The sequence below is a fragment of the Dermacentor variabilis genome, chromosome 11 (assembly GCF_050947875.1).
Source record: "Dermacentor variabilis isolate Ectoservices chromosome 11, ASM5094787v1, whole genome shotgun sequence".
NCBI classification, from domain to species: domain Eukaryota; kingdom Metazoa; phylum Arthropoda; class Arachnida; order Ixodida; family Ixodidae; genus Dermacentor; species Dermacentor variabilis.
Genome location: NC_134578.1, coordinates 39,298,053 through 39,370,141, shown reverse-complemented (window position 1 = coordinate 39,370,141; position 72,089 = coordinate 39,298,053). Strand labels below are relative to the sequence as shown.

The window sequence follows — 72,089 nt, the reverse complement described above, 5'->3', positions numbered from 1 at the left end:
AGCCAGCAGTATATAGTCGCGGTAAGTAAAGTACAGGTTTATTCGCAACAAAATCGTCTGTTTGAAAGCAAGGAAAACGAAACGGGCCCGCATTCACAAAACTCTTGCGCGGCTGAAGCGCTTCGTATAATAACGCGTTGCAGCCGACTGCGGTGATAGCGAAGGCGGCCTGCCATTGGTTAAAAAGCTCTAACGAGCGAAAATATTTCTGAACTTGGCCCATGGATCGCCTCCATAATATTCGCTGTCAAAGCAGCTTCTCGGAAACGATCTCAGGTGCTTCGAATAATCGAAGTGTCTCTTAAAAAGCGAGTACCCTATTTTTGAAAGAAAATTCTAAAATTCTAGGAACAGTAAACAGCGCTAAACAACAGGACAAGGAGAGGGACACAGACTACAGCGCTGTAGTCTATGGCCCTCTCCTTGTCATGTTGTTTAGCGCTGTTTACTGCTCGTAATCATGAACCAACCAGCCCAAATGCGTGCCCTTCTAAAATTCATTTTTCTTTAACAGTGGTTCTTCTTGCCTCTTTCTTTTTATTCCTTTTTGTGGTTTCCTTGTTCTCCGAGCTCCGGCTTAAAAATTGGGCTGTGTTAAGCATTATGAAACTCTTAATAAGTACGTAAGTGCTTGACTTTAACAAGCCGCTGTCTGGAACTTATGTGTCTCGACGCTGCGGAACTGCGAACTATAGTATGTTTGACTCCTCAAAAAGTCAAACAAAAAAAATTCAAAACGAATGATCATCCGAAATTTCAGCTCGGGTGGTAAACAAGGCAGAACTTCTTTCACTTATTTTTTGTGTCTAAACTATGTCAGAAACTTTTCTCCGAGCATTGCGCTGAAGGATAAAAGTTTGCGTTTATACCAGACGCATAATCTGCTCCACGTGGGCTGTACATGTACCACCGCTGACGCTAATTACAGTGCAGAACTTAAATGGTCAAGAAAGGAAGAGAGTTTGCATCAATTTGCATCCTTGCGCGAGCAACTTTCATTCCAACAAACTTTATTTTAATCCTCGCGCTGGCGGGTGTGGTGGTGTCTGCCTGTTTCCGCTTATTCGCTGCTCGAGCGCTCGTCTTAACAGTGAGTATAGCAGACTTCACGTCTGCGTTGCATTATGCTTTCTTTTGACATTATTTAAATGTCCCTGCTAATCCGCTGCAGCCTAAAGTACCGCGACACGTTTTCACTGAAAGAAAAAAAGTGGTGACATCTCGCAACAACTCCCTCGGAACTGTTCGCATCATTTCATGACGTAAGCATTTAATATGTTGGCAGAAGAACTTGCGCATCAGGTGACGCTGAGCAAGTGGTTGTTCTGCCAAACATTACAAAACATTAATCGATAGGATTATTCATTCATCAATTACCCGCCGTGGTAGCTCAGTGGCTATGGTGTTAGGCTGCTGAGCAGGAGATCGCGGGATCGAGTCCCGGCCACGGCAGCCGCATTTCGATGGGGGCGAAGTGGGAAAACGCCCGTGTACTTAGATTTAGGTGCACGTTAAAGAACCCCAGGTGGTCGAAATTTCCGGAGTCCTCCAATACGGCGTGCCTCACAATCGGGAAGTGGTTTTGGCACGTAAAGCCCCATTATTTAATTTTTTCATTCATTCATTGAGTCAGCTTAACATCCGAAAAGCAACAACGGGACTTTGAGAGATGGTGTATTGGATGGTTCCGTATTAGTTCAATATACCTGAATTGCTTTATCATGAACGCAAGGCTTTTGCATGCCGCCTTCAAGAACATTCGGCCGCAGCTGTAGTGTGAATCGAACCCACAACCTCGTTCTGGCCAGAACGTTGCCACCGAACGGCGGCGGAAGATTGTTCACTCTTTCAATTAGTACTTAACTGATTTAAATTATTTCTCAGGTATTGTACGATTGAAATACTTTACGCGTAAGAAATACACGAAAACCACTTCTCCGACATCATAAAAAAAATTCACCTGTGTTGCAAACTTATCACCGAGTTATTATATGGCATGCGTCCCGAACAACTGCCTACGCCATATTCTCTAAATTTACACCGGTACCTTGTTCACACGTTTGTTTATACTTTTTTCCTGGGACCGTTTTTCACCTTTTAACAGTCGTTAAGAGTTATCGCTTGGCACAAAACGTGCCTGCATGTGTCTGGACTTCCTCGAATGTTATCGCCCATTCTGTCTGTCGTCTATGTTGTCGGCCGAACCTCGTGTAATCGAGTCGCAATGCACCCGTCGCGTATGCTGTTATACGGTCTAGAGGACACGTGAGCATCATCGATTACGCTGCAATCTTCGCCGAATCAGGGATATAAATAGCCGACGCGCTTGAGCCACAGATCAGATTTCGGCGATCAACACAGGTGCCCGTCACGTGTCGTTCTGGCCGAGTGTAACTTGTTTTTGAGGGCACTGGGTCGCCCATTATAGAGCTAGGTATTTTGGTTTTGTTTTATTTATCGTTGCGCCACAGTCTAATCCTTCACCGTCGCGACGACGTAAAAACGTGAAAGAAAAAAAAATTCGGCAGTTACAACGCGCTTGTTGGGATGAACGTGAGCCTCGCGATCCCAGAGCGCCATGCAATGTCTCCAGGATCGGTCCAGCTTTGATTACAATACCTCCGGGATTGGTCAGCTTTTCTCGGCGGAGAACCAATCGCGCGGTGCAAGATGATTTACACCCTTAAAAAGTGAAGAATGGTGTAGATCGGTTTATAACGCACACCCTTACAACCTACAAATGGTGTAAGAGTGGGAGTTGTAGCCTGATTTACACCCTTATGCGCGTATCGGGGTATAAATTATTTTACAATGAACGCAGGCGCCAAACATCGAGAGATAGGCATAGCTATTGCTTGGCTTTAATGAAGGAATCATTCGCTGCCCGTTCGGATGTCTGCAGCCCAACAGATGGACAGTTTGTAGTGAGCAATACGCCCTTTGACTGTGAAGCTGTTAATCCGAGTTAATGCATTCAAGAACGTTATGTGTCGCTTTTCGCGGTTTTCTGAAAAAAAGACTATATCGCTCACAAATGTTATATCTTCAGTAAATGTTGGGAACGAAGTGCGCGCATGAATTAGTGGTTGAGGTAAAATTGCTAAACCTTCGTTTTCAACCCGTTAGGGGATGTTGTATGAAACGCCAAGAAAGTTTCGCCGTTACACTGGAAAGTCCAGAGATGACAAAACATTTCAAAGTTGGAACAAATTGGGACCGGTTTGTTTGTGACGCGTACCGAAAGCCTGAAGGTGTGTAGCTTAAATATTTGCTTTGAAATTATTGCAGGCACTTGCCTTCTTCCAAATTCCATGCGTTAAACGAGACGTGGGCTTGGTCTCCCAGTTTCCTCGGTGAGCTCTGTGAGGCACGTTGATGCCCCGCTAGAGTAGGAAGCCTGTAGTGCGTGTCGAAATGATAAATGTTTAATGTGCAACTTTATTAGAGCCTCTGTAGAAATTTATTAATACAAGCATACCAGAGCGTCATATATACTGGGCTTATCCACAATATTTACGAGTGTTCTAGGAACAACTGTACAAGACACCAATTTCAAATTCGGAAAAAAAATTTGGGAAGAGTAAATTCTAATATGCGTTGGGGCTCCTTGCTACTCGCTGTAGCAGCGCATTGGCTGCCCACCGCTGGGTGACGTAAGCAGAACGTCAATGCGAGGAGCACGGCTTTTCGCACGCTGCAGCTGCCCAGGGTTTTTTTTTTCTTTTTTTTCACATTGAAAATTAATATGACTTGTACGGAGACGTTACAAGGTGGATCCAAATAGGTCGCGAAGCTTCGGGCGAAAAGCGGTCCAGAACAAATTGTCACCGACATCAGAAAGGGTGGTTACGTGAGCAGCGATTCAAGCGCGACTATGTGAGGAGGAAACAAACAGTGGAAAAGAAAAAAAGCGTTCTTTTTATTCAATACGAGACATAGTTTGATTACTTCAAGGAAAATAAAATTCGTAATCAATTTTATATAAGCGCTGCTAGAAAAGAAAAGACAACGCTGTCGCTGGATCGAATCCCGGCCACGGCGGCCGCATTTCGATGGGGGCGAAATGCGAAAACACCCGTGGTGCTTCGATTTAGGTGAACATTAAATTACCTTTGTGGTGAACGTAGTGGTGAACATTAAAGTCCACCACCACGGCGTGCCTCATAAACAGAAATGATTAAAACCCCATATTTTTTTAAGGACACCGCTATTTTTCTTAAACCTTGCTAATGAATGGCTTTTTCAAGTTATTTGCAGTGCAATGCAGCTCTCGAAGTGTGCGTAAACGCACGCTCGTACAGTTCACCTGTTACAATACTCGTACCTGTTTCCTCGTCGACGCTTGTCTGAATTTGATAGCGCGGGTTGTTTCATCTTTGCTTAACCTGTTCAGTCAAAAATAGTTAGTTAACGCATAATGTTGGGCTAGTTGGTCTTGATGCACTTGCTGCGACATAGTTACCAGCGCGATGCCTTGCCCAACCTTTCTTTTTTTGTTCGTTAGTCTTGTTAGTGAGTTACGATCTCCAGATAATCGTTCACTTTAGCTATCTCCGTGCGGCTGCGCTGGCCGACGGGTTTGACAACGCACAATGGGACCAGCACTCTACGCCCAAAGCTTTCGTCGCCCTCCAAAGAAAAGTACGTTCTGTGCAGGGGTCCGACTTCGTCACCCGTACGACAGACCCTTTGCTGCATCGCTTTCCTCGCTGAAAGCCCGCAACTCTCATCAAGTCGAATGGCGAGGCATTCGAATATGCAGCTCGAATGGTAGGCCATCGAAACAAACTTCGCGCCTTTGAGAACGAAATGACGTCACTTACGTTTTTAACGGATATGACGTCACATTATTTTTTTTTTCTGCCGCCGGAAGCGTTCCCGTTTCACACAGATGGGGCCCCACAGATGGGGCCCCACGAACCGCCAACTTTTGAACTCATAGGCTTCTGTGGAAGCTTCGCTACCAGGTATATTTATCTTGGACCTCCCTTAAATCTCCCGATTAGGTGAGACCACTGAAATTAAAAGTTCAAAAGTAACTTAATAGATATTTTGTCAATTAGTGAGTAATTAGCTCGTGTAACGCGTCACCCCGAGGTCGGCACCGCTGACGGCATGTCTCTGAAGGAACCGTCCTTTTATATCAAAACGGCTATTTTTAAATATTACTAAAGGTTTTCGTAGAAGCATGTGGTATACATGCAGGTATACAAAAAGCATGACCTGTTTTTCTGGGAAATCGGACTCGATAATACTTTCATTTTGTTTGCACTCCTAAAAAAAAGCCCAAGGACACACTTACCTCCTTTCATTTAATTAAACAAATGCTTGTTTTTTTCCTGCAAAACTACGTTACTTTTTTCCCCTTTTCGAACCTGAGGTTACCTTCTCGCGTTACACTTAAAATTATTTAAATATATATTTTTTTATTTAGTGAATGTGGTTGTATTCCTCGATATGTGAGATGAAAGGTGATTTTTATGTCCTCTTGTTATATATATTAGTCTCGCGGTTGTGTCTTATCTCTTACGATGTCTTTTCTTTTTTTCTTTATTGTCTTTACTGCGGCGCATGTTATTTATTCCTTTCCGGCATTTTTTCTGGTTTTCAGAGTTTTGCACACTTTTCTGCGGTGACGCATTTTCATCTGATACCCTTTTCTCTGTTTATTAGGTGTGTGCAGAATTTACGCTACGTTTTTGCTACTTCCTGCACGTGTATTATCTACAAGGGTAACACGGCCTACTTGCTGTCGAACTTTGTAGGGGGCCGCAGCCAAGCCAAGCCAAGCTCCAATTTGCAGCTCTTTTTTGCCACCCCCATAGTTCTCAAGGAAAAGTAAATGTTCACTTGATTGATTGATTGATTGATTGATTGATTGATTGATTGATTGATTGATTGATTGATTGATTGATTGATTGATTGATTGATTGATTGATTGATTGATTGGCACACCATAGTGGGTTACTCCGGTTTAATTTTAACCTTGTAGGGTTCTTTAACGTGCACCTAAATCTAAGTACACGTGTTCTACAAGAACCTTCATCATTATTTATCTTTCTTCCCATACTTTAAGTCTTACTGCACTGCATTTGAAAGCCTGCGACTTCCTTCCGGGTTTTCGCAGTTGACATTTTTTTTGCCGGAGCGGAGCACCTTCGTTACGTCGTGATATTTCACGCCACGTGGAACGAATCTCCGAACAAAAATATCGCCTGTTTTTACAGCTGCTCGATAGTTGTCCTAATCCGGCACGTGCGCTTAACATAAGCGGACGTTAGCTGCGTGAGTATTTTCATTTCCGATAAGTTCACCAAGCCTGCACGAGAGTTTTGTCTTGCTTTGTTTTTTTTTGTTTTGCTTTGTTTCATTATTCTTTGCAAAAAAAAGTGTTCATACTTTGCACGTCGCATAGCTTCATTTCTCGGAAAAGAACCCCCATGTTTCGTTTTCTAGAGAGCAAAATTGTTTTTCTTCGAAAGCAATCAAACGTTCGCTGTCAGCAACAGCTGTTTATCCCGCCAGATTCGGCACCATTGTCGCTTTGAATATTATTGACAAAGATTCTACATGTGTATATGCGTGCGTGTGTGTGTGTGAGTGTGCGCAAAGAACAATGACGTCAGAATCTGTCATATTGGCAGCAGAAATTGACAAGCGGACATTTATTTATTTATTTATTTATTTATTTATTTAGGAAATACTGCAGGCCAAGGAATTTCCCAAGCAGGAGTGGGGGAGTTACAGAAAAATGTACACGACCAAATACATAATATTACATGCGTGGCAAAATAACAGACAGGTACGTAATATAGTAAAGTAGAAGATCAATATCACAGTGGACAACAATTTTCAATGGATTTTAGTATGCTTCCGGAATGAAAAATATGGTGCGGCATTGATTGATTGATTGCAAACATCTTTATTTGCAGGATATTCGTAGAACTCGTGGGTGGGCCGCCTAGTCCGGTAGTCCACTGGTTATTGCTGCTGCGCTGGCCCTCCCCACCGGCCAGTGCTGACGGTCAGGATCATCGCTGAGCAGAATAGCCTCCCACTGCTCTTTTGAGGGATTTGGAATGGGGTCAACTATGGGATTAAATTGGCAAGCCCACACCATGTAATAGAGGTTAGCTACCTCTCCACAGTGTGGGCATTGCGGGAATATAGTGTAGGGTACCACTGGTGTAACTTAGCTGGCGTTGGGTATGTATTAGTTTGTAGTCTCCTAAGAGTGTTCTCTTCCAACTTGAGGGATTTATGTGGTGTTGGGTACTCCTTCCTGGCTGTTCTGTATGGTGCGAGATTGTCAGCATACACTGCTAAAGCAGTTAGGTCGCAGCACCCTTCACGGTCATCAGGGGGAGACGCCCGGTATAGAAGAGCTCGGGCATGCCTGTGAGCGGCTTCGTTTCCTCGTGGTAGTTCCAGGTGACAGAGAAACCAGATGACTGAGGCTTGGCTGGGTGGATGCTTAGTCAGCAATGACAAACCTGACCTGTGAATTAATCCATTATTGAAGTAGCGACAGGCGTTCTGGGAGTCAGTGAGCACATCGGCGTTGGGGTTAGATGCTATAGCTAATGCAATAGCTGCTTCCTCTGCGTGAGTGGGGTTGGATGTTTTCATCGAGGCGCAATTCACCATCGATCCTGAAGGCGTTGAGACCACAATAGTCATCACTCCATTCTTTGGCCCTGCGGCATCCACATAGAGGGTGTTAGGTTGCTCGTCCCATTTCTTCTGCAGGGCTTCCCCTCTTGCTTTTCTCCTTTCGATGTTATATGCGGGATGCATGTTTCGCGGAATGGGGTACACGTTGATGCGTCTCCTCACATCACGTGGTACCTCTTCCCTTTGGTCTATCGTATAGGGCAGATTAATATGGATCTTTTCGAGCAGATCTCTACCTGGTTTTGTGAGTGCGAGCCTATTGAGTTGTGAGAGGCATTGTGCTTCCCACATCTCTTTCAGGGTATTATGTACTCCTAGAGCCATGAGCTTTGCCGTTGGCGTGGAGTTTGGTAGCCCCAGTGCCGTCTTGTAGGCCTTCCGGATCAGTGTCTCCAACTTTTCAATTTCCGACTTAGAGAGGTTAAGGAATGGCGTCCCGTACATTATCCGAGAAATCACGAAAGCCTGCACTAAGCGGATGGCGTCCCTTTCCTTCATGCCATGGTGCTTATTTCTGATACGATGCATCATCCGGAGGATTTGCTCGGTGGATGTTGTAAGCTTCTTCATAGTCGTGGTGTTCTGTCGCCCCTGCGGGATATACAGCCCTGGGATCTTGATCTCCGTGGGTTTCGGTACTGAGTGGTTGTCTATATACACCGTGATGTTCTACGCCAGGGGTGTTCTCGGGTTCTTCAGGATGAGCAACTCGGACTTCTCCGGCGCACACTGGAGGCCTCTCTCCCTGGCGTACTGGTCCACCGTGTCCGCTGCTGCTTGAACAGGCTTCTCGATCTCGGCGTCACTCCCCAAGTTGCACCAGACAGTGATATCATCCGCATACAATGTGTGTTTGATACCATACCCGGGATTTCGGAGAGAAGGCCTGGGAAATCTTTCATAGCCAAATTGAACAAAAGGGGTGACAGTACCGCCCCTTGCGGAGTTCCTCTCGGGCCTAGAGTGATGGGATCTGATTTTGTTCCACCGAAGTTTATAGTGGCTTGCCTTGCTGATAAGAAGTTTTTGACATAGTTGTAGGTTCTGACGCCACAGTTGGTGTCGGCGAGGCTTTGAAGAATATTTTTATGCAGAACGTTATCAAACGCTCCTTTCAAATCAAGTGCCAGGATGGCCCTTGTCTGTGGCTTGGGTGGTGTCTCAAGGAAATCATTGTACAGGTACAAGGGGGCGTCCTGGGTCGATAGGTGAGGGCGAAAGCCGAATTGAGTGTTAGGTAGGAGGTTTTTCTCTTCTAAGTATCTACTGTGTCTCGTGTTGATGACCCTCTCTATCAGCTTGCCCAAACACGAGGTCAGCGACATCGGTCTTAGATTATCCAGTTTAAGGAGTTTGTTCGGCTTCAGAATGAACCGAACCTCGGCCGTCTTCCAGGATATTGGTAGCGTTCCTGGAGCCCAATGCTACTCGTTGAAGCATTCCACCAGCGAGGTGATGGTGTCATCGCTGAGGTTAAATGAGAGCTTTGCTGTTATTTGATCTGGACCTGGATCTGCATTTTTTCTCATGGCCGCTATTTCTGCTTTCATCTCTTCTTTCGTGAGTAGGATGTCCAGCTTCGCATTCGGCAGCCCAGAATAATCCGGTTGTTCCACGACTGGGTCCGTGCACAGATACCTGGTCTTGAGCTTTTTCATCAACTCTGTGTCCGTACCCGGGATGGTGTGTACAATCTTCGTGAGCCTGTCTTTAGTGGCCGACTTGCTGCTGCTGGGGTCGATTAGGACACGCAGGAGCTTCCAAGTCTTTGACACACCTAGCTTCCCCTGAATACCATCGCAGAGCGTATTCCAGTTATGTCTGGCCAAGGATATGGCGTAGGATTCTGCCTTTTTGTTTATTTCCTCTATTTTTTTTCCTGAGTTTGCGGTTGAGCCGTTGTCTTCGCCATCTCTTTGTCAATGAGTGTCTTGCTTACCATAAGTGTAGAAGGTGCGGATCGACCGCTGGGCAATCTTCTGTCGTGCAGACCTCTTTCGTAAAGGCTTTCAAAGCTTGCACCTCACGCTTAACTCATTCTTCTAGGTTTGTAATAGGGTTTGCAGTAGATGCCCGGGCCTGTCTCCACCTGTCCCAGTTCGTAATTCTTGCGATACATATTTTGCGTTTGCACGCGTGTGTGCATATCTCCAGAGAGAGAATGAAGTGATCGCTTCCCAGGTGCTGTTCGGTATTCTTCCAAATCGCGCTGTTAATGTTCTTGGTGAACGTCAGGTGCGGACACGTATCTTTGCTAACACTGTTTCCCAGCCTCGTAGGGTAAGTGGGATCGGTGAGCATCCATAGCCCTTCTCGCGTCACTACTACTCCCAGTTTTCTGCCTTTTGGTGACGCCGCCGGGTAGCCCCCATGAAGGGTGCGGTGCGTTGAAGTCGCCCCCAATTACGTCATGCAATGTGCGGTTCTTGTCGGTGGCGGCTGGCTGTAAAGGGAGAGACTGCAAAGAAAATGAGCTCTCTCGCCTGACGTCTCTTGGCTTGGTTGCTAAGGCGAGGGTACAACAGCGGGAGAGTGGGAAGGCGGGGAGAAAAAATAAAGAAGCAAAAGAAAAAAACACAAAATAAGACGATGAGCAAAACGAGAACAAGGCGAAACAAAAATAATGGCATAGGAAAGTGTTAGGGAGCGTTCAGGGGTGTCACATTGACGGCATGTTTTTGTGTCTTTAGAAGAGACGCTCAGCCGGTGACTGCGCGATGTAACAAAAAGACATGAGTTGAGAGAATGACTTGAGCAGCGTAGCAGCAATGCGTCGGGTAATTTTGACGTTGTTGAGATGGCGACCCAGGGGTGTGGGCGGAAATGGATGTGGTCGCTGGAAGGCAGCTGCTTGATCCCTGTTCATAACCTTATTACTATTAACTATTGTTCAAGTTATTGCTCATAACTCCCCCGATGGTTTTGGGCAATCTCGGCTCCGATCCAGGCAGATCATAAGACTTGCGTGCTTCGGTCACGGGTCTCGTGTTGCTCATATTACGATCAGGCGTCAATATTCGGAGGATGGCACAAGTTCCGCCGCCTCGTTCGCGGCACGGCACACATCGAGCTAGTGGCGGTGAATTCATTATTCAGGGACGAGAAAATTGTTATTGATCTTTTTTTTTTTTTGTGCTTTCCACATTGCACCTTGTCCACCAGCGCACGTAATCTCGGGCGTACGTAGGCGCCGCTAAATGACACGTTGACATGCGACGCTCTATATTATGCGTCACATCAGCTTCTGCTCTCTCTTTGATTTATTCCTCTATACACTTGAATGCATTAGCGCTCCGCGCGATACCCTTGGTGCGTTTCCGCATACCGCTTAGCACTTCGTTAAAACTATTTGTTTGTTCTTGCCCTTGCAAGCTCCAACTGTATAGTGCATATATAATCTAGATCACGATAGCTCGAGATCACGATATTTTCATTACGCTCGCTATGGCGGCTGCAGTATAAATGAAAAGAAAATGTGCAAGGAATAAAGGAATGAATGACGATCCTACGTGGCGGGTTGCCTAACTTCAAACAAGGTATTTTCTGGCTGACATGTCCCGTTCTTTGCAACTCTCCTAACGTAACTTAATATGATTGACGAGGCGCTACTTCCTGCAAAGGAGTACTGACGTTCTGACACGTATTGTTCAAGTTTTAGAAACTCTACCACACGCATCTCGCAGGCCAAAGAATGACACTTATCAAGTATGAAGATTGGGAAACACATATAAGCCGTTTAAGACGGGGTGTCCTAATCCGTGCCCCAACGATGGCTCCCTCTGACTGACAACTAATCTCGAAGGCTGCGGCTTTTCTTGCTGCAAGCGCCGGAAGCCATTGCAGGAGCCGAAAACACATCGCGTAGCAATAAGGCTAGTTATGATGACGTTGCTCACCAACGAAGAAAAAAAAAAAGAAGTAAGAAAGTTGCTCGGCCTTCTTATGACTGCGTTCTAGTGTAGCAGTCGCAGCGATTGCAGGAACGATATCCCTTGCGTCACGACGTTATGACGCACACACCTCCCGGCCAGTCAGATCTTGGAGGCAGAGCGGCAAATCAAGCTTGTCTAATTGCACGTATTCACTCCTTGTGCTCCTTCAATCCCCATTCACGTGACTTGGAAGTCTGTAGCGTTACGATCGAATGCGTATATTTGTTCAAAAGAGAGGAGTGTCGTATATGCGTGCCATACAATGACCATCGCAAGTCTGATATGATAAGTCCTCGGGGCTGTACTGCGTCTGTTTATTCTTTTCAATTGCGCGCTTCCAGCGTATGGGATATCCATACTTTCTAGACTGCCAGATGTTACGCTGACAAAAAAAAAAATCGCAGTTTCACCCGAAACACTGACTGCGATAGCAAGCGTTTAGCGTAGCGCTCTATAACTACTCGAACGGTGTTCTGGCGCGGGTCCGATTAACGCGGACGGGGCATACGCTAGTGCGCCAAAATTTCTGGCTCCCTTAAAAGCTTTAACACGCCGTGTAGCTAGAGCCTGTAATGGTATCGCATAGGTACCACTACGCTGCCCGTAAAGAGACGCGCCAGTAAAATTACATCGCTTTCAGATTTGTGCACTGATATTGTTTTTCACGTTAAATATCTAGTAATCCGAGAATATCTAAGATAAAGACCATGTGCTGGAAATGTTATGTTTTATACCTTTCATTTGCGGGGCCCCCAGTCTCGACATTCTGCGGAATATTTTAGTCGAGAATGTGAGACCTGGTTTGGGCATACCTGTTGGTTGAATAGTATAACATGCATGTAGAGCATGTATAAACGTACACCATACATATATGTATGTGCGGAGCCGCATGACAACGCTGACACCGATACCGACAGCGAAAATTCGCCTGTAGTTTCCCTATAACTGCAATTGCAATAAATGTATCCGGCTGCAAGACGGCTACGAAAATCAACGAACGTAACGTAAAGACTCCTCTCCGCAGCTGAATCGGAACCAGTGTTGCGACATCTTTTTGGCAAATTTAGTTTTTGTTTTCCAAGGTTGAATTGACATTAGAGTAGTTACTTGTGAAATCTGCACAGAACGTAAGGTTGCGCGGTTCAATTGGAGAAGCGTAGAGCCCAGACATCTTCCGTCAAACACACTTCAAATTTGGCGGTTGTTACAATATGGCAAATGTCGCGCACCTAAATCCGAAAGCGAAACAAACCGGGTTTTTATTAGTTGTCCGTGGTCTCGCATATACAAATGTTTCGTTCCGTTTGCTATGCTCTTCGCTCTGCGGTAAACACTCGCGTTTGACTCGCTGGTCGCCTGATCGCTTGAATCGCGAGTCATATGTTCTGCGAATTCTCTCACATTTGAGAACGCGAGTCGCTTGAGCCATGCTTGAAACGTGTTACCGAGAAGTATGAACTGTGTGTGTGATGTCACCTGCTTAGTGTGCTAACGCTGCTCGTTTTAAGCCAGCTGTCAGCGCCTGTCCTGCGGACAATCGTGCTTTTGTCGTCAGCGCGCTTTGCCAGCGATAATTGTTTGCGGCACACATTTCAAGGTCTGTTGCTTTGCCTACAGTGCGCCCTCATCATGACCGTCCCGAAGCCTGACACACGCAAAAAGGTTTTGTCCTCTTTCGTTTTTAGACTCCGTGAAAGTATAAATGCCGTACTTCTAATCTGATGCTCGCTCTTCATGCTCGCTCTTCGTGTTTGTTTACTGGCAATGTCATACGCGTCTTGTTATGTGTCATTTCCATGAGTGTCACACCCGTACGTGGTACGGACACAATTGCCGCCGAAGGTAGCGGGCCTGTCGTGAAGCTGTGTTTGCGGAAAGTTGTCACTCGATGAACGATGGAGCAGTGAATATCGGCAGCTGTGTTACAATTATCACGGGAAAATTTTAAAAGTTTGCAGTAGTGCTTTTTTGACTGGTCTTAGCCCGTTTTGTTTCGTGGTGATAGTTAACTAACTTAATTACCGTTCATTTAACCGCTCAGTCAACCGTTCATATAACACGTAATCTTGCGTACCTAAGTTCACTGGCATAGCCGGCGCGGGGGAGGAGGGAGGGCATAGTGAGCACGTGATCAGCTCCCTCCCCCCCTTCCCCGACCGTTAAAAAAAAAAAATTATGGCTATGCCTCTGCCCAAGTTGTGTACAGTGGAAAACGTTCAACATGTTGCATGGCGATTGTGATGGTTCAGCAAATTGCAGATTTGTAAATGGTGCGCACCAAAATGCTTCAAGTGTTTTTCTTTGGTCGGTATTCCAACATCGCCATGATGCTACAATTAAGCTGTTTGCTAATATTACTAAGTCATTATCCTAACAACCACTTAGCAACACGGCAGTGTTAAAACAACATGAGAAGAGCAGCACAATGTTTTTGTTTAATGTGCTTTATTCAATGTTACTTATTATACTTGCTAGTCATTTTCTTTTTTAACAAAGTGCTTTATGGTGCACTCTTTGTTTCCCTTCAACATCCCAGCCGCGTGCAACAAAAGAAAAGGGGCAATGCTATTCAATTATCCAGTCGCATATTTGTGCATCAGGGTGTCCTTACACATGTTAACCAATAATTAGGTGATGCTGTTGTAGCAGCTGATGAGTGTCCATTACCCCCTGCATGCCTCTGTCCTTTGAACTGCCATGTCCTACGTGTATACTACAGGCAGTGCTTTTATGTTTATTACTGGAAGCCCATACCATCTGTTGCTGTTTGTTAATTTCAGACGGTCCTGGACAGTACTGGGAAGCTCGACTTTGGTGAGTTTGAGCTGCAGCTCTTTGACAGCCGCTACATGAACAAGCGGCCGCAGACATCCGACTCGATGAAGCTGGGAAGCTGGCTAAAGCCGTCGTGCATCCCGATCACTATCATCCTCCTGCTCATCGTCCTGGTAGTGCTCTTCCCACTCCTTGGTCACTCTCGGGATGGCGGCTTCGCTGCCCAGAGTGCCAGCAAGGATGGCAAAGCCATCAACTGCCTCGACACATGCTCGTAAGTTCATTTATTAGAGAGTTTTAGCGTGTCAAGTATTCCCCCAAGTGCGGGCGGTTTGGATGGATTGCCGGATGGGCGGTGGTGCAAACGTGAGCAGCCGGAGCGGTGCAGCCAACCTGTGGCGCAGAGCTCAACCAGGCAAACACAGGGCTAATAACGCAGTCGCCAAGTATATCCTACTTCGTCGCTGGTGCAACCTTCGGCAGCGGCATATTTATGAACACGATTACGCTGCTGTTGAAAATTTGTATCGGCAGCTAAGAAGAAGATATTCATGTTTGTCTGGTTGAGCTTTGTTTCACCAATGTGGTTGCTCATGTTTACGGCCCCGCTCATCCGGAAAACCGCCCTATCTTGCTGGATTACTGGACATGCTAGAATCATATATGCTACAATCATATCGATTATGGCAATACAATTGCACGGAACCTCTGCCAGCACTTAAAGTTCTTTATTTTTCCATGCATGTGCAATTCAAATGTGTACAGACCACAGGCTTGCTGGAAAAACTGAGTTTATTCATAACTCAGGCGCTCGAACTGAAATTCACAAGTGCACTGGAAAGTTCACAATACCATGTTTGGTCTGCAGTCCTCAATTTCAAGTACATTTATGGGCAGATAAGAAAATCAACTTTATCATGGGATACCTCGTTCGTGCACTTTCACTCAAGGCAGAAGTCACATAGCTGTGGCTTTTTGTTGAAGGCTAACAATCGCTTGCCACACAGAAAAAAAAAAAAGACAGAATTTACAGCAATTGAGGAGCCATACAATTTCTTTGTTCATGAAGGTGAGAGAAGTTGTGTTGTGCGTTATATGTGCAGCAGATTGTGCAATGACCTGGTGAAAATATCAAGTGAGTTGCCATGTGTGCAGTTAATTGTATGTGGCATGGATTGTAATAATCAAGATTGGGCAGGATGACAGGGATTTTTCTTTGGCAATGACAGCCGCAGAATACATCAGAATTACAACCTGCATTAAAGTGACATTCAGCTAGCATGTCTGGGGCAGTGTGTCCCTTGGCTGCATCATTTTGGTACTGCTCGGTACACCATTTGAAGTTAGTTACATTATTCCCCAATGCATGACATGCTTCAGTCATGGCACATTTATTTACTACTCACAAGTACTGTCATTCCAGGGGGAACTTTCATGCGAACCTGTTTACTTCTTGATTTGCACGTTGGCAACTGTGCCACGTGAACGTTGTCATGTTCGAACACCCCTGGAAGTATATGTCCCCACACCAGGAGCATATGGGATGGGTGGCCGTTTCATATGGCCCACATAACTGTTATGGGGGAAAAGGGTGCAGTTGAACAGCATTCCTTCAGTATGTAGTAGTTGTTGGTGACGCTAACCATTGCTTGCCAGGTCGTTTATTGCTTCTTTCACTTGCTTCTCGCCTACTCAAAAATAAAGGCACAATGCCCACTCAAAATATATGCCGCCGCAGAGCGTCTGTGGCTCATACGATAAGGCAAAGCTAATTGACTAAATGGGTAGGTTTCCTGCACACGGTTCTAGTGAAACAACTGGAGGAATGCTGAGCGGGGACGTCTAGGAAAGTGGTGTAACAGTTAATTTCTTCTTCAAATGTGAACCCAATAGACCATTTAGTTGTGGGGTTTGGTCAGCATAATGTTACACAGGGATGACAGAAAGGGAACAAAGACACCACTGTATGGCATCTCTGTGTAATGTTATGCTGGCCAAACCTATCGATATCCACTATCTAGCCCAGCAAAACGTTGTTGAATTGCATTTAAGGGATCCTGAAATGGTTGCAGGTTGGAGTGGCGAATCACGCAGAAGTTGTTTACATAACATAGAAAAACATTTGGAGGCCATTCAAAGGTAGTCAACTTTTGCTCTTGATGGCTTCCAGGGCCAGGATGGCACATGTCAGAGTTGGTGCTAATCATAGGCGGTGCGATTTGGTATATGCCAGTATTCACAGTGTCGTCTTGCGTAAATAACGTGATTTTGTTGCAACTTTGCTATGTCTAATAAAACATCATTTTAGTACTTCAGTTCATAACTACAGAACAACTTCAGTCTATAAAATGAGCAAGATGAGAAAAAGGTGAAAGCAGGAGCCAACGTTGCAACAAGTCCACTTGTCGAAACGTTGGCTCCTGCTTTCACCTTGTTCTTGTTTTGCTCATCGTCTTAACTTTCCATCTCCTGCCTTCCCTGTGTTTTCCCTTCAGTTTATATATATATGACCATTCTTCACAAATGTGCCTAATGTCATGCATGACATTTTTTACCTCTTCAGCATGGCTTATTCAGCACTGTATCAAGTGTATGCATTTTGTTGCTGTGCTGGATGCTGTCAGGCGTGGCAAGCAATGTTATGGCTTACTTTTCTTCTGTGGGAGCCCTTCTGTAGTATCAGCACACTTGCTTCCAGATTCACCCTCGTGGAAAGCATACCCGAGAACTTGACATTTCCTTCTGGATCACCGTCACATGTGAGCACCTATGAAGGCTGGAAGACACTGTTACAGCTTGCCACAACCGACATCAAAATAGCCTCCTTTTACTGGACTCTTCGTGGAAGTGACATATACCAAGACCCCTCTGCTTGGCAGGTGAGATACCAGTCACCGATCAATCATTCTGATTCCACGGAAGCCTCCTAAATGTTAGGATAATCAAGAGTCTGAAATAACGGGTCTCTCCAAAATTAAATGACTTTATACTCTCGGTGCACCCCCGTGCCCCCCCAAAAAGCTTGTCAGCATATTGCTTTCGCATGTATGCTTGCATGGGATTCGGTCTATCTGTATTTCGACCATTGTCATGCTGTCATTATGGACAAAAGTAAGGTCAATGTATGCACCAAGTGTGGTACACTGGCAACGTGAACACAGGTAGACTTTGTCGCAAAAGCTGGATGATCATAGGTTTCTTTGAAGCAATTGCTGTCTGGCACTTCCATCGCAACATTTCTGCCCTCATCTGCGCAGACTTCGAGGCCATAGTTGCACTATTACAGTCAAACCTCGCAATAACAAAATTGACGGGGAATGCGAAAAAATTTGCTTTCGTGAGAATTTCGTTGTTGCAAAAAGAGAGCACAGAGAGTTAATCCATCGCAGAACAAAACTTTACCGTCGAAATTCCATTAGCATACTTTGGCAAGCTTTGCTCGAGGATATAGAACCGCATTACCGACAGTACAAAGTGCACCGCATGCATCAATCAGCAGTGGCAGAACTGCCGTGAAGCAGTATTCTTGTTCGATTGCTTTCGGACATACGATCACTTCTGCGAGATTTTGCGTAAATCAGCGCCGGACACAGATTAACAGTGCATGCAGAAGCATTTCTCCAGCGCACGCGGTCGCCCGTAGGCACCGACGCTTCTGCTGCCGAGCGCAAAAGTGATTGCATCTTGTATACCCAAAGGCAAACGATCTCGATTATGGCCCCTTTGTGCAAATCTACGTCCGGCGCCGAATTTGCACGTGGTGCCTGTCGGGTGGCACCAAAACCAGCATTCTTGAAGCAAGGAATCCGTATTCCCGGACAATCGCTCAACCACAGCTCGATGCGTGGCACTCCATGCTGCAACCACCATCTCAAGCGCCATAAACAATTCCACGTCAGTGGGATGCGGATTTGCTTGTCTTTTTTTTTTTTTTTTTTGTTCCCTGCATTTTTCTCACCGAGGCGCACATTACACAACGTGTTGCTGTGATCGGTGATTGTTCGAAATGAGCATTCAGTTTGCATTCAGTTTCGCCTCACGTGATTGGCCTAAGCTGCACCGAATCGTCAGCTGTGGGGAACACAAACTAATTGCGTGTTTCGAGCAACGATCTCCGATCTCGCCTAGTAAGCGTGCAAAAACCGTCATCACACATCGGTAGCAACATGCGTGTCACTTCAAACGGGCGATCAATAAACAAGGTGGTGGCCATGACGTATTTCCAATGCACGCAATCGCTTCCGGCACTTGGTTGTTTTTGTAAACAAAAATGGCAGTGCCAACGCAAGTGTAATGTGGTGGTATTTTAGGCAATTTTAGTGCAAAGCAATCACATTTGAGCACATTTCGGAGCCTGCTAGCCCTACTCGAGTAGGTAATATGTGGGAGTACGTTCCGGCAAATTTCGTTGATGCGGGATTGTAGTATAATGACATATCATTGCCGAGAGTTGTAAAATGCATTGAATCCTATGGGTAATCGCCGGGGATACGAAAATATTTCATTGTCATGAGAATTCCGTTGTTGCTGGATTTCGTTAATGTGGGTTTTGACTGTTGAAGCATCTCAATGATTCAGAGCGACAATTTGTAGCAGGAACTAAAGAAGTCAGCTGAGACGATGTCATTATGAAACATGTAAAGGATCAAACACCAATCATGCGGTACACACACAAAAAACCACAAATGCTGCCTTTGCAACTTTGTGGCTTTACTTGTCTCATAGCTTGTATGCGGTCAGTGACTGCTGGATTAACTAGGCTTTGCTGCTTTCAGATATTAAGTGGCAATGGCAACATACCAGGCCAGAAACATTGCTTTCTTTGCTTGACTGAGTGGCTGAGTTAGCATGAGGTTGCGCAGACAAAGCCCAAATGATCAAATGGTGCAGTTTAGGGCATCCGAAACACATTACGCCTATGGGCCAGCAGCAGCTCCATGAACCTGTCCGTATAATTGAGCATGTCCAAATCATTGTTAAGAGCTATAATAAAGAAAAACTGTTCACTAATGCATGTTTGAGCTTGAAGCTACTACATTGAAATGTGCCAACGATTTTAGAAGTACTAAAGATTGAAAGGGATTGTCCAGGGACTTTAGATCCCCCTAAAAAAGATAACAGTATGAAAGGTGAATTGTCATCTTGTTGTAATGACTAATTGAGCATGGACGCAAAGCCATTGTTTGATGCACTATGTCCCGGGCATTTCGGAAGGGCCTTCATCAACTGCCCAACTTACTTTGAAATGGTATAATAAACTAGTGCAAACAATATATGGACACATGAAGTATAGCTATAGTTATTGTGGCTTGCAGTTGACAAATAAAGAAGTTATCATTTATGCTTTATTACAGGGGGAAGACATATTTAAGGAGATTGTCACAGCTGGCAAGAACCGGTCTATTAGCATCAAAATCGCTCAGAACTTGCCAAGCGAAAGGGAACCTAATCTGGACACGCAAGACTTCATTAAACAAGGTAAGTTTTACCTGTTAGGCACTGGAAAGTGAAGATTAGCAATACAGTTGAGCACACATGTAACATTATTCATGTGCCAAGAAAATTATATTGTTATAACCGATAATTGTTATAACCGCCTGTATGAAAAGAAGCAAAGAAGGGACAGACATCAAAACATTTTAATTAGACAGAAAGAAGTACCATCAAACTTCCTTAATACATTGTCGATTTAACAACACTTAAATGTAACAAGGAGTAGCCAGGGTGTCAAAAACTTTTGTGTGCGTTCTATTGTATTTTATACATACTACAATGTTTCCATGTCACGTCATTCATTATAACATTTCAATCTGCCTACTAGGTGCCTGTGCTGAAAGAAAAAAAAGAACAGTGAAATCCTGAAAAGGAAAAAGAAATCAGAGGACACCTAAGCACTTCTTATGAGTTGTGAATGTGAAAGCATTTATGTCCATTTGAATGAAGCTGGGTGGTCCTTTAGTTATGAAGTCCTTGCAGGCAATCTAGCACAATGAGACGCTTGGGGCATTTTGATTTGGCCTTACAGAGGCGCAGTTCGAACACAGGCGAGAGCTTGCACGGACATGGGACGGGCGGGTAACGTAGACTTCCGAGAGTAAGGGTTTTTTAGCATTGGTGGTGACACCCATTCCCTTCGGGCATCGCCCATCTTGCTACTGGGGCAGCAGGTATTTCCTTTTGCCCATTGTGCTCTGTCGAGATGCACTCAGTCTGTGGCATCACAACCAAGGGAACTCCATCGAGGCGCACTCAGGACGGGGCATTGAGGGCAATGGGAATTTAGGTGCCGTTCCACTGCTACAGACGCCAGCTTTTTCGTTCAATGAGCCCTTTGATGCTTTCGTATAAAAAAAATTAATAAATTTACGTGGAAACTCCTTTGGGAGTTGTCTAACTATGCATAAGCATTGGGCCACTTGGTCATCTCCATGCAGCCCGGTGTCATTATCGGGGTTATGAAACGGGATCCAACGAGTACAAACGACAGAGCTGCAGCGACATGAACTGCAGCAGACGGCAGCGCAGGGTGAATTGATGATTTAAGATAGCTACTGCAGCTGGCAGCGCCAGGTGTACTGATGATGTTTGATCATAATAAGCCGTTTCTGCTCCTTAGCAGCTTATCGATCCGTGTCGAACCCTTATGAACCGTGATCAACCATACTGCAGCAGCAGCTGCGATCTGCGATGGGGGCACAGGGCAGCAAGTGCTGATAGCTTCCTGGGGGCACGGGGGGGGGGGGGGGGTCGTAGTGCTGTGTTCTCGCTGCTTAGTACGCGTTGAAACTAAAGACAGCACGAAGGTGAATTTGCTCACTGTTGCAGGCCATATATTAAAAGCGATCGTCTTGCGTGACAGACGGACAGCTGGACAGTTTTTATCATTGGGTAAGCATAGAAATGCTTACGCATTTAAAATAATGCGAGCTGCCATGTACACCATGCGCCTTCGTCATGCCCACCTCTGTGCTGCACAGCTTCACTGCATGCCCAGCTTTGCAGCAGATTTTTGTTTGGACAAACTCAAAGGGGCTGTAGATATTTGCTTGTCATTAAAAAGTTATCCACAAATCTCAAGATCGACTTCTCTCATTGCACACAAGTATCTGTGATGCAAAACAATAAATAAAACTACCATAAAACAAAAAGGCAGATGTATAAGAAACTTTTAAAGGATTTACGAGATACAAGGTGTTGCTTTATGCACTCAAGCTTCAGAAATTGAATAATCGTTGCTTGCTGCCTCCGTGCAAACATGTGCACTGTCAGCAAAGCTGGCATTTCACCTAGCTTGCTGAGAAAGCCTTTGCAGATGTATGTATATCTGAGTGATTCATACATTAAAGATAGCAAAGCTGTGATAGGGACCATCGTTACAGTTCAGATATCTTGGTATGGCCACTACTAAGAGAATGATCATAATGGGAAGAAGAATGAATACACAGATTGCTTGAGCACCCCTTCTGTGTTTTTGAGTGATAAAAAGGTTGAATTTCTTAGAAAGTGATGTGACCATGCAAATCACATGTAGTCGCTGAAATGTATAAATACATTGGAATTCTGTTGATAAATTCCTCACTGTTAGATTTTCCCGGCATTTACGTTTTCGGGATCCCGACTTTAAGGCCATTGACTCCTATGTAGTGTTATGTTCCCATTTGATACATCGCCACTCTGATATTCCCGCATCTTATTGTCAGGTGAATGTGACCGCCACATAAATTTAGTGGTGCAGAGGCTGCTGTCGGTCCAGCTAAGCATGTCACGGCGCGATTGTAGTTTTTATTGGCTTTCTAAAGTGAGCTTTGCCAATCTACAGTAGTGTTGTGCAGTGAAGCATAATAAGAGTAGAAAGGAGTCACTGACACAGAACATGGTACATGTCCTTTAATTATACACATGCACAAAGCTGTTCCTGAGGTTGCTGTGATGATTTGTGACTTTCCTCACTCTTATGTTTTCCCAACTGTTATGAGTTTTTCCCCCGAGGTCTCTTGAAAAAAAAAAAAAACACAACAATTGGGTTCTACTGTAGCCATTTTCCTGAAATAAGATGCTGTTCGAAGTTTGCGCTTTGTCTTGTCTATTCTTTCATCTTCCCCGTGTATTTGTCCTATGAATATTTTCCTAGTAGTTGTATAAGACAGCTGCCACAAGCCCCAGAAGTAAATTCATGACAAGTGTACTGTTCTCCGAAAAGATTGGCATTTGAGTATTCATCTTTGCACTCAAGCTATTTCAAACCTTGTACCAACTTATTAACTCTAATGCAGCATGAAACCACTGGTGTTTTCAGGTGTCGCAAGTGTGAGGAGTGTTGACTTCGACCACCTCATGGGCGCCGGTGTACTTCACACTAAATTTTGGATAGTGGACAACAAACACATCTATGTGGGCAGTGCCAACATGGACTGGAGGTCCCTGACTCAGGTTAGTATGGGCCAAGTTGCTGGAGAAAGCTATGTTATGTTTGTGTGCGAACCCCCACATGTGAGTCAGTTGAGACACTTAAAAACTGCTAAGTATATGGAACACCTTAAACTACCTGAATTTCAATTTTGTGTAAGCTCAGTAAGTTTTCGTTAGAGGATCTGGCTGCAATGGTAGTGCAATCCATAAAGCAAGCTAATTCAATCCAGTTAGCTGTATTAAGCATTCGTGGTAGTCAAAAACCTTAGTTGTCTTCTTTGAAGCCTTTAAAAACCCCTAAATTTAATAATTATATTTAAGGTATTTGAATCTCACTTTTAGCTAAGCTTAGCCAATATTTATTTGACATACAGATGGAGAGATAGCACATTTCATAATTAACCCAGTTCAGTTTAGTTCGAACCTTTACTGGCTGATGGCAGGTGAGAAATTTATTAGTTGTGGTTTGCTTGCTAAGCTAATTTCATTTACTCTTCTAGGTTGCACGCAGTGAAAGCAAGTTTGCTTTTTGGGTGTTTTAAACTTTTAAAAATACTTGTGTGTGTGTGTATTATGTGCTTGAAAATTTTAAAGACTGCTTTTTTAATTATCTGCGAAGCAGGTAATAAGAGAGGCGCTGTGCACATGACCGTCCGCACGTCGGCTGACGCACGGCCGTGGCACCGGCCTTGTGCACAGCACCGCTTTATTCGCAATTCTACACCCTCGCCGCAAACGCACCTTCGGTACGTTGCCACACCCACCTGCATTGCCCCCTCTCCCCTTCAGAAGAACTCTACCTGTACATACTGTGCCGAGGAAAGCATGCACCATCTTGAAAAAGACAAGTCCACTTGTCGAAACATTGGCTCCCACTTTTACTTTGTTCTCGTTTTGCTCCTCGTCCAGAAACAAGAGTGGGGTATGAAATTGAACGAAATCTGTAAAGACACACTTGTATCTACTAAAAAACAAATGTAACAAGAATTATGAGATATGCAAAATGTATTGCTGTCTAACAGGCATTACCTCCAGAAAATCAAAATTTTTTATTGAACATGTCTTTCATTGCAAAAATTTAACTGCGAGCACTACAGTTGGGCATGCCATGTGGCAAAGCAGTTCCTCAATGTAGAACATAGAGAAATGCTGCATGTCTTGCAGTAAACTCTTATTTTCTGCTCGGTTTTTCTGTTGTTGTAGCATTTCTTGCTGTTTTGATAAGTCTCCATCTTGGCAGACTCTCAAGCACTCCAAACAACAACAAAGACGGGCTGAAGCAAGAGGTGAAACTAACTGGGCTGCTGCCCCCAATATTCTGTGCTGGTCTTGCGTCGCCGTTGCTCTCAGAGTCAAAGTCTGACGAAAAGGCAGCATCGTCAGACTAGCCGCTGTTCAATCCATCGATAAAATCAGTCGCAGACACGGCAGAATCACAAGATCTGTGATCTTTCGAAGCGCACAAGCCGCACTTCCGGAGGCGGTCAATTTTGCTTTCTGCTTTGACGATCACGAAACTTTGGAGCACATTCAAAAATCACCGCCAAGCGGGGAAAAACCAAACTGCTTAAGAAACAGAGATAGAGTTCTCCTTCTTCACGTCCAATGGTGCAGTGCATCCGTGAGCGGTGCGGAAGGTCTTGAAAGCGGCGTTTCAAACCAACAGTAGTTTGCTAACGATGCCTAATGGGTGTGGTAAGGAAAGAGCTAATTAGTGAGTCTCTTTAATCATCCACTTGGACATTGCGATTCATCATGCAAGTAATATCTGCCTGTTCAGATAATCCAACTCAACAGGCAGAATTGCGCTATGTGCTCCATGTGATTGTTTTGTTTCTGTATAGTAAAAAACCTAAACATGGTATATATACAAAGGTGATTAAATTGAAATAAATTTTGTTGTTTTATGTGCCAAAAATGATCAGATTATGAGGCCCATCATAGTGGGAGACTCTAGATCAGCATTCATCATGTATAGTTCACAACACGCAAGCATTTTTTTACATTTTGGCCCCATCAAAATGTGGCTGCCGTGTTTCGAAATGAACCCATGGCCTCAAGCTTAGCATCGCAGTCTCATATCCACTGAGAAACTGCAATGGGTTTCCACACACGGAAGGTTTCATCTTTGCCTCTCTCTGCTCCTTCAAAGGTGAAGGAGCTCGGTGCGCTGATCTTGAACTGCGGATGCCTCGCCAAGGACTTGGACAAGGTCTTCCAGGTCTACTGGGACCTGGGCGTCCCGAACGCTACGGTCCCTGCCCACTGGCCTGCGGAGCTCAGCACCAACATCAATGTGGAGACGCCCGCCGATGTAGATTTCAATGGCACGGCAACGCGGACCTACTTTTCGGTGAGCTGCAGGGCAGTATTCGTGGTGTTCAAGCAGGGAAACCTTCAGGCTCATGGCAGACCACAGTACAAGGCATTTGTCGAGTGTGTAGTACGTGCGCTTGGTTTGTCTTTGTGGCAGTTCTGTAATATGTTGCGTCATTAATGGCTAGTCACGTATGGTCGAATTTCCATATAATGAACCCTGACACAATGAATATAACTAGTCTGAAATGTTTCTTGCCGGTATCGGCACGTAGGATTATGGGCTTATAACGAATATCAAACGTAACAAAGGTACCTTCGTGGCAGGTGCAACTAGGCCACAATGACGAAAGGTGGGCAAATGCCCTCATTTTTGTAATATGCTCATAGTCAAAGGGCAAAGTAGACGCCAGTTTCTTGCTACTCACACTCAGTTCTGAAGTCGTAACGTGCACCCCTAAATAGAATAATTAGTGTCACTTTTCATTAGCTAACGAAACACTATAGTTTGTCGTGCTAGCAATGCCTGTCTTTTCAAGTTGACCGCTTGAAGACGAGAAATTTCAATGCTTGCAACGTTTGCTTGCTTTGTTTTGGAGGATCAACCAAGAACCAAAAAAATTCTGTATAAGTGCGACCCCCCCTCCCTCCTTGGCATGGTAGTGTTGGAAAAAATTCAGAGGGGAGGTGGGGGAGGCGGCTTTTTTGGGCTTTCACTGGTGGGGCACTTGCTTGGAATATTACGGTATTCTTCAAGACGTTGATATGTTGGTTGCAACCTAGGTATGAGCATTTCCTTTTTTTTTTCTTGCTTCTTTTTCAAGAAAAACAAAAAGTAAACCACTTTGATGTTATGGCGGACCAGAACAGTGGCTCTCACAAAAGATAGGATGGTTATTGTATTAATTTTGCTAGCCTAACTATTTTCGTCACATGTTCGTGTATGAAAAGTGCAGCACGGTAGTTTGTAATGTCCACATGCTTAAAGGGACACTAGAGAAAAAAACACTGCATCAGTTTAAATTGATAATGCATTCTTTCAAAACTATTTTCATGAATGTTGGGGTATTAGCTTGATTACTGGAAGAGTGCACTGAACTTCAAAGTTGTATTTTTTTTATGTCTCATCGACACTCCTGCGGCAATGCATCAGAGTGACGCCATGGACTTGGACTTGGAGTATTTTGGCCATTGTGGCTTACTGAAATGTCCTTGAAACTTGATAAGTTAATTCTTTAACTCTCTTAGTATACATTGTAGACCTCCTGCCCTGACGATAATGTCACAAGGCTTGAGCCGAAGCCGTCAAAACCTGTGACATCGTGGCGAGCTGGCACGAGAATTGCAAGGCTTTGTCGCTTTCAATCTTTTATTCTTTCCTCTTTCCTGGCTTACCAAGCACTGTCTTCTCTTGGGTAGAGTGGCTTCCTTAGTGTTGCAGAAGGGTAATTTACTAAAACACGTCAAATAATTTTTCTATTTAGTGTCCCTTTTAGTGCACCTGTCAAAGATACGCACATAACCTAACATTAACACACTTATGCAGAGTTCTCCGCCAGCCTTCTGTCCAGACGGCCGTACCGTGGACATCGACAGCATCTTGGACGTGATCGCGAGTGCTGAAAAGTTCATCCACATCGCAGTCATGGATTACATGCCCGTTACACTCTATGAAAAAGAAGCAAAGTAAGTTCCAAGTCTACTCCATCCCCTATTTTGCATTGCATTCTCTTGCGGCGGTTGTTCTCACTTCTGGGCTACTCATAGGGTTCAGAACATTTTCATTGTTTTGTGAAATTGTGATTTCCACAGTGATGGTATGCTTAGTTCAATTGTATTCCACCTCAATACAGCAAATTATAGATATCAAGCAGTAAATTTAATTCATGGCTGAGAGTGAATATCAGATTTAAACAAAGGTATTTTTGTATTGTGTGTAACTTTAGTGAAGTTCAACTGTAATGTATACGTTCAGTTCAGCAACGTGTTATTTCTCGTGTGCCATGTCAAGCATTGATTGATTACAAGTACTTGTCAAATTATCAATATGTACATACGCTATCAGTCTGGTAACATTTAAGCAGCAACGTCTGCTCTCATTGGACTGCTTAAATTAAGTCTGTGTGTGACAAGCTCTTGTTGGGACACAGGTTCTGGCCCCGTATCGACGATGCCCTCCGGGCGGCCGCCATTGAGCGAGGCATCGAGGTTCACCTTCTTATCAGCAAGTGGAACCACACCCACCATGCCATGTTCAACTACCTCCGCTCCCTGTCGGTACTGCGGTCACATCGAGTGAACATCAATGTCGTAAGTTGAAAAGTTAGGCTTTCCTAGAACTTTGTATGCGCTGTGTTACAGATGTTCTTGTCAGGTGAAATGCACCTTCAAGAAAAGAGAATTTAATGGCAGTGCGGATCTGCATCGCTGGGAAGCTGTACTGCAGCTTCAGAGAAATTGGCCCTAAATTCTGAATTTTCTTGATGACACTTCGTTTGTAGCTGAACTCCTCAGTTTGCCGGTGCAGATAACATGTACAAGAATATGCTACATTAGAACACCTCTGACACATTCCTCATTCCTGTGTTTCCACAGGTAAAATGTCACTAAAGTCCAGCCCCAGAAAAGGGCGCAGAGACACGTATGTATTAGAGTACCTTTTAATACATCATTGTTGCCGCGACGTTTTCACATGATAAGCTGCAACTTTGGTGTATAATTAAAAGAATAATAATTGTGTACCATCCATAATGAAAAAATTGAAAAGAAAAATGTCAACCGTGCTAGACGCTCTAGCTGTACACCTCTGACCATCACTAACGTGCCTGTTTAATGTGCCATGGTCATGGCAGAAATTCCCAAAATTTCGGATTCCTTACAGTGCATTGTTCAATATTTGGGCTCTTCCTGCGTGACGGCCTGCCAATCTGGCCACAGAATCGGGCAAAAATAGCGTCATTTTTGTTTTAATATGTTGCTGGCTTCGTTGTCGGTCGTGTCCCAGGTGCCTCCACGATACCGAAACTAGTGAAGCCTAGACGATCCAATAGTTGCCAACTGACCTCAAACAGCAAGACAAGCCAAGTCAAGCCACTAAGTGTTGAAAGGTGGCATTGGCTGCATTTGCTGTTTGTCATGTGAATTTCGTGCATCGTATTCGTTCATTGACGTGTTAAATGGCGACGAGGTCCCAAGCAACTTCTCCAAGCAGTTTAAAATGGCACCACGTCTACCCTTGGCACACGCACCGGTGAAGGCAGTGATTAAGTGAAGTGTTGGGCAATGACTGTTGCAAATAAACCCGCAATCGTTCGGCTATTGCAGCTCAGTTGACTTCTACTATGATGCCAGGGGATGAGGATTTGGCGCATGCTTTGACTGTACTTTCATCAGTCTGTAGCAACAGCATGATGGTAGCCAAAATACGGACTGACTAGGCTTCAGGCAAGCGTAGATGTATGCAACAATTTGCTGAAAAATTTGAGCTATATTCTAGGAAGAATGGTCACTTCAATGATACTCTGGAACCCCATTGATATGTTTCTCACTTATGTGTTTTCCCAGCTGCTATGTTGCGTTTTCGTGGTCCCGAACTAATTGCCATTCTGTAATGTTCCTTCATGTTAGATTGTTTTTAAATGCAGCAGTGATTTAAATTTAGCGATGCAGAGGGAAACTTGCTCTCGCACATGGCTCCAACGACAATAAATGTACACATTGCAACGACCGGCATGTTAAAACTAGTGAGTGATATGTTGCCACAAGCGACCGATTCATTGTAACAAATGGCTGATACATTGCAACAAGCGACCATAGTTTACAATAAGCGACTGAGGTTGCACAAGCATTTAAAGGGAGAATATGCACAGAGCAGTTGTTGAAGGCTTGGCAAAGCACCCAAAGAACTGCACCATTTGAAAGCTGGAAGTCCGACGGCAATGTACGGAGTAGCGGGTTTCGCGGCTGAGGCTGTTGCACTATCGGCGGTTGAATCTTCAACAAAACACCGAATCTTTCGCTCTGTGGCCATAGTAGATGCAATCTTGTCGAGCATAGCTATCTCATGTGCTCTTATCTTATCAACTTCCCCTTCAGTTACGACAGCCATGTTCAATTCTTGCGCAAGTGTAACTGGCATGTGGATATGCATGATCCGGCAAAGCAGTGAGGCGTCGACGTTCGGTGGCGAGCTGCCGGGTATCCTGTGACGACTGCGATGCCAGAATCGCTTTTGGAAGTTTATTATGTCTTGTACGTTTCCGCCTGTAACGATTCGTGGAACAGAACTTTGTCGGACCTACAGCATGTCGAGCGTTGCAGTCACGAAACTAAGACAAAATGGCGGCTGTTTTCAGCATTTGAACGCTCGTGGTCCTTGGAGCCAATCATGACTTGCCATCTTGATCACATGCTCAAACTGGCCAATAATAGCGTTCTCTGCGAATTTTTTTTACTGTTGTTTTTTTCGTGACCACAGTGACGGCAATGTTCCCGACCATCGAATAATGAAGGCCAGAAATGTGCACTTTCAAATGATACCAAAGTGACACTGACAGAGCGTGTAGTTATTGAGTTATGCAGGACGAAAATCGGGCAAGATTTGTCCGCAGTTTAAAGAGCAACGCTTGCGGATTCGCATCTTTAGATCACGATAACGGAAGAATTACCCGGTATTTTGTAACCAAATTTTGGAGATAGGCATGAGAACATGTCAGGAACGCAGAAAATAAAAATGAATATTCAAATTATAGGGCGATTTTCGGTCCTAGAGACCCAGGTCACCCCTTAAATATATAGATGCCGTCCCCGCTCATAGCATGAGTCCTGAGGTGTCTAATAACTGCACTGCAGCCATTTAGAGCCGTTTCTGATGTTTGTTACTGTGGCGATTTGCAACTTTCTTTAATGCTACGTTTGCCCAGCTATTATGGTTTATTCCCCAGTCCCTTGAAATACTTGTCAATGTGGTTCTACTGTACTACTTTCAGTTCCATAGCACTGGATGCATTGATGGGCAACAGGATTATTAGCACAGTGATAAGACAGCATGCTTGGCACAATGCCGAGAATCGCATCTTTTGGAGACACTGATGAGTGTGGTGCTAGCCACACGGAAATATTGCAAAAGTAAAGGTGATTGTTCTGGAGTATGGCACACCTTTTTTTGGCCGCTTGTGGAATAGGTCACTCACCCTCCGATGAATCCGATACTTTGGACTCCGGAATATTCTGACTTTTGTGCGGTCCCTATTGAGTCCAAATGAGTTGTCGGTGAGCATAAGTGTTTTAGAGGCTTACCAGTGTATAGGGTTAATACCCATCGTGGAGGCATAGTGGCTTTGGTGATGCACTGCTAAGCCTGTAGGCAGGGCATCAAATCCCAGCCATGGGGGCCATGTTTGGATGGAGGAAATATGTAGTAATGCATAGAGAATGTATTAGAATGTATTATTATTAAATTTCTGTCCTGTGAAGGGCAGTTCTGCAGGCTTCATCTTTTTTCAGGCATGCTCCGTCTTTCTTGCGATAAAAAAAATAAGCAATTGTGAGACAATTGCCTTGTTTAATCTTGTGGTGCTTGCATGCCTATGTCTGTAATACAAATGTTTTCATGCCCCACCAGCCGAAAATAATCCCATCCGTCCAAAGCATTGTGCTTTGCGTCATAACCACCCGAACGCTGTTTATCCTGAACAGGCTCACACAACCACTTTTTGCTAAGCCCGATGGCACGGGATCAAATCCCAGCCGCTGCGGCCACATTTTGATAGAGGTAAAATGCAAAAACACCTGTCTACCATGCATTCGGTGCACGTTGAAGAACTCCAGGTGGTCAAAATTGATCCAGTCGCCCACTACAGCATACTGTATTTACTCGAATCTAGGCCGACCCCGATTCTAAGCCGACCCCCTAAAGTCCGAAGCCAACAAAAAATATATATATTACCTCAAATGTAGGCCGAACAAAAAAAGCTAGGGCAGCATTCACAAAATGCGAACAGCATTTATTGAATATGAAGGTGCAGAGCTCATTCAACGTCGTCGTCGCTGCTAGACTCATCCCTGTGTTCCTTGTCACTGTCACCTTCAAACAGTGCACTATCTTCAGTACCGTCAAGCGCATTAGATATGCTGCACTTTTTAAAGGCGCGCACGATCAAAGTACCTGGGATGTCGTCCCAAGCTTCAGCTACCCAGCCCGCCAGCTGTGATAGCAATGCACGTTTGATACGGCCCGTTGCCATTAGCATGTGGTCTTCGTAAGTCAACCAGTCCATTTAATATTTCTGCAGACGATCCTTGAAAGGTTTGTTGATGCAGACATCAAGTGGCTGCAACTGGCCCTACATACTGCCCGGTAAGACAGCGAGGTCCGTGTTCGCTTGGGCGAGCGCAGCCTTCACATTGTTGGTCAAGTGGCCACGGTAAGAGTCGACGACAAGGAGCAAGTTCTTTATCAAGAGGGTTCCTGGACGCCGTCGCTACCTACTCTTCCACCATCGCACCGGTCATCCACCCATTCTCATTTGCCCGCACAATGACATTTCTTGGGAAAGTTTCTCGAGTGGGCAGTGTCTTCCTTTTAAATATCATATGAAGAGGGAGTTTATGTCCATCAGCTGTGCAGCACAGAATCAGAGTTGTGCGCTGCTTCACGCAGCCCGCAGAGTGCACCTTCACCTCCATGGCACCCTTTTCATTCACGGTGTACGCCACTGGCATATCAAAATACACATCCGTCTGGTCGGCGTTGCTGTTTGCACAAGGTTGTAGCCTGCCGCTTCTCTCTTTTGCAGCACGTAGCGCTGAAAAGCTCTCACCTTTTCTTTAAAATCGCTTGGCAGCTTCTGGGTGATTGAAGTGCGACGTCGGAGGCTGAAGCCGAAGCACTTCATGAATTTCTGAAGCCAGCCCCAGCTGGCTTTGAAATCCTTTGGCGTTAGGCCTCGCTCCCTCGAAAGTTCCCTATCTTTCGCTTGGAGCACTTCTGTTGTCACTGGAAGGGCAGCTGCTCTCTGCATCCGAACAAAGTCGGCCAAAACTGTCTCCACTTCGTGGTGACGGCCTTTCTTTGGTCCACTAAATGCCATCCTCGTTGCGGCACACACAAAGAGCTGCTGTCATTGTTCCTTCCAACGACGGACATTTTTCTTGTCGAAGCCGAAGTCCTGCCCGGCTTGAAGGTTCGACGATGCCTCTGCGGCTATCACAACTTTTCGCTTGAAAGCGGCACTGTAGTGGCATCTCCTGCTTGGTGCCATTGCGATAACACCATGCCGCACACCGATACAACCGACACGACACAGGTCAAAATGGCGACCTCGCTTGTGTATGGTTGGCTACTAGCACGGCTAGTAGCAGCTGCGATACTGCCTTTTCTAGATGGTGCTAGCTATGCACCATATTTAGCAGTTTCAATGAAAAACTGGCGCGCTTTTTAAAATCCTCGAATCAAAGCCAACCCTAGAGCTTGGAATAGGATTATTTGAAAAAATCTATCAGCCTAGATTCGAATAAGTACAGTACCTCATAAATCATATTGTTGTTTTGGCATGTTAAACCCCAGAATTAAGATTTTAGCAACCACATTTCAACATCATTTTTTTTGTTTTCTTTTTTATCATACAGCCACAGACTGGAACAATTTTCCCACCCGAATCGCCATGATGACCGACCACCCCCTCATCAGAGGCTCTATTAATAATGATGATACTAATAGATGAATCATGTTTACTGCCATTGTAATACCATCCCTCACGTAATACCCTTGGGCCTTTGAGGTAAAAATAAAATAAAATTAAATTAATAAAACTTGTGTGTTGGGTTCTGATGCATGTTAAGGTTCCTGGTCAAGCAACGCAGCATAGGTCAGTGCGACATCATTTTCTGTGGAAGTTCTGCTTATTGATTTTCGCTGACTCATCTGCATCTGCTAATCTCTGCCTTTTTTTCTTGTTTACTTTCAGAAATTGTTCGAAGTCCCCGCTTTCACGCCCGAGCAAGAGTTGATACCGTTTGGGAGAGTGAACCACAACAAGTACATGGTCACTGATAACAAGGCATACATTGGTGAGTGAGATTATATCCTAAGGTTCCCGTGTTCTGTGGCAACATACGTCTGCATTGTGGTTTCTCATGCTCCCAACTTTTCCGTGTCAGCGTTCTCCACAATCTTTTCGCGGTCACATTAGTATGAATACTCTGTGTAATTTTTCGTTACAAATGCACTGTTACAAGAAATAGAAATTGCAAAACTTTTGCATGTAGAGTCAACATCCGCTTTTTTGGACTCCCTGAGGGCTGCGAAAACGTCCGACAAGTCGGCCAGTGTGAAAAAAAAATGAATGCATGCATTTTACTGCCCCCAAGGGCTCAAATCACCACAGGCACATCAAAAATAGCTCTGAAGGCATGCCAGTGCATCTATTAAGCGTATCAGTGCTCGTACTGTGATATAAGACAGCGGGTTCATGCATCTATAATTAAGGAATACATATCCAGCCCTGTGACAATTGCCCCTTCCCACTCTTGGTATGCTTCACTGTGTAAAGGCTGTTTCACATCCAGCAACTTGAGCGAAAAAATTTTTTGCTGCCGCGCATGTCGTTGGACAATTTTCACTGCCAGCTTTCACATGCGACGGCACAATTTCCATCACAGCGACACCAAAGATTGAACCCTGCTTTCAATGTATTCACGCCCTCTATTGTTACAATTAGACATCAAGGAAACCAGGAATACGTCTGAATCTTGTTACTTATAAATAGAATATGCTGTATGCTTTGTGGTCATCAACAACATTCTGCATTTATGATTGCTTAGTGCTCACAGCGGCAGAGACGCCGACACAACACGATGTAACATAGAGGTCAGCAGAAAAGCCTTACTTCAATGGCACTACCTATCAGCCCACCTAAAATCACGCCAATCGCTGCGACTCCACAACTGCATGACTAATTTGGAGGAACCCAGTCATGGAGAGCTGTGGCGATCGCAGCAGTCATGGAGTGACGGAAGTCACTGTGTTGTTGAGTGAAAATCGCGCCATGTGAAACAGCCTTGACATGGCTGTGTTGAGGTGAAGCTCACTTTTGGGAACTGGCACTATGCAACACGCCATACTGTGAGATTGCAAAGGTGGAGTGGGCACCATCACTAAGAACATCAAATTGTTTGAACACAAAACATGGCACCAAACAGCAAGAAACTTGCAGCTTGGCCTAGCGTTGCCATTGTGGTGGCTACGGCTGCCAGTGGATCTGTATGCGAGAGCGTCGGTTCGAGGCAATGAGATAATCAAAATGGCGGGGGTGATGGCTTCGATTCATGCTGTTTCAGACCTGCGGCCATGACAAGAAGTCCGGAAAATCATACGTACTTGTACATTCCCTTTATGGGGTACAGGGCGGTGCCGTGAAGGCATCTGAATTATCGGGCATGTCCCGAAAATGGGTCGACTGTATGGTTGGGAATGAGTCAATTGACAGTCACCTGAAAATACCGCGAAGCTATAAAGAAAATTCATTAGACTTTCCCTTACATTTGCATTCAACTGCCATACTATAGCACTGGTGAAACCAAATACCAGATGCAGCAAAGTAAATTTAAAATATTGTTGGCCATGGTTTATTTCAATGAATGTTCTCCTGCCACAGTGAAATCTCGATACAACGAAATTCAGGGGACTGTGGCAAATTGTTTGTTATTCTGAAAGGTGGTTATAGTAAAAGCCCCAAAATTAATCATTCCGCTCGCCAACCGATCAGCTCATCAGTCGTCACCGTATCAGCTATCCCCGAAAATGTCACCGTTGGCTCTTGGGCTGCACTGTTGCTATTTTCCATTGACTCTGTTGCTACATACCACCGAAGCACCGTATAATAAGAATGGCATGCACGCAAGAGACACTGATGCCGTGAAAACCACCGTCAAAAAGGAAATGCCATGTCGCTTCCAAAGCGCAATGTTTCTCTTTGTTTGTTTGTTTTCCACATTCTTTGCCATGAACACAGCAACTGTCTCGCTCGAGGTAGACACGTGAATTATTCCAAAGTGCAAGCGCGTGTAAACGACGCCGTCCGGAAAGAGAGACCGTCTGGCATCCCTGCCAGCACGGAAGTTACTTTTCTCTGTGTGCATATCTGGTACGGCTGCAGAAAGAAGTGCATAGGAAGAAAGAGGAGTGCTCAGAAAGAAGGGAGAAAGAAGAAAGAGACATGCGTCCATTGCTACGGGAGACTTGTATGGGCGGAGCATGCGCTTGTGAAGCTTGATGCATCGTCTTCTCCGCAATAGAAAAAGAAGTCTCTTCATTTGTTTTTTTCCTCCAGCACTGTCTCAGGTTTTCTGAACCCATACGCCATGGCATCTGCTTTCTTGACGTTAACAGTGCAAAATGTAGACGGGATACAAGACCAGAAGACAATACCGCAAGCACTGTGGTGTCGTCTGCGGTGTGCGACACCGCAGCGCTTGTGGTGTCGTCGTCTTGTCTCGTGTCCCATCTATGTTTTGCGCTGTTAACACCAGGATGGAAAATCTACAAGCCCAAGCTGCTATTCTAGCAATCTGCTTTCTGCGCCTGGTTGCCTGCAAGTCTGCTGTTCCCGCTTCCGGGATGGATACACGGAAATCAAAGAATGCTAAGATTTCGGAATATTAATTCGTAGTACTGAGGCATTGTTAACATGACATGAAAACTGAATAATTACTGTTATTCTGAAAAGTTGGGTATTTTCAAGTTCATAGTGCTGAAATATTCTTACATTGAAACTACAAGCACTGAGCAGGGTATCTCGGGAAACTTTGTTAATGTGGAGTTCGTAGTAACAGAGTTTCAATGTGTAACAAAACCCAAAATATAATATCCGAGACATCAGTTCTGACAAAGTGAGCATTTATTGACTCGCAGCTCAAAGTGTGTGTTTTGGTAAGAGACATATTAAATACTCGGCAAAAACAACTTGAAACGCCGCATTCTAGATGCGCATTGGCATTGTGGCCACCAGCTTGGCTTGGCTAGCTCGCAGCCAGCAAGCCAGCATACTGATCTTGTGTGATCATACCAGTTGTGCCTGCTTTACAGGAGACCCTCTGCTAATCTCTCAGGGGTGCCACGCCCACATTACTTTCTCACTGACTCGATCGTGAATAACTGTTTTATTGCTGATACCAGCTTGTATGCTTATAATGACTACTATCAAATATATTGAAGGTATTTTCTTGTCTACTATGGCATAATGAGGTTCGGTTCTACAGCCATGGAAGGAAAAGTTGATGTCGAACTGAATGTTGCAAGGAGCTACAAAGAAAATCCATGAGAGTTTCTTCATATCTACCTGTAAACTCTTAAAAGCTAATCCATAGCTGCCAATTCTCCTGAATTTCTCATAAAAACGAATTTGAGCTCCTTTTATCATTTTATTAATGCTGTTTCAGGTGTGACAAAAACATAGGCTCAGTTTGTGAAAAGTCGTTAAGGTGTAAAAGGATAGGGTGCTGCAAGATGACGAAGAGAAAATCACCTACAAGAAAGAAATTGTGATAGTCGCCATGTACTAGATGGATATTTGCCTTGAGTAAGCTTATTCAAGAAGTTCCTGAAATAGGCGAAATCAGCAACAATACAGTCACTAAAAAGTCAGTGATCTAATGGTTGTTCTATCCTTTGATTATTCAACAACCTCACAGGATCCAGCAAGAGTATTGTGTGAGGGGGGAGATTATACAATATATATATCTTCATAATTGGAAGCATTACAAAGAATGGGAAGAGAAAATGAGTATATAAGACATATAATAAGTTACATAAAATGAGGTGACATTACATTATAGTTAGCGGAACACAATATGCACTATTGGAATGAATGGTGACATACACAATGTAAGGGTACATCATTTAACACTGTCAAATTTTACAAAAGTAATATAGAGTACATCTCTTGACAGTGGTCAAATACAGAAGTTAGCGAGAAGACTGTGGTGGCTTACTGGCTATGGTGTTGGTCTGCCAAGCATGAGGTCGCGGGATCGAATCCCAGCCACGGCGGCCGCATTTCGATGAGGGCGAAATGCAAAGACGCCCGTGTGCTTAGATTTAGGTGCAAATTAAAGAACCCCAGGTGTTCCAAATTTCCGGAGTCCTCCACTACAGCGTGCCTCATAATCAGATGGTGGTTTATGCACGCAAAACCCCGTGTTATCTTTTTTGAAGCGAGAAGCGTGTACGTAATTAAGAAAAAAAATAATGAAAGCAACTGGTCAAGAACAAATAGCGGTTATTTCATGACGAAACTTGACAGGGTTATGAATGTGGACTACATTATCAGGGAGACTATTCCATAGTTCAATTGCTAGTGGTAACACTGATGAATTGAAAGCGTTTGTGTGGCCAAAGATGCATTTGAAGGAGCAGTCATTGTGCAGACAGCGAGATGTTCTTAACGGTTGCTACACTGTTCCAAACGTTGTGTGTGGCTTGCCAGTATAACAGTAAATCACTGTTTATAAACTGCATACGTACCCCATATAATGTGTGTACAAGGGGCAAACTCAAATAAAATTCTTGCTTTCATCTCTCCACCCAACCTCCCTCTTGTCATGTCCACAAAATTTTTATAAATTTCAGTCTTAATAGGTTAGCAGGTTGGCAGTCCAAAACTGTTATCTTTGAACTTTGTTTTTTCATCATGATTTGATCATGACTGCACATAACATACACATATTAAGCAGTCTTAGCGTCACCATTACTTTCTTATTTCTTTCCTCACCATATTCATCATTTTTAGCCCTTTGGACTGATTTCAATTCTAAAAATGTGTGTTCTTCAGATGCACCCAAATTTGCAGAATATTTTACCAGCAGACGTTTTAGAACTTCTTTTTCTTGTGTCTGTGTTTTTTATTTGAAAGCACATGGTGCCCCTTCTCACAGCTAGCGCGTAAAGTGTTGACTTTGTCTGAAATCTTCTCATTTGCAGGAACGTCAAACTGGACCCCTGACTATTTCATCAACACTGGTGGCGTCGGCCTCATTCTGGACCAATCGGGCAACAATGAGACGTCGTCCCAGCCAATCACAAATCAGCTGAACTCAGTATTTGAGCGGGACTGGAACTCGCCGTACGCGCGATGGCTGTGATACCCAGCAGCGACCCTCTCTTAGGTCGCGCTCAGCTCAGGAGAGTGCTCAGTCTTTGTTTGTGCAGCGCAAGGACAGATTGTTGAACGTATTAGTGCCCATGATAGGAGTCAACGATGTGTGTGATCAACCAGCTCTCTATCGGTGGTGGGAAGAGGGAAGGTTGCTGACGTGTTTTCCAACTTTCGACAATGGATTCATCACAGGCAAGCTTCTACAGCAGATGAGAGTAGAGTGGACGAGCCAGTTGGCTGATTGTTAAATGACACAGTGCGTGTGTACGCACCTACTGTTTGTCCAGTCCTGAGGCGTTGTTCTTTAGTGACAACTTTAGAGGAGCCCTGCAAGACTATATAAGTCACCTGAGGGTGTGGGCCGATTGATTGTCACATGTTACGAGCATCATTGCAGTTTCAGGTTCTGTTACTAAAAACCAGCAGGTGTTTCAACGTGTTTTACCCTAATCTTTCTCTAACTTGCCCCATGATACACCTGCAGCAGGTGTACAATGCCAGTTCATCTGACATGAATATTTTCATTGTCTCTTTTAAGTTGGCGCACACGATGTTTGACATAATTGAGTTCCGCAAGCACATCTTTCTAAGTTTCTTATACGAACTCATGCCTTGCATATTTACTTCAGCAAGCAAGATGGCTGGAAATGCCGTCTTTTTTTTCATATTTTTTTTACATTCTTGTACGTACTAGTGACCTGGTGCAAAGGGTTTACAGCTGCAGGCACGCTCTGGAATAAACAATATACAGCTGTGCTAGTTAGGAATTACAACACTGCGTCATGCTAAACCAGCACTAAATACAGGCGTGACATTGCCAGAAGTCCAGAAGATGATTGCTGAACTATAAACGAAGTTCACCTGTTCAGGTGGCTTGGTCCTATGGTATTCTAGCTGAACAGGAGGTTACAAATCTGGTTCCCATGGCCACAGCTTCCATGTTTGGAGAATGCAGATGCAAAACCACTCGGTTTACGTTTGCATTAATGAAGATGAGGTGTGCATTGTGACACCCCCATGCTGGGCCTCTCATAGCCCAGATGTTACTTTGGGTCTTTAAGCCTAATCAACTGATCTATACTGAGGGTGGCTGTGCATTGTGATTAACACCTCAACTGCAACGATAGAAATGTTCTGCAGTAAAGCTTAGTTATAGTTCAGTGTTTCACCACTGCACTTATGTCTAGTCTGTGTTTTGTGCTGGTTAATCATGACAGACAGCTGGAGTTGGCAGTTAAGAGTTGAAAGACGTCATTGTGTGGAGAGATCACATTCTAAGCTGCACGTCTCGGGCATGTTATGGGCAAGTTGCGAAATATGTTGTCACGAATACATATGCAATGCTGTTATCGGCACGGTGCAGGTAAAGTGGGGGTCATGTAGGCTGAGTGACAGGGTTACGTACAGATGAATTTGTGGGCTATGACTGGCACAGTTGCAAGCTTCGCTAGTACGAGTTGCATGGGAAGGTGAATGCATTTGGGTGCAAGTGTCAAGAGTAGTTTTCGGCGGTACATTGTTGCAGCTTCTGTTCCGGTACTCCCATCTTGTTAACTGATATCCAGCTACTCATTGAGTGCGATTCATTTTTTTGCCTTGTGACGTCACCATTGGGCACAGCAGGGAGGGACACTTTGACATATCGTAGTTTCGTGCATTTAACCCGTACCAGAAACTTAAGAAATTTTAGCTACACATTGAAAGTGCGGGTCGTGATGTATTCTGCCTTCAGGTGGGACTTTGGAGCAATGAATTGTGCATTGCCGTGAAGCCACACTTGGAGGCAAAATTCACGTTATAAAACTTTTGAACAAGAGAGAGATTGAGGAAAATGGAGGCTTGAAGCACTCAGCAATTGTCGAACAGGAAATGCCGCTGGAGCTAGCATTGTCCTCCGTCCGGGCAGTCCTGCCCCGAAAAAGGACAGATCCCCTTGTCGAAACGTTACTTCCAGAGACATTGTTTGCTCTGCCATTGTTGAGCATTGTCGAGAAGCTGCACTGCTCATACCAGCATTTAAAGTGGTTCAATGTATGAAAGAAAACTGTTGCTTAGGATTTGTTTTGCGCCGACAACTGCACCGGCATGTCTTTCGTAAAGGTTTCAACACTTGTATGCAGTTAATTGCGCCGGTTATCATCAGCCTGTATGTTCAGTTGCACCTTTCCCTAGAACTCTATTTTATTGCTGTTCTGCATCGACCTTCCCCATCATATCCCTGCAAATTTCCCTACCTCGTCCCACTCTGCCATTCTCGACTGCATTTCACCTTTCCTTGGCACCTTTTCTGTAACTTAACTTAATTAGTAGTGGAATGCTAATCTGTTCTATGCATTACAGAACCCTTCGAACTTTACCTCTTCTCTTTAATTTGAACCATAACATCAGCTACCTGTGTTAGGTCTTTAATTCATACTGCCATATTCCTGTCCCCGACGTTTCTTGGTCATACATGCATAAGGTTTCCTTTTTGTTTTATTTTTTCAATTGTAGTTTGGGGTTCAGGTTATATGTGGAACCATAGTATAACCAAAAGAGAAATGCAGATAAACTTTCCAGTGAACTTGGCATGTTCAACATAATAGATTAATTTTGGTCAAGTTCTGACCAACATTTAGAGAGCATGATGGCTTAGGTTTTACAGGGTCGCAAAATGTTTTCGGTGCAACATTCAGACACTTTAATGGCACCTGTAGTATACTCAGTACAAGTTATTTCTTTGAATATGTGCTTATATTGTGAACTCTTGTCTATTATAGCAGTTAACTGTGGCAAAGGAGATTTGCTGGGCTTGTATCATGGCAAAGAGCAAACCTGAGGGGCTTAGTACTTTTTAACTGAGCTATGAACAGTTCACATAAATCTCTGCGTTAACACGATCATTAACTAGTTACTGCCTTTTCTTCCTTCTTTTTTTCTGTACCTTGCATCATCACTACCATCTGACGTGCCCACCCTTCTTACTGAACCACCACATGTGACTCACTTCGCTTGCATTGATGAATTCTCAAAGCACTTGCATGTCATGATTCTCTTACACTTTCGTAATATCGTGAGCTCATGGTAATCCAAGCCAGGGTGATTCGGACTTTCAATGTTTTCACCACATTTTGAAGCCGCTTAATAGCATTAACTCGAACAAAGATTTTGGTTAATTCAAACTAAGTATTCGGCCTCCTAGGGACTGGTCTTCATGGCAAACATGAATGCTTGGAGGACATTTATGAGGCATGATTTCACAGTACTGTTAGAGAACTTAGTACAGGAGAACCTCGTTGATACGATCCCCGTTTCGTACAATTTCCCAGCACCAACGTTTGTGACTAAGAACACAAGAAATGCCCCATACAGTGGCACATTTTTTTTTTACTTCTTGATACATTCTCGAAAAACACAATCTTTTGGCACTGACATTCAGTACATCGCCAAATTGCAGTCGTATGGTACATTTTTCGGCCACTAGATCCCATGTAAAGAAGAAAAAGCCAGAGGCACGCGCGATCGTGAACAGTAGCCGCATGCTGCAGCAGTTTTCTCGCCGTACTCGCCCACCCATGTCACGTGAAAACGCCAGCGCTCACTTGGTTCGCTATTCCGGTATGACAAATTTTGCCGGTCGTCGCGCGCCACCAGTGCCGTGTTCACAGCTATCGCCGCCAACCCTATTGCGATAAGCATTTCGACCTATCTTTGAAAACATCTTCAACTACCACTGAAGGCGACGTTACTAGAACCAACAGAGCTTCACAGCTCTGCTGAAAACGTGGGCCCCATGGCAGTTGTGAGAACTAACGGCGCTGTGATCGAGTCGCACAACTTGCAGCACTCGATACCACACGGGATACAACCGATACAACCACACGGATACAACCACACGATACAACCACACGATACAACCACACGGGACTCAGTTGCGTGCCTTCGCTGCAGCTGAGTCCCGTGTGGTTGTTTTGTTGCTGCACATTTGTTGTGCCCTGCAGAAGTTCGTTCGGAGGTTTGAGCACTCTGAGATCGTGCTGGTCTGCCGAGGTGTGAAGCCTGGCTTTTGTGTAGAGCCTGCAATATGCCGACATGCTTTGCTCCGGGTTGTAAAAGTAGCTACAAGTCATCAGCTAAGTGCCACTTTTCATTTGTAAGCATTCTTTGGCGAATACCACAGGTCTATCATGCTAAAAAGTATGTCTTGTATCGCCACAAGAATGTGTAATTTGTAAAGTTGAGATGCTTAATCGTCATAATAATATAAATGTAGATGATTGGTAGCTTTATAAGCGATAAGAAACAATTTACAAAAAGTCAGATTCATCAGAAAGAATACCCATAAGGATACATAGGGCTCCATAGAATATGCATGGGGAAGCACTTAGTATAGATGGGCCAAATGAAATTTGAGTACGGGCCAACTTGAAATTTGGGGTTGGGCCAACTCTAATTTAGGGAAAGGCCAACTGAAATTTAAAGGTGGGCCAATTTGAAATTTGGATGTAGATGAACTTGAAATTTGCGGCTGGGCCAACTTGAAATTTTGGAATAGGTCAACTGCAAGTTTGGGGGTAGGTGAACTTAAATTTGGGAGTTGGCCAGCTTGAAATTTGGGGGTGGGCCAACTGAAATTTGGGGGCAGGCTAGCACACAATAAGACTTTCTCCAAGGAAATGCATATTATATAATATGTAAGAGAGCTTTCCATTTGGAGATGGCACAATAAACAATTTTAAAGCTTTGATGCTCTCCGCTAGGTTATTTTTTTTTCTTCCCTCATTCGCTATCCTGCATTTCCCCCTCTTACATTCTTGCATTCTTCTTTTTTATAGGATGTATGAATGAGGCTCTACTGTAAATGCACAAGGAGGAGGTTTTTGGCGCTAATACATGAAGTTGTTCATAACGCCTGAATTTACACTTTTATTCAGAAATTCTGACTACTAGATTTCATTTATCTTGTGTTGGTGAGATTTTCACGAAAAATAGCTGCCTATTTTAAGCGATCATCATCATCGTTGGCCTATTTTATGTCCATTGCAGGACATAGGCATCTCCCTACAATCTCCAATTACGCCTGTCTTGCCCAAGCTGATTCCAGCTTGCACCTGCAAATTTCCTAATTTCATCACTCCACCTAGTTTTCTGCCATCCCTGACTTCCCTTCGCATGGTACCATTCTATAAGTCTAATAGTCAACCGGTTATCTACCCTACACTTTAGTTTTCATGCCTAGCTCCATTTTTTTCCTCTTAATGTCAGCTAGAATAACAGCTATCCCTGTTTTCTTTCTGGTCCACACTGTTCTCTTCCTGTCTCTTAATGTTACGCCTGACATTTTCATTCCATCGCTCTTTGCACGGTCCTTAGCTCGTTCTCAGGCTTCTTTGTTAACCACCATGTTTCTGCCCCATATGTATACCTTAAGCTATAGCATTGTAAAGTTTTTATATCATTCAATGGATGCTTACATTGCATATCCAAGGTTCTGGGTCTCGCTTAAGGTAATGATGGGACAACGATCACATTGAGCACAAATTTTCATTTATCAGCATATTAAATGACTTGGAGGCACGCTTGTGATTAACTTTTATGCACATATTTGTTTACACTGTTGCTCTAACACACAATGCAATATGTGTCGATAGATATGCGAGTTTAAGAATGTGGTAGGACAAAGAGGGGAGGGGTTGGCCAGGTGAGCTGTAGGTAGTAGCACATGTATGTACCATCAACATAGATTGGAATGCGAAAAGCACATAACTGATCAGAATTACTGTTATGCATAATTTCATAAAAGTGCAACATGTAATCGCTTTGTTGGAAAAAAATCTGTGGGAAAAGAAAAAATTTGCAACTACCTGACAGGAGCACAAAGCTGCTACGGAAACCCAAATGGGTTTCTCAGAAAGCCTCGCAGTTGGTGAGAAGTGCATCTTGGTTCATTTCTCTTTTATAAAGCTTCCTCCACTTTGCAGGTTTTTCACAGAACTGATTTGCCATACGCATTGTGAGACTGTTTGAAAAGTTCTCTTGCACAAGACTGCATTGTAATGCACACATTGTCACGTCGAATGAAGAAATGCAGGGTTTTGTGTGACTGGGGCAATAGTGCTTACGGAAACATGAGCGGTAGCATTTGTTACAGGCACTTCTAAGCATGTGCAAGGCCACTCTGACGTATGCCCTACACTTGGCCAACATTTATCAAGCACTGAGTGGCACTCTATGTCACTTACGTATTCTCCTCTCATCAACTTATTTTGTATCGTTATCATTTCAATACTTAAGTTCACTCAGAACCTGTTGCATACTGCCGATTACCCCGCCACTGCTGCCAGAGTAGTGGGATAGATTGCAGGTTTATAGCCAAGCTGTTAGGGTAAAGATGCTCACTGCGTTGACCATCAACGTGTGGTTATTGTAATTTATGTTACCACTACAATCCATTGCGTCTTTGCACTTTGTTTGATCTCATGCACTCTTTCAAAATGTGGCAGCATATCTCAGGCCTGCTTGAGGGTGGCGTTTGGTGTGGTACTTCCCGTTGAAACGGCGCAATGGCTGGCACGACCACGCTCCAGCGTATTATTCAAGTTCTTTATGCAACGTTTTAATGTTGCAATGTTTTAATTCCCACTCCTCATTGTCTGTATAATAAGTACATGATTACGCTATCCTGTAGCCATGTACCGAGTTTTTCTTCATTATCACTTTGATTCTTCTTTATGTGTACACCACCAATTTTCAACGTCTTTTGTCCTCTGTCCATCCCACCAATCTTGAAGGCAACTGAGCTCCCTCTTGTGATCGCCATGCAGTGTCCTGTTTTTAGTCAAAACGTGACACAAGATTTGAAATTAAGCGTACATGGGATACAATATGTTTGAGTTTGGTATTCAGATAATCCCATTCAGACACTGTAAAGGTTTGCACTCTTGCTGAAATATGCATGGCAAATGTATTACTTACTGCAAGAAGTTAATTTCTTGATCAAAATATTCGTAATAGCAAGGCTCTTGAGTCATCACTTACTTGAGCATAGTATTTACGGGTTTTACAAGTTTTACCTGTTTGTACTTCGTAATGAAGTGAGAGCCCATATTTCTTTGGACTAAATGCCAAACAGCAAAAATGTGTAGCTTTTTCACTGCTGGACCATTGGCATGCACATTTATTATTGATTTCTTTAATGTCATGCATAAAATCATGTAAATGACATTCAGTATTCCTAAAGGAAATCACTTGTATGTCTGCACATAATTTCACTGCTGTACTATTTCTTGTTTTTGCACAGGCAGCTGAATGTACTCGACAATAAGTTTTCTTCTTTTTGCACAAGATCTACTTGACATATCTCCAGAACAAAGGTTAGCTAATTTTAAATTGATTCACAGGGCACATTTACCAGTAGTCATGCGTCTAAGGAGCTGGAGCTTTTTGTGCTAAGCTGGCTGATTCCTATTCTGTACATGAGCTGAGCACCTTTTCTTATGCTATTTTGCACAACGCAGAAAACACAGTGGAGGCTACTTCACCCCCTACACTTTCTTTGTTTCTTTGTTACATGTTATTTGTTGAGTTTCACATCGCGTTAGAGATGTGTGGTTTGTTTGGGGCCTCAGTTGTACGGTGTACTGTTGCACCAGGCCAACTGTTGTTAGCGCTATGAAAAATCCCGTACATAATGGTCTGTTTTGCATAATGAACTATGTAGGTAATTCTTTCCATTGTGACTTCCTCTGTGTTAGCGCATGAGACCAGATAACCTAAGTGAGCAAACCTTTGTAGTAATCTGTACTCCAGATTGTGTCTAGTAAAACCATGTAATCCAAGTAAATAGTGGCAATTCTGGCAGGATTTGCTTGAGGCAGGCTGCTCTATTTGTATAACACTTCCCATAGGCTGCAAGCATGTTTTGGTGATTTTACATTGTTTCATCTTCTCAGTCTTCAATTGAGTGTGCTTATTTGAAGGATGTTTTGACATTGACATTCACTTGTATGTAGTTGTTGTCTTCGCGGCCAAGCAACAAGATGGACACTTTGTTCATTTTTACTGAGTGCTAAGCCACCTCTTCACACCCGTCATGAGAGGAATTGTTCAAATGCCACGGGCAGTTTGTTTTTATGTTTTTTTTTCTTGCAAGGTACTTAGAAATGAAGTAATGTAATGGTTGGTTGCATAAACCAGAGCATAAAGGTTTACAAAAGCTTCTGGAGCAGAAGCCACTAGAGCCACCTCCAAGGACAGGCGAAGCCGTAGCAGCATATTCCTGTATCTGAAAGACAATGCCATGTCTCAATGACAATCCTAGTAGTATGCAAATCACGTTTCATGATAAATTGCACAATTAATATTCAATCAAAACTTGCTGCGGGCAGTTCAATTGCTTACTCTCCGTATTCTACTTCCTTCTTACTGGTGATCTATTTCATAATCATTGGTAGAATTTATCTTCATTGACATGTGTCAGAGAACACATACTCAACAACTTGCATGCAACGTGCAACTTGATTTCCAAGTTAAAGCTCGCAGAATATGCTACGGGTGTGTTTTGATTCTGACCAGCATTGGTGACAGTCTGTGTTGTCTGCCAAAAAGACAGCTTCGAGACCAAGTAATGGAACGGATCTGAAATACGTCTCTTCTACTTGATGCCATTTCGCGTTGACAAGAAAGAGCCAAAGACACATATTATTGCTTTCTTTTAACTTTGTGCAAATGTATTAACACCACAGCGTAGCGTGCATTGAGTGCATAAGGAAATGTGACTGCATTGTCTTGTGTGCAGAACAGCCCTCCCGTCGAGTTTCAAAATATTCTACTTGGCTGCCATCATGTTTGGACAGAAAGGTAGTCGGCATTGTTTTTTACTTCAGTGCCATCTTCATGAAGCTGACTCTTTTGCCGGCTTCATCAGAATTGGAACAAGACTTGAGATTGCTCCTGTCCGCTTATCTTTCTATTTAGCCATCTCCAACGGGCATTGGTGCACAGCCTCAGTTTTCTGTTGCTCGCCGGGCACTACAGCTTTTCGTGCTCGTAATAACATGGTGTTTATATGTTGCTTTCTGAATTCCTTTTCCACTCCTGAAGTCATTTTGTATGGGGAAGTGGTATGAAATTTAGAGGACGTTTAAGCTTTGTCTTTAAAAGTGGAACACGACAGCATTCAAAGATCCCCGACTGCTTCTCATGCTTCCGAGCAACTGCAGTATATGTAACCATAATGTTTTCCCGGGAATGCTGGCGGCGAACACTGCACGAAGGCAGCTTTCTGTGGTGCGCCACAGAAGACGGACCTCAAGGGGCAGCTGGAGAAGGGGTTTGTGTCTGCGTAACAGAATTATGTTTTCTCGTATATTCAGATTACAATCCGACGCTATCATGCTTGGAGGTTGTGTGTAAATTGTACTTTACAAATATTCTTACGTATTTTACTTTGAGAAATTCAATTTGTTCAGTAATGCCTATGCACCACACGGAGGGCCTGCGTGGATCGGGATGCGGGGATCAGGATTTTTTCTCGCACGGACAACGGCGCCGACGCCAGATTTTGTGCGACACGGGGCCATTAATGCTGTCGCATTAAAACTCTGATCGCAAATGCCTAATGCAGTACATGATGATGCACTTTGTATATATGTACAATGAACATCACATCTGACAGTGTTGCCGAGTGCCAATGTATTATATTTGCTGTGACCAGACTTAGTGGTCTTTGGCTGTAAAAATGCAAAAAAAATGAATGTATTCAATACGCCTTTGACTATGCATAAGGTACACAGTGACTGTGTCTCTGAAACATGCACCAGTGGGGTCCTGTGTTCATGTACCATCTGCATTTTCACCTGCCTGTTGTTTTCCTCGCATTTCCCTGAGGAGCACAAAAAAGGAATGTGAATTCCATACTTGAGATTCCTGCTAAAGCATTACGCCAGAAGGCAGACTCTGTATATCTATTGACAATGTACAACTACTATTTGTATAGTTAAGTGTGTTTGTTAGGATGTACAACATAACTGCAAAGCAACAGAGGGGTCCATGAACTCGCTTTGTACAGAAAAGTGCCAAGTAAATAAAAATTTGTCAGTCCGAAATTGTTTCTTAATTCTATTTCATTTTATTACTTTTGGTCTATTATTTCGAAGCATGAAAGTCAGAGTTAGCTCCATACTTCAGAGCATACATAAAGGAAATTGTCTTGTAAAACTAATATTAGACATTTACAGAACATTTATTTTAACATGCACTGCTTTTTCTTCTTGGCTTTATGTAATATTTTATCATTTTTCCTCCTCCATCTTTGCATTTTAGCATCACGAGAAAGGTCACATATGTTCATTGTTTTTGTTTTAAAAAAATGGGGACGCTTATGCTTCGCCTTTAAGAGTGGAATGCGATAGCATTCAAATATCCCTGACTGCTTCTCACGCTACCCGGCAACTGCGGCATACGTAACCGTAATGTTTACTGGGAAACGCCATGTGCGAAGGCGAGCCTTGTGGTAGAAACGCGGCCTCTGCGTGGGCCGATCCCGGAGGTAGTGCACAACCGCGCCAGAAAGATCATTTTCAGGTTTTTGTAATTGTGTCACCATTTTAATATATGATTCTGAGGAGATTTAACATAAAAGGCATGCGCTGTCGGTGTTTTGTTTCATCACATTTGTTTGTGGATTGTCAATCTCAAAACTCCGAGGAATAACTTTGAATCTAAGACGAGGAATGAGCAATTTTAGAGATTGAATGGCAATATAACACGCATATACCGCATGTCATATAGCAAGGCATGGTATATACATATACCTAAATATATAATTTAAATATAATGTAAACAGTTTTCTCCCGCGGGGACGCCGAACGCTGACACTGGATTTTCTGCGATACTGTCCCTTTAACGCTATCGCGTCAATATCTTTTGATAAGCGGGAATGTATGCTTTATGCTTAGCTTGAGGCCAACTCTGATTTTCTCTTCTGCATGCGAAGTACCAAATTGTCCTCGGTAAGTTACTGTTGAAGCGATTTGAATGTCAATGTTTAAATCTATAGAAGCTCTTGTGAACAGATTTTTACAATCTCGCCGTTCACTTTTTTTTTCTTACTGATAGACTGCGAAAAATCAGACCGTGTTTCCAAGGATACAGAAGCACTAACTTTACAACTCGTATCCCAATTCTGCACTCTGTATAATTAAGGCGCCTGACATACACAAATCTCATCTATCAGTTTATATGAAATTGATAGTTTGCTTATGTGACTTTACAAGTTAACTGTGTTTCACTTTCTTGGAATGTTCGGCATCTTTTTCGAAAATACTCTGTCCTAAATCAATACTCTGTTTAAAGCGGGCAGGTATAACTATTTCTTTTTCTTTATTTGACTTATTTAAAACGGCAGTAAATAAAAAAAATATCTAACATTTCCTTTGTACTTGGATAGGTGTCCTCAGAAGCTAATCGTGGTAAAAGTACACCTCACCGCTGTTTAAACTGTTTAAATTAGGTCGTTAACCTTTTTTACAGATATTGACAAAAAGCGGGAAGAATTCTAATTGAAATGTAGCATGAAGTTTCAAAATCTCTAAATCAACAGAGAAGTATCACGTGCGAATTCCCCAAACAGCATCTAAACACACACCGGCTGCTGAGCACGAGCTCGCGGGATCGAATCCCGGCCACGGCGGCCGCACTTCGATGCGGGCGAAATGCGAAAACACCCGTGTACTTAGATTTAGGGGCACGTTAAAGAACCCCAGGTGGTCGAAATTTCCGGAGTCCTGCACTACGGCGTGCCTCATAATCAGAAAGTTGTTTTGGCACGTAAAACCCCATAATATAATTTTTAACGCACACGCACGCACGCACACACACATACCGTCGTGTTGTTTTGAAAAATAACCAATAAATTCAATGGGATTTTTGAAACAGACTCAGGCAACAAGAGAGAGGGCTGCCGATCGACGTCTTCCATGTTTAACCACGGCGAGCCCACTATACGAATCGCAGGATCAGCGCTCCCGAAATATCGCAGGATCCCCATGTACTAGCTCTATCTCAAGTATGTAAGCTTTGTAACTGCGCGAAAAAACTGTCACTTGTGTATTTGGTTAGTTCCATATCTGTGCCCTAGCGCCCATACATCTTCAACAGCACGCGCATGACGTTTCACGTACCCCAGTGCGACTGCGCCCCCATACAGCATATATCCTTTTTTTTTTGTCGGCGTAGCAGATATATTTTTTATCGCCCTCTTCCGGTGCTATTGGTTGCTTCGAGTTCGTTTCTTGCAGGAGCCTCGACAGCGCAGTGTAACACACACTTTCAATGCAATGCAAATATCGCCGTACAAACATAATGCTTACAGCCGATACAGCCATGAAAAGATTCAAACTGGACTCGTGATCAATCGCCTTCCTTCAATGCTCTGCCTTTGAAAGGTAAATATCATTTTTTTCGCTGCTCACGCGAAATATCAAGAAACGCTTCCGAGGCGTTTAAACGAGCGCGCCAAGCGAGCGCGCCTTCGCTCAATACGTCAGGCGATCGTTAACAGCATTCATGCCAGGCATTCTGAAAACGTCATGCACCGGGGATACTCAAAAAGAGCGAAATAGATGGAGAGAAGGGGGGTCGCTTTCGTGAGTGCTAATAAAAGTGCCGCATTCAACGCGGTCGCACGCTGCACCAGAATCGGCAAGGTCTACACAGCTAGAGAAACCGTTAAACCTTGCTGCGTTCCTCGATCTCAATTGACTCGGTAGTTTTCCCCTAGGTTTGTAGTGTTGGGAACTCGCCGTTCAGTCCTAGGTTAGTCCTATCTACTGCGTTTACGTTGGCCACTTAGGCTAATTACCCAGGTTCATTTTATTGTCGAATTGCCTTGGCATGCGAGAACGCTCGTGCAGGCTCTGTTGCCCTTTCCCGGAGAGGTCTGTTCCTTTCGTTTGTTAAGGTTTATTTCATTTTCCAAGTACTTGAGCAGGCCCGTAGTGTCCAACTAGCACGGTAGCCATGTGACCACATGCGTTAAACCAGCGTTTAAACCTTATGCAATTGCTGAGCCTATTCGTTAGGACTTCCTCAGTCTTCGGGCAGACTGCATCCGTGCCAAAGGCACCCTCGACATGAAGGCCATCACTGCCGTGGAAGCCTGGCGAGACAATCGCGAAGGCAGCGCCGTGGTGAGGCAGTATCTGAAACTACTTCGCGTGCTGGGCTGCTGCTTCGTGGAGGGCCTATTCTCCGAAGACGCGTCCCAGCTGGAAGCCAACCGATGCTCCTGGTACCTCGCGTACAGCGCGTTCGTCCTTTCGGCGCTGTGGACCACCGCGGTCGTCAACATCGTCCGCTTCCTGGTGGACGGCACCATAATGTCCGAGATCCTGGCCATCGCCTGCTTCATGTACATCGTCCAGCTCACGAGCGTGGTCGGGCCGGCTTTCTTCAACGCGCCCACCATCGTGCGGGCCTTGGCGAAGAGTGCGCGCTTCGAGCTCAGGAACCCCAGCCGGCGCTTGGTGGGCGAGCTTGGCCGAGAGAAGGTGAGGGAGCTGTTTGAACTGTTGGAGGCGCTCGGATCGTTCAGTGTTACGGGAAGTAATTAACATTAAGCTTTAATTAGCTCGACGCCAGTATTACCGCCCTATGATTACCCTGAGCGTGTACATGTACCATACTTATTGTATGCATTCAACTCCCGTTAATTCGACTTCTCGCTTAATTCGAGCGCGCTGGGAAGTCCTGGCAAGAAACCAGACATTAGTATAACAAGAAAGCTCGTCTAGTTCGAATGCGAACGCGTGTTGCCTCGGTTCTATTCTACCCCCACCGGTCATCATCATGCCTGCAGCGGTCATCATCATCATGATGACCGCTGCAGGCATGAGCTCCTGCGGTGGCGTAGAGGTAGAGTACCCGCCTCGCGTGCAAGAGGACCGTGGTTCGAATCCCGGTGCTGCGCAATTTTCCACCGGTTAAAAAAAACGTGTTTTGATAAAATTGCATAAACAGGCCTGGAGTGCGGCCTGATCCCGGTGACCAGAACCGGTAATGCACTCTCTCACCAGAGCAGGATTGGCCACCCTGGTGCAGTACTTGGCCGCAACCTCCTATATGAATACAACAATCATATCACCAGTAATCTAGATCAAACAGCGACATTGTTATCTTTAGTTTCGCGAAAGTGCGATTGACAGCTCGTTGCTATATTTGAGAAAAACGTGTTATATACTGATTATGTCTGCCTTAGATATCCTAATTAGAGCACCTTGGACTCTACCGATGTCTGTGTTTGTTGCAGAGTTATGAAGTCGTGAATTTGATACATCAATCTCTGTGAAAGTTCTCCAATTTCTATAAGATTTCGTTTTAAAAAATTGGGGTTCGAAATTAAAGACAATAAATTCTTGCAGCACTCAGGAAAATATCCACTTTTATTCATAAATGCAACAACTTTCACTAAAATTCGCTCGGCGACGGCGCAATGGGTGCGTATACAGGGTGTCCCAGCTAACTTTAGCCAGAGTTTAAAAATATGCGGGTGCCACGTAGTTGGACGGAACCAAAGTAACGTTATTTGCCGTTGCTTGAAAATACTCAGATTATATTTTGCATTCCGCCTAATTACATAATTTGCCTTAATTAGTTGATCGACTTCTCAATTATGATTAGAGGAAAAATGTCCATGATAAAATTTTCTAGCAACATGAAAAACTCCCAATACAGCTTTCTGTTGCTCAATACGTGTTATATAAAAGTGTTTTCCTAGCGTGAAAGAATCCTGCGAATACACGCTAAGTGCTCCGAGCGGCCAGTCGTGCTGAAATCTTGCGTGTATTTGCGAGATTCTTTCACGCTCGGAAAAACCTTTATGTCGCACGTATTGAGCAACAAAAACTGTATTGGGAGTTTTTCATGTTGCTCTAAGTTTCCCATTTAGACGTTTCATGTAATTAGAATATTTTATAAGTTGAATAAATAATTAATATTAATTATCTGGATAGGCGGAATGAAAAAAAATCTGGGCATCTCCAAGCGACGGAAAACAATTATTACCTTGGTTCTGTCCAGCTACGTGGCATTTGCACATTTTTAAAGTTTGGCTAAACTTACGTGGGACGCCCTGTATATGTTTGCGGTGCAAAAAGTTGGGTGGGTATGAGCTGATGCATGTTAAGAAGTAAATCGTTTTTCTTTGCATTGATTTAACCGATTTCGTTGGAGAGCGCTGAAATTAAAAGAATGCCATAATAATTCTGCCCTTGACATAGATACTAAATTTGAATGAGCAGACTGTCTTTAAAGTACTGACGTGATTCAGTTTAAAGAAACATAAAAAGCCAAGCTTACTATAGGTTTTGTCAACACTGAAGTAAGTCTCGCACTCCTGTACAAGGTTTCTTCTAGCTCCCTTGAAACGGAAGAAACTAACAGAGTATGTCAGAGTTGTAAAAGCTGCAGAAAATGATACGTCATCGTCTTGAAAGTTCTCCCATTTTCCTACAATTTTTTCTTGAAGCTTCAGTGCACGGGGTATGGGAAACTCTTCCGGCAGTTCCTATATTATACATTTCTCGTTTAAATGCAGCAACCTTTGTTAAAATGGGTACCGTGATGAGGCAATGGGAGCAATTTTGCCTTTGGGATGCATAAAATTTGACGGGTATGATCCTAAAAGAAAGCAACCGTAGCGGACGGAGCCGCAAGTAAGGCGCAAGTGAGTGAAGCCCCGCCATGAAACAGCGAAAGAAAAAGTGAAGCTTGCGACAGTACCTTACATTGTGGGAACATGCGAAGTCCTTACAATAATGTGTGAGGGCTACGCTGTGCAAATCGCCCACGTCTCTTCCCGAAAACTTGGCCAAAAGCTGGTCCGCGCGAAAGACAATTTGAAGCAAACGAACCACCCGGGATTGAACTACAAGGTACCACGCAATGAGTGTGACGTGTCGTACGTCGGCGAGAGCGCAATCTTTAAACAGCGCTTGAAGCAACACATGAATGACGTCTCCAGGGCCCATACAACCGCGAACGCCCTGGCGGAACATCGCGAACTAACCGGACGCAGCATTGACGGGGATTCGGCAGCCATCGTCGCAACTGAGAAACATTTATCGGCCCGTTTGTTTTCAGAATCACACTACAATCGACTGAACGTTCGATAAACAGGGCGCAGGGTGATCTTCCCGAGAGATACTCCCACGCGCTGCACCCCCCCCCCCCCAAAAAAAAAAAATTGTCGCGCGCTCTTGCTTGCATCTTCATTGTAATCGAGAGATACGTGCGGGGCGCAAAACGTCATGTTTTAATAACTTTATTCTATCTTTATTTTATCCGTGCCGTGCACATGTTTTTTAGCACTAGTATGTTTCCTTGCCAAACGAGTTTTCTTCGAACACTAGACTATGAACTGTACACAATGCGTCAAAAGATCTGCAGTGAATGGTCATTTCCCCCATGCGTTCCTCTCTGGTATTCATGTTTCGAGTGGCTGTCCTTAAAGATATAGCTCCATAGACGCCACGTGCTATCATCTGTTATTCGTCTGCTGCACGCATAAGGTATGTGCAAGAGCGATGTCGTATGCTAAGTCACCCAGCAGGCCTGGACGCCGCCTGCCGGAAGCGTACGAGCGCCGTCTTCGCCGGAACTACGTGGCAGTGACGGTTTTCATCGTGGGCCAGATAGCCATGAAGATCTACTTTCTCGTGATGATCTTCCTCCCGCTGGACAGCGCTGCCAGCGTGGCTCGCTTCAGCGCCATCTTGGCCATCACGGCGGTGGCGACCGTCTGGTCGGGCGCTCCTGCCGTCTGCACGACTCTGGTCGGTCGCTGGCTTAGCGCCCACGTCCGCCTTATTCGTACGAACCTGGAGATTGTAGGTACGTGGTGGGAATTAAGCACAGTCAAAATATATATATATATACCATCCGGAAAATAAATGTTGAATTTTGAGGGTGTTTCTGGTCCCAATTGGGCAGCCATACATCATCCTGTCGTAAATTCGTGTCCGCCGTAGCGAAATCATGTGTCCGGATCCTGATGTCTTGAAGAAAGGTCGAAAGCTGGTATTGTTGCTGTGCGTCTCTACCAGAATGCCTGAAGACGGCACGAAAAGGCGAGGTCGCGTTGTCACATGTTCTCCCGTCCTTTCGTGCTGTCCCCACTGTCCAAGCATTCTCACATCTTGTTGAATGGACCACTAAAGAGTAACCCTAAATTTGTTCAGATTTGCAAAATACTTAAAAACTTCTTCGCTCACAGCAGGAAAACGTTTGTGGTGGTAGGAAATTTAAACTCCTGCGGTAACCCGGTATAAGTATTCAGTGTTGCTACAGCTACCGGTTTTCTTGTCTTTTCAACTTTTTAATGATTCAGTGATAAATGTCTGTAATCTAACGGTTTTTGGAATTTTCAAAAAAGAAAACAAATGTGAAATTTACTGCTTTTTAAAAATTTTATACTTCTTCTACTGCTTTCGGTGAAATCTACAAATGCCTTATAGGGAATTTCAAAAGGGCGCTCCACATTTACTTTGCACAAGATATGTGCCGTGTTTTTTTTAAAGTTATTTAAGCCATGTTCAAAACACACTGAACGCTGGCATCCGAGGCGCTTCAAAACACTGTATGAAGGTAGCAACAACGAATTTTTTTTTTGCAATTATAATGTCTGAAATTGCCTGTCTGCCGCGTGATTTTTTAAACCACGCATACCGCGCCAAGAATTCTGTAGGTCATTGCAGATGGCACATCGCAGAACTAACAATAAGCAGCGGATCTGTGCCAGCAAATAATACCACTTTTCCCTGCGTAAAAAAAAAGCAAGATCTACAATATCTACAGATTTTTTATGCAGAAAGCTACTCACATTGTAGATGGCACATTGCAGAACTAACATTAAGCAGCGGATCTGTGCCAGCAACTAATACCACTTTACCACTTTTGCCTGCATAAAAGAAAGCAAGATCTACAATATCTACAGATTTATTATGCAGAAAGCTACTGCTATATTTTATGACTTGGGGCAACCCTTTGAGTATTATGGTGCGAAAAAACAAAGCAAGCAAACGCACATAACGGGCGTCAACCTAACCTCGTGACGAACAATTCCGCATTATGCGCTGCCATATCTTTATTGCTGTCCTGAACGAGCTCGTGCTCTCAGCGACGACTACCCGCAGCCAGTACGCTTATACATAAAAGTATAGACCACCAGGTCTCAGACTTCAGTATTTTGCACGTATTTTGCGAACGATCCCAGGATGAGTCGACGATACCAAATGGGCCTTGAACTTCGGCAGGAATAATCCTTCATTTCTGAGAGAGTTAGATAATATCCGCGATCTGCATGCATGGAATTGCTATAGAGGTTCGCGCATGTGATGGCAGGATTGTGTTTTCTTGGGATGTTAAGGCCCCCAGAGCTCAAAATAAAAAAAAATACGTTATAGCAATGCTTTTGTTTGAGCGAGCTGTTCAGACATAGGATATGTGTTATGAACATCATTTAATAGTAAGAGCAATGAAATAATGATAACCAATAAATCACTCAAATGTTTGTTGAGGTGCCCAGGAACAACTACGGTGGTGCACCTTCGTACTGGTGAACTTAAAGAATAATATGCCAGACGAATTGTACGCAGAAGACAAATCTGGTTTAAAAAAAGAATGTTAGAGCAACAAACAGGGAAACAGATCGAAGACGAGGAGGCGGTGTGAAAGAGAGTGAATTATACAAGATGATTATCTACATACATACAGAACACAGGAAATGAACTCTGAAATATGTCAATGCAGACAGAATACTTATTACGTGTTTTTTGGAGTCGAGCAATAATAATAAGACTAATAAGAATGAAATCTTGGTGTTGCACGAACACTCCATAGTACGGGACTGCCAGAGCCTAACAGGGCTTGAAGGGCAGAGCCCGACGATTGAGCATACCGAACCAGATACCAGTCAAACGACAAAACAGAAGTGTAAATTCAGCTGGTTACAAATGTAATTTCTTTTGTCTTCGAATTTTCGAGCGCGTCAGACGAGTGTGTCTGAGCAACTAAACTTGTTCAAACAAAAGCTGTTATAACCCGGTATTCCGTGAAGATTATTGCGTTTAAGTATAGTCGCGTGCAGTCCGAGCTGCAACATGGTGCCAAGTTCAAAACGGAATGAGGCTGCATGGCACCGCCGAAATACGAAAAATTGGCGTACAGAAAAAGCCACAGTTTCGCCCGAAAGGCGAAGCGTCGATTTCGATAGCAAATGAGCGGACAGCTATGCGAAGTAAGGATAGTAGTTCTATCGGCCGTATAAACTTGTAAACATAGGCACGCTAACTAAATTAACACGCATGCTGTCACGCGCGCGCAGGACAACATGAACGAGATCTCGCTCGATGACCGCGGAAACTCGCTGACAAAATGCTGGAGCGAAGCAACGCGGCAGGAGCCGTGAGCGAATTGACCTTCGCGCTGTGTCTCGCATCAACGCGAAGCCGCAGAAACACAGCGTGCATCGGACTGTGCCCCCGTCGCAAATGGCTTTCAAGATACAACGGCCCGGGCGGGCGCGCGCAGCCGCCCGGTGTAGAACGCGTGCCCCCCCCCCCTTCCCCCCAACCCCTCCACGCTGTTCCCGGAGCTTCGCGCGGCGGAAGACGGCGTGCTTCCTCCCCGCTTCCCTCCTCTGCCTGCGCGAGATCGAGTTGGAATCTGATGATTGAGGAGAACTGTGGATCGTGGCTCAAACTCGCGCGCGAAACGGAGGAAAGTGGGGAGTCAGCGCGGGAGGGAGGTGCGGGGGGATTCTACTCCGCCAGCAACTGCTTACTTTGCGCGGCGGCGCGCGGTCGCGCGCGCTCTGTATCTTGAAAGCGATCTGCAGACTAATCATACCTTTGTGCGTGCTGTTCTTTAGCCGCTGCTTGCGTTGAAGCGTTAGACAGCACGAAGGTCACTTCGCTCGCTGTTGCTGCCGCGCTTGTTCACGCCAGCGTTTTAAATGACAGCGAATGTCATCAGTCATCGAGTGTCCGCGTTCATCGAGTGTAATGCATTCATGTTTGTCTGTGCACGGTGACAACATCGTTGTTAATTCAGTTGGCCAGCACATGTTTACTAGTGTTTACGGCTGATAATAAGACTACTATCCTTACTTATTGCTGTCTACTAATTTGCTATCGCATTCGATGCTTGGCCTTTCAGCGAAAGAGCGATTTTTTTCCGGTTCTTCTTTTTCTTTCCCCCGCACGGCTGCCGCGGATGGACGGATGGAAAGATGGATGCTGTGAGCGTCGTCTTTGAATCGGGGTCGTGGGTTGCGCCACCAGGCTCTTATTAATATTTTGTCTAATGTCTTACCCTCTAAGAAGAGTTTACACCCTTTGGAGTGCCCCTTCTGCCACACAACAATAATCATCATCTGCCTTGATGCGTTTCCTTTCTTTAACGCTGCGAGCCCGGTACATTCCAGTAACGAACGGCATGCGCGTTATCAGCATGACAGCATTCACGACAGGAAAGTAGCGGGCGCGGCGTTTTCAAGAAAGGAAACGCATCAAGGCAGATGACGATTATCGTTGTGTGGCAGAAGGGGCACGCCAAAGGGTGTAAACTGTTCTTAGAGTGTAGCTATGATTGAAAAGAAGGAAAAGAAAAAGAAAACAAGAAAATAAAAAAAACAGAGCTCCCAGCATCAAGTTTTCTTAACCACTACTGGGAATTTTGTTTTGTGCGCCTCCGTTGGTTGTGATCTCCCTACTTTTGTACTACGCGGATGCGCGGAGGCGAGCGCCATCTACTGGTGTTGCAAGGAACCCAATGGCTGGGACGTGCGGGTCCTCCGCTGTGATTGGTTGACCTATTCGGCTAGAAAAGAGCCAGGCCACAGCACCCACGGTCACGAAAACCCGGCGAGCTTCACAAAAGAAAAACCTTGCTTTTAATACCGGTAAAAGTAACGGCGTTTGGTTCTCCAATTATTCTCATGTCGGCGCCCCCGCGCACTCTCGGCACTCTTTCGAACACAAGACACCGTGTTGCAGCTCGTAATCCACGCGACCGCACTTGGTAAAAAATCTGTGGCCACTTTGCCGAGCTAAACTGCGGTAGGCGAAAGCCTATCTATGACTGCCTCTCTTGCTGTTGTCTGAACTGTTCTGCGAACGACCGCCGTGGATCACGTGATTGATCACCGTTTTCTTGCGTACACGGGCACTCACTGTGCACGGACACGCACGACCCACTAAAGGCTTACGCCTTAAAACGCCTGCTTCGGCCGGTAACGACGGGCGTCCTTGTGTTTCAGCCGCACAGAGACAGCACCGAGGCAGCGACCGCGTCTCCGGCGGCACGCCGCTCTTCACCACCGACATGCTGGTGGCGACGCGGCGGGACCTATCCGAGCTGCGACGCATCCTTCGCGCCTGGAACGGCTCGCTGCAGCCCGGTCTGCTGGCGCAGTTCGCCAGCGACTCGCTGGGCATGTGCACCGCCCTGTACATCCTGCTGGCGGGCGAACAGCGCTGCGTCCGCGTCGTGGCGCAGGCACTGGTGCGGTCGGCGCTCGCCGGGTTCGTCCTGTTCGTGGCCACCTGGAGCTCGGACGACGTCGCCAAGCAGGTGCCGCGAGACCGCGGCGGGGAAGGGGGTTGGAGGCGTGGCCTCCGAGACGGGAGCGCGCGCCCCGATCTCGGATGCCATTGTTGGAGTTATGGGTTCCCCAGAAAAATTGACCGGACTGAACCCTGACTGCATGTCATGTTGACCGCAAATAAAGAAGGGGGCAGTGGAAGAGAACACGAAAGCGTCATGGGTGGTACGTCGTCTTTGTGTTTTCTTCCGCTGTCCCCGTCTTTATTTGCGGTCAATATGATATGCATTAAACACCAACTAGGCTAAACTGACGTTCCTCTGAACCGTGACGCTGCGATCGTTCCTGCGAGGCGGGAACGACGGGCGATGCGTTAATTTGCCTTCTTCGTGCTCGTGTGGTCGTGGCTAGTGACTTTTCCGCGGTGTTATTTGTGGCGCTTTAACTTTATTAATAAGGTGTTGAGGCGGGTGAGTCGGAATGGCGAGCCCATGGAATCGATAAGCGTAGCATGTGCGCAAGAGGACAAACAACGACTAGAACACGTTCTAGTCGTTTTGGATGCTTGTGCCCGTGAACTGCGCTTATAGGTAGCAGTGTTTGTTTTCCTAAATTTCCATGATATCATATTTCTTTTTTATAAACGCGCGCAGCTAGACAATAAATTTCTGCGCCCACACATAACAATTGCAAATTGTTGAATTTACAAGGGCCTCTCCAGTTCTATCTCGTTCCTGCGTGCTTTTTTTTTTCTTAGTAATTTGCTCCGACACCACAGCGCCGCGCGGCACGTGAGTTTCACTTCGTGGGTTTCAAAGTTTGGGTCGCTGTGCCGCTGTAATAGTTATAGAACCTCGCTAAGTTAATTGTTTTGAAGCACGAAGGTTCTTTAGGAATGCAATGTAGCCGATCTACGCTGATAAAAAGGGTAACTGAGGCGGAGCAGAAGTCGCTAACATTTATGGAGGCACGGTTACCTTTAAAATATTATCGAGTTTTACGTGCCAAAACCACTTTCCGATTACGAGGCACGCCGTAGTGGAGGACTCCGGAAATTTCGACCACCTGGGGCTCTTTATCGTGCACCTAAATCTAAGTACACGGGTGTTTTCGTCCCCATCGAAATGCGGCCGCCGTGGCCGGGATTCGATCCCGCGTCGTCGTGCTGAGCAGCCCAACACCATATCGCCACAGAGCAACCACGGCGGGTTCACGGTTACCTGATGCTCAAATTTCAAGGTGGAGCCTCGGCCCTTCTTTAGTTTTTTGTGCCTTTTCCGCATTTAATAAACCTCCTGTCGCGGTCTCCGATGTCGCGCGGTTACATATCGGCGGCCATGAACCAAAATGAACGCCGCAAAGAAATTATGTTACTTGCGCCGCCATCTTGTGCCAGTCAAAGACGCCGCATAGACGCCGCACTCGCTTCCAGCAAATAAGTTCATTCAGTATAGTTTCTAAAGCAGGTAACGTCGGCGTCAGCAGCCACTGAAAAAAGTCACTGTGGTCATATAACAATACGTTGCTTGTGAGTCGATGCTGCGCCTAGTTTGCCACTGACTCTGTGATACGTCTAAAGCTAAGTCATTGATAATGGAGAGTTTTTGATTAGGGGGACGCAAGCGTCGGGGCCCCCTTGCGCATGCGCAGTATACCGTCGCCCCAACGGTTCCGTCCCCCTAATCTAAGACTCTCTAATAAAGGGCCATAGAAGGTGTGTTCTCAGGGCAAACATCCTAAAAATGCGCGCTCCCCAGCGCTAAACTCCTCCATCCCCTCCTCCTTTTCTGTTCACGGCATTCTAAAGCTTGCAGTTTGGCAAGTATGATGCTGTGTCTTCTCAAAGCAGGTCAATGAACAAACATTCTTATTATTTTTTTTGTTCTGGTGCTATTGTTCACGATTGCTTTCTTTATTTTCAGGTGGAGAAGCTTAAGTACAACATTGACTCGTACGTGGAAAGCGGTCTCGTGTGCCCTCGGTCACGGAAAGAGGTATTGCATGCATACCGCGAACAATGCATAGCAGTGACAGAAATAAGGGAATGAATTGCTTCGGTCATAAGTTAGTAAATGGCTTGGTGCACTTCACTGGGTTTTAGACAATAAATTTCTGTTATTCTTTTTTTCCCACATTTTTCTCAACATTATATCCGGATAAGCGCCAATTTTACCGTGCTTTGTGCTCAAAGGAAATACCAGGTGACTATTGTAGTGGAAAAAAGAACTATTAAAAATAACCTTTGTCGTATAACGCAATTCTGTCATACCACTTAAACTCAGTCACTTAAAGCAACAGACATTGCTTGCAAGAGAACCCGCAGAGTGATGTTGGCATATCAGCGAATTTCAGTAATTATTACTCTGATAAGTACCTTTAAGGCAGACGTACCGAGTGTAGAATTGAACTCATACAGGTACGGAGTTGTATACACTTAACCGAAATTCTTCTCTTTTCACCAGTTCTGAGAAATCAGTCTTCAAACTCTGTGGCGACTGTTTTATGGCACATATCAGAACTGCATCCTGCTGCTCAACTGATGTGTTGCCAATACTGCTGATTTCAAATACCACTATAGGACATCCCCATCTTAATTTAATAATCACAAATTACTGAAGATTTGTTACCTTACACTTCACTGAGATCTTGTTGAGCAAGTGTTTCCCGCTTCTACACGTGATTAATCTGTTGTGACCGGATTGGTATATCTGCTTCAGGAGATCACTATTCAGTTTCTTTACACTCAAGAGGATCACTTATTATTAGCATATTCACCCTTGCCTGTCTTTGTCAACTCAGTCAGGCATCACCTATCCGTGTTACTTATCTCGGAGATAAGCTTCACAAACTTCCATTATTTTTCTTTAGTTTCAGACATTTCTGCTATCATTGAGCAGCAAAGAGTTCCTGTTCACGGCTACTGGATTTTTCGACTTGAAGCTGTCCCTATTGTCGAAGGTGAGTAGCTTATCGAAGCCTCACTGACTTTGCAGTGAAGATGGCAAGCGCGCAATGCACTATAAGATATGGAATAAAGATCGCGGTGACCTCAACGTGATGTGTGCTTATTACGATGTGTTAAGACGTGAACCAAAGTGAAAAAATAAATATGAAAGACAATACGACAAGGCAAGGAAAGATCGTCTGCCCTTGTGATTTTCTTTATTTCTTTTCGCTTTAGTTTGTGTCTTAACTCATCGGAATAAGTATAAACCGGCTATTCCAGCTGCAAGTATAGTGGTACTTGAAATATGGTTTTTGAATTAATTCCGCTGGCTAGCCTGCCCTTTCGATCACCCCACAGCCTTTAGAAGATGCTTAAGTTCGGGAACTCCTATCAAAACACTTGGGAAGGGAGAAATCGTTTTCCTTGACAGCCCTATAGGTCCGAGTTTGATGAGGTTTGCTACATATGAAAAACAAAGATACAGTCTAGAGACGATGATTTATTTTGCGGTGCTTTTAGATATATCCCTGTTTTGTTAGCAAGGCTTTTTGCAAAAGACCTAGTAGACATTGTAACAACTTCATGTAACCTGTAAACTCGCGTGTCAGATTTTGTACTCTTCAGATGCTCTAACATACACTTTACGGAACTGCAATATTTCCTTTTGGTGCTGAGTTACGGACTCCTAAACTTCATGTTTCCATTTTCCTGACAAGTACCACTTTTGTTGGAATTTTTGTAGCACTTTCAGATCCGATATCAACATTTTACTACTCTAGTCACAAGAATTTGGATTTTTCTCTCAAATGCAACAAATTTTATTCGAATTGGTCCAGCTCATATATCATATTCTCATAAAATTTTCTCATAAAAGTATTTCTAGGTTTTCCATGCATTGAAATGGGAAAATACTAGTTGGCACCAGAGCTAAAAAGCTTCTTCTCAAGAGTTGTGTGGTGAACATCTTATTTAATTAGTCAGCACACAAACCTTAAGCATTTTCTGTAAATATTTCCTTAAATTCTAGTCAGCCTGTTTCAAGAGACAATTGTTAGCATGCTTCTATTTTTCTATGTTGAATTTAAATATGTTTGCATGAATGATGACAACAGCGAGAGCCCGTGATTTACAGATCAACTGCAATGCCCGCGTTCAGGGTAACCGCAATCACCAAGAAGGGCAGGAAGCACTGTCACGTAGTCACCCAGCGTCAGAGAAGTTATACATAGTCACCCCCGGAGTAGTTAGAGTGCGTGTATAGTTGATTAAGTGTTCTGCGCTTGAAGGGTGTTGCTTTCTTTTATAGAACAGCTCCTTTTATGTGTGACACTGTAAGCACTAACGCGTGCACAGACAACAATCTTTATTCCTAATTTAGCATATTGCTCATAGTAATGCAATTTGAATATTCTTTCCAGCTTGCCGGTGCCGTGTTTATACACACTACCATCCTCATCCAGATGATGCGCCTTGGTCGTGGCTGCGTTGGAACCGGGGTCCCTTCTGCAAAACAAGGCGAAGACGAAATGGGCGAGCACGGGAGGAATTACATCGCATCATACTTCTACTAGAAAATTTGTTTCTGCTGTAAAGCTGCATGGATAAACAAAAAATATTGGAGGCTTATCAAGGTTAAGCCCAGTGGACGCTTCGCAACCACTGGGCTTAACCTTAGCGTATCCTTAGCGTTTGGAGGCATCTTGACCGCATACACGCCCGGCGCAAAGACGCTGGCGCGGTTGCGGGCACAGAGACTGACGCGACGGCGGGCGCGCGCCGCTTCATCCCTGGCGTGACGTCACATATCACGTGATGCAGCGATGGTGGCGCCGCCGCCGCGTCGCGCGCGACGGCGCGAACCGAAGCGTGGAGGCCTCCGCCGGGCGACGTCCGACGCCGCGATATGAGGCCCCATCTGCAGCCGGTGTGACGTCATCACGTGACGTCACATCATGTGATCTCACTTCAGGGTCAATGGTGGCCACCGCCGGGAGGCGACCGACGGCGCGATATGAGGCCCCATCTGCAGCCGGTGTGACGTCATCACGTGACGTCATGTCACGTGACCCCACTTCAGGGTGAATGGTGGCCACCGCCGGGCGTCACGCGAAGGCCCGAAACCTAGGTTAATATGCTTCGCATAAAAGCCGCCGTACAAGAAAATGCACATACCTAAACAGAGTAACGCATTGGTGGGAACGCGAATACACCTACATTCGTAACTCGCATACTTGTCTCACAAACTTGCATTAGTGAATCTCCTGCTCGGAGGCCTCCGTTTACTGTATTCGCCTACAACGGAGAAACGCTTTCAGAGATCCGCAGTTGCGCAAAACTCGTAATGCGTATAGTGCGTTCGCATCGCTTCGTCGTTTTCGCGGCCAACCGCAGTGCGCACCCGCGCATGCGCTGTCGATAGCGGGACAGCACGGCGGCGGCGGAGTGAATGGGCCGCCGGTGACCGTATAAATGCTGTCGTACTAAGATGGTGCCACTTTCGCAAGATGGTGCGCAGAAGTTGAAGAGATGTATAATTGCTACGGTAACAAAATATATTACAACTCACTCACGAAGACCAATGCTGTCTTTGTCCGTAATGATGCTCCTTGCTGTTCTTTCGAAGGCGCATGCTTTGACGCAACCATCCTCCTCACCATCGACGAAGTGAACTGTGTGAAATGATCTATAGTCGGTGACGCCCCCAGAATCACAAACAGGTTCCACCCACACAGTCCATCTGTCCTCCACCTCTGAAAGATAGCCGAACGAGCTGGAGTCTGCTCACACCGCTTAATGACCTTGCTCTGCTAATGGAAACAATAGTCTTATTGGAAAATAAAAGCGAGTTGTTTCAAGCTAAAACGTTACAAGTGAATGAGAAGTCATATCAGAATCTACGATGAAATTCGCCCTATAGACATTTAGATTTCATTCTGAAACCGGTGTGACAAAGAACAGTCTGTAACGGGGGGGGGGGGTCTAAACATGCAAAACCGTTTGAATAAATACACGAATCTGTTCGGCTGGTGCAACTACTGCACAAACATGGACAGTGGTGCTTTCACCTGATTCCTGATTTACCGTGACAAGTGAAGGATTTTCATTGGCAACCAGTGAGTCATTTTACCTGCAATAGACACACTTGAACGCTGAGAAGTGGTACTGAATGGTGAATGCATGCTGTCATGAGTCATGGGCAAGACCTGTATGACAATGTGGAAAAGACGAAGACGCCGGTCGACGAAACGGAGAAGGGACCCGCAGGCGAGAAGCAAGTGAAGCGCGAGAGAAAAGAAGAAATTCAGAAAAAGAAGCAGCAGGCGGAGATGAGCTGGCATTGCCGACGTGGTCGAGAAGCAAGGCAGTGGCACCTCTAGCTGTGCTCTGGAGACGAGAGGCAGCAGCTTCGGGGACCACGGACCGGAGAGGGGACGTTCGTGAGTTGGCCAGCGACAGCTCCAGCTCCTGAGCCTCGACTGCGTCGCCGTGGCAGCGTTCCGCGGCTCCGGTCCAACCCCACGCTGCCCGTAACCGGTTGCTGTTCCGTGCAACGAAGACAATCGCCTAGCCACGTCAGCGGCACAACGGTCGACGGGCCCGGACCGCGTCCTGTGTCACGCGGGTCTCTGCGGAAGACAACGTCATCGCTCTCGTCGGAGGTCGACGCCCACGCTGCGTCGGAACCACGCAGGCCAGCGTCCTTTGCCACGCTGGGCCGGAGTTCGACATGACTGGCGACGGTCAGAACGTTCGTCTGATCGTGGCGTCGCGTTGGTTAGTCGAGCGGAGGAACTATATGTAGTATAGGGTTTGTTTGTTTATATGTGTACAGCTAGTTTTTGGAGTGTCTCGGGGATGTATAGCGTTTATAGTGGGCCAGTAAGGTAGTTTGCTGTTTAACATATTTCAATTGTGTCCCGGTCCATTTCTGGAGCACTAAAATTCGTGACACGTGCACTGTGCAGAAAAAGACAGCAACGCGCATGTAGTAAAGGAGTGCGTTGTAACACGCACCTTCCGGAAGTTGGTTGCAAGAATCGCGCGGCCACCTCGGCGGCGTGATTAGTTTGCAAGTCTCGTCTACAGCAGCGCTAACTACGTTTTGTGGTACTTCTGCAACGTTGTAGAACGATCTCGGCAGTCAAACAAAGCAATGTGCCCCAGACTGCAGACTCTGCGGGTGATAGTACGGGGTCATCTAGAAGAACACGGCGAAGCCGAATTACTTCACCGCTGGTCTACTCGGTACTTAACCGTCTCTCGGGGCAAAGTTTTTCTGCAGACAATATGATGCCCAAATTCTGTTTTTCTGAGTAGAGACTCCGTTGTAGTGTGTGCCCCGGGTGTGAATAATTTTCGAGGTTAACAATAATGCCTTTGCATATACATTGTAGTAGCGTCGTTGAAGTGTAAGTGGCAAAGTCAGTGTCAAGCAGACACCATTTGCTGTTTTGTTTGCTCCTTTGTTTTGTTTATCTCAAGTGCGATGCAGGTGCTCGATATGTTATAGTTTACGCAATGTTCATACCGCAGTTGTACGCACGCCTACGAGTGAATAAATTTTCTTGTGATCTATGCAAATTGTGTGCGTGTTGAAGAGGGCACATATAACCTATTATTTCTTATGTTGGCCACGAATATTAGCACACTCTGTGTCTGCTAATCATGCAATGCACCACATTTGTTACGACCGTAGCGCAGTGATTCTACTTGGCCTTTCAAATTCATATTCAAATTCAAGTTCATTGTTTCATTAGGAGTTCACATATAGACCCAATGCAGCTACTGACGTAGGCAGTGCGCTGTGGCGCTTTTGACAAGAGCGATTGCCAATTTTGGTGGCCGGTTTTTTTTTTCTCGCGCCATAGGAATACATAGGACCAAGAAGTTTCTAATTTAACTTCTCATAATGCAGAACAGTTATGAAGTGCCCATTTCGCGAGGGAGTTCACCTGACATCACAGAAGAACTCGCAAGGCCAACCAATAGGCATTTCAACGTAGATGTATCTTTAAAACGCACGGTATATAGCCGCAGTACCAACGCCATCAATGCGAGCTCATTGGGATGCACGCTGGCAAACACGTCAAGGCTCCCGAACTTGGTGTCCCGTTCAGCTCTCTTAAGTCGTTGAGAACCACTGATGATACTGGCCGTAGATGGCGCACGCGATAAGCTTCACATGCACATCGGCGATAACGTTTCCTCTAGTTTCGTTATGTTTCATCTTGAAGAGAATTAAAGATCGCCCAAGTCAGCAGAGCAAACCTGTTCGCTGTTAGTAAAACACATACACCATTCCTGAGCGTTATGGTACATAACTCACTGCAAAGGCCATCATTAACATACACTTTAGAACTTTGCCTACCCTTCGCCCATCCTGCTCCCTATTATTTTAAAACATAAATAAGGTGACTCATTTAGTTCACAGAGGACACCGCCGACAATATGCCGCGTCGAACTCTTTTTTTTAATTACTTCATTTAGACATTCAGACTCATACAGGAAGGGAAATTGAATACAGGTAATAATGTTACAAACAACACAAATGAATACATAATTTATAAGAGAGAAAAGAGAAGACTGCGTGAGATTTCCTTTTTACTGGGAGGCTCTTATGCGTTAAACAGGTATTTGGGGGGAGCTCCACCACTGGAAAAGCTGGCGCCGCAGTCGGCGTGACGTGGAATGTGGGGTCACGTGGGCACAACGGCCGCGTCGGCTGCTTCGGAAGCGCAGAAGCTAGCTAAAAACGAAAGCTTAAACTTCCATTTGCGCTGCGGTTCTCTCGCTTAGGGTGCCTGCTTGACTTGAAAGCAGTATAATAGCTAGCGGCTGCCTCTGAAGGCGCCCAAAATGGTAGGCTACTGTTCGGCGCAGCAGTGCCACACGCACGCAACGGAGTCCGGTGTCAGCCTATACAGGTAGCCGCAGGACAAGAAGCTGCGTGAAGCTTGAATCGCAAACTTAGAACCGGCAGGTAGCCATCGGCTACAACTCGGGTGTGCAGCAAGCACTTCCAAGAAAAAGATTTCTTCTACGGCGTCGGGCCTGCGAAGCTTGGTTAGCAGAGGCAGGCCCGCACTGAGACGCTCGCCTGCGCGCTGCCCGGCGAATGTCATAAAGATTTGGTCTACCAACTATTTTATGCCGGATACTGGTAAGTTCACCGCAATGGAAAGGGAACGGTAAGAAGCACGTCAGAAATTGTCGTCTCAGCCCCGCAAAATTATCTCAAAAGCGCTGGATTTCGCCTACGTCACTCCCCACTAATGCGCCTGCGCCGATTCGCGCGATGAGCAAATGAACGGGCACGTATTCAATTCACGAAAGAATGACAAGAAACGGTAAGCCTATCGCCCACGAAAATGCGTTCTCAGCCTAGTGAAACGAATCACCTCCAAATTGCTGGTTATTCGCGCGCATCACTACCTACGCACGCGGTCATAGCCACTTACGCCGTGAGTAAACGAATAGGCACAGATTATGTTCTCGAAAAAATTTAACGTCGGTAAGCCCAAGAAAATAGCGCCTCCGGCACATGAAATTAGCTCTCTCGAAAGCGCTTGTTCTTGGCATACATCACTCTCTGCACATGCGCTCAAGCTTAATTACGCGATAAGTTTTTGAATAGTCACAGATTACGTTTCTAAAGAAATATAAAAAACAGTAAGCCTACAGCCCAAAAAATCTCGTTCTAAGCCTCGCAAAAATAAATTATCTCAAAAGCGCTGGAATTCCCATACATCGCTACATATGAATATATAGACACTGATTTACGAGATAAGTATGAGAAGAGCTAGATATTGTTTACGCAAAAATAAAGAGAAAAGGGTAAGCGAATACTCCAAAAAAATATACCCTCAGCCGCGTAAAACTAATTACCACAAAAGCGCTAGTTTTTGGCCTACGTCGTTTCCACGCATGAGCTTACGCTAATTTTCGCGATAAGTAAGTTATTAGGCACACAATTTAAAAAAAAAAACGGAAAAAAGATTAAGCCTACAAACCGTGAAGATATCGTCTCTGCCTCGTAAAAAGAAAATTCTCTCAGAATGCATACATCCCTCCCTACGCATGCGCCGATGTGTATTTACGCGATAATTAAACGAATGGGGACAGAATAATTTTCTCGAGAAAAATGGAAAAATGCAGAGGCTATAGCCCATGAAATTATTCATTTTCGACAGGAAAAATGAGATCCCTCTAAAGCCCTCGTTCTTCGCATATATCCCTCCCAACGCATGCGCCAATGCGTATTTACGCGCTAAATAAACGAATGGGGACAGAATAATTTTCTCGAGAAAAATGGAAAAACGCCAAGGCTTATAGCCCATGAAATTAGTCATTTTCGACAGGAAAAATGATATCCCTCTAAAGCCCTCGTTCTTCGCATATATCCCTCCCCACGCATGCGCCAATGCGTATTTACGCGATAAATAAACGAATGGGGACAGAATAATTTTCTCGAGAAAAATGGAAAAACGCCCAGGCTATAGCCCATGAAATTAGTCATTTTCGACAGGAAAAATGAGATCCCTCTAAAGCCCTCGTTCTTCGCATATATCCCTCCCCACGCATGCGCCAATGCGTATTTACGCGATAAATAAACGAATGGGGACAGAATAATTTTCTCGAGAAAAATGGAAAAACGCAAGGCTATAGCCCATGAAATTAGTCATTTTCGACAGGAAAAATGAGATCCATCTAAAGCCCTCGTTCTTCGCATATATCCCTCCCTCCGCATGCGCCGATGTGTATTTACGCGATAATTAAACGAATGGGGACAGAATAACTTTCTCGAGAAAAATTGAAAAATGCCAAGGCTATAGCCCATGAAATTAGTCATTTTCGACAGGAAAAATGAGATCCCTCTAAAGCCCTCGTTCTTCGCATATATTCCTCCCCACGCATGTGCCAATGCGTATTTACGCGCTAAATAAACGAATGGAAACAGAATAATTTTCTCTAGAAAAATGGAAAAACGCCAAGGCGCCCACGAAATTATTCATTTTCGACAGGAAAAATGAGATCCTTCTAAAGCCCTCGTTCTTTGCATATATCCCTCCCCACGCATGTGCCAATGCGTATTTACGCTCTAAATAAACGAATGGGGACAGAATAACTTTCTCGAGAAAAATGGAAAAACGCCAAGGCTATAGCCCATGAAATTATTCATTTTCGACAGGAAAAATGAGATCCCTCGAAAGCCCTCGTTCTTCGCATATATCCCTCCCCCCGCATGCGCCGATGTCTATTTACGCGATAATTAAACGAATAGGGACAGAATAATTTTCTCGAGAAAAATGGAAAAATGCCAAGGCTATAGCCCATGAAATTAGTCATTTTCGACAGGAAAAATGAGATCCCTCTAAAGCCCTCGTTCTTCGCATATATCCCTCCCCACGCATGCGCCAATGCGTATTTACGCTCTAAATAAACGAATGGGGACAGAATAATTTTCTCGAGAAAAATGGAAAAACGCCAAGGCTATAGCCCATGAAATTATTCATTTTCGAAAGGAAAAATGAGATCCCTCTAAAGCCCTCGTTCTTCGCATATATCCCTTCCCACGCATGCGCCTATGCGTATTTACGCTCTAAATAAACGAATGGGGACAGAATAATTTTCTCGAGAAAAATGGAAAAACGCCAAGGCTATAAGCCCATGAAATTAGTCGTTTTCGACAGGAAAAATGAGATCCCTCGAAAGCCCTCGTTCATCGCATATATCCCTCCCCCCGCATGCGCAAATGCGTATTTACGCGATAAATAAACGAATGGGGACAGAATAATTTTCTCGAGAAAAATGGAAAAACGCCAAGGCTATATCTAGCCCATGAAATTAGTCATTTTCGACAGGAAAAATGAGATCCCTCTAAAGCCCTCGTTCTTTGCATATATCCCTCCCCACGCATGTGCCAATGCGTATTTACGCTCTAAATAAACGAATGGGGACAGAATAACTTTCTCGAGAAAAATGGAATATAGCCCATGAAATTATTCATTTTCGACAGGAAAAATGAGATCCCTCGAAAGCCCTCGTTCTTCGCATATATCCCTTCCCCCGCATGCGCCGATGTCTATTTACGCGATAATTAAACGAATGGGGACAGAATAATTTTCTCGAGAAAAATGGAAAAACGCCAAGGCTATAGCCCATGAAATTAGTCATTTTCGACAGGAAAAATGAGATCCCTCTAAAGCCCTCGTTCTTCGCATATATCCCTCCCCACGCATGCGCCAATGCGTATTTACGCTCTAAATAAACGAATGGGGACAGAATAATTTTCTCGAGAAAAA

The 72,089-nt window shown here is 44.7% G+C and overlaps 2 protein-coding genes across 2 annotated transcripts; both read left to right on the top strand.

Moving 5' to 3' along the window:
* Positions 1–12,933: 12,933 nt before the first annotated feature.
* LOC142564023 (5'-3' exonuclease PLD3-like) lies at positions 12,934–48,003 on the top strand. Its single transcript, XM_075674827.1, has 10 exons — positions 12,934–13,268; positions 14,387–14,655; positions 17,080–17,260; positions 19,736–19,859; positions 22,678–22,811; positions 24,943–25,143; positions 26,653–26,792; positions 27,257–27,416; positions 33,074–33,176; positions 38,086–48,003. The coding sequence occupies exons 1-10, from the start codon at positions 13,236–13,238 to the stop codon at positions 38,244–38,246; spliced, it is 1,506 nt and encodes a 501-aa protein (XP_075530942.1). The 5' UTR covers positions 12,934–13,235; the 3' UTR covers positions 38,247–48,003.
* An 11,557-nt stretch (positions 48,004–59,560) lies between these two features.
* On the top strand, positions 59,561–64,392 carry LOC142564326 (uncharacterized). The gene is made up of 4 exons (XM_075675294.1): positions 59,561–59,869; positions 61,763–61,834; positions 62,709–62,798; positions 64,206–64,392. The coding sequence occupies exons 1-4, from the start codon at positions 59,621–59,623 to the stop codon at positions 64,356–64,358; spliced, it is 564 nt and encodes a 187-aa protein (XP_075531409.1). The 5' UTR covers positions 59,561–59,620; the 3' UTR covers positions 64,359–64,392.
* Positions 64,393–72,089: the final 7,697 nt, after the last annotated feature.

Excerpts from the sequence above, each read along its gene's own strand:
- LOC142564326 (XM_075675294.1), top strand. The coding sequence starts at position 59,621 with ATGCTGGTGGCGACGCGGCGGGACCTATCCGAGCTGCGACGCATCCTT. Across the intron at positions 59,870-61,762 it reads CGGACGACGTCGCCAAGCAG|GTGGAGAAGCTTAAGTACAA; the intron begins GTGCCGCGAGAC and ends CTTTATTTTCAG. Across the intron at positions 61,835-62,708 it reads GCCCTCGGTCACGGAAAGAG|TTTCAGACATTTCTGCTATC; the intron begins GTATTGCATGCA and ends ATTTTTCTTTAG.
- LOC142564023 (XM_075674827.1), top strand. The coding sequence starts at position 13,236 with ATGACCGTCCCGAAGCCTGACACACGCAAAAAG. Across the intron at positions 14,656-17,079 it reads AACTGCCTCGACACATGCTC|ATTCACCCTCGTGGAAAGCA; the intron begins GTAAGTTCATTT and ends ACTTGCTTCCAG. Across the intron at positions 25,144-26,652 it reads CAACGCGGACCTACTTTTCG|AGTTCTCCGCCAGCCTTCTG; the intron begins GTGAGCTGCAGG and ends ACACTTATGCAG.